The sequence below is a fragment of the Coregonus lavaretus genome (genome assembly GCF_964263955.1).
Source record: "Coregonus lavaretus genome assembly, chromosome: 31".
In the NCBI taxonomy this organism is placed as follows: Eukaryota; Metazoa; Chordata; class Actinopteri; order Salmoniformes; family Salmonidae; genus Coregonus; species Coregonus lavaretus.
Genome location: NC_140018.1, coordinates 28,990,432 through 29,062,520, shown reverse-complemented (window position 1 = coordinate 29,062,520; position 72,089 = coordinate 28,990,432). Strand labels below are relative to the sequence as shown.

Here is a 72,089-nt window from a genome sequence, read left to right as displayed (position 1 = left end):
GGCAATGCTCATTTCATATGAGAGATGGACTAAAAGGGCTTTCTGTCTGTGTGAAGACTCCTCTCTCATCCTTTCTCATTGATTTTCAGTATTACAGGGGAAAGCTGCGTTTTCTTTTATTCACTTAAAAATATATATTTGACTTCCTCATTTGCAATTCTAATCAGATTATCAAAAAGTTGACTGTTTAGTATTTCGACCGACATTGCTCTCGCCTTTTTACAGCTGGAATATTTTCCGCATCCTCTGCCCAGGCATGGGGTGCATTATAATGGTGATAGGTAGAGGAAGAACCATATAAATCTATTTTTAGTTCTGTGGGAAGAACGTAAGCATTACATATACACTTTAACTCACTGTCTAAGCTGGTATAGAAGGAAACATGATCTGAGGCTATTTCTTACACTGTCATTTTCATACTATTAACACCTACTCATGTGAACACCTATTTTTCTATATACAAGATGATGCCATGACATTAATGGTGTTCTTGCTTTGCTCCAATATTAGATCACACCATCTGTTACCCTTGAGTTTGTCACAGGCTTATTTAAATGATTTCCACTGTTGTGGGTTAATTACTGGGTTATTGACAGATAAGCATTAACTATAGGCCTACTGTATTTACCTGCTACGTAAATTCACCTAACCTTTGTCGTTAGTTCACCTAAACACCAACTTAAATTCTCCCATTAATTCTCTTTTTTGTTGTTAAGCAACCTGGTCTTAGATAAAGATACAGTATAATACTATTTGTAATAATAATATATGCCGATGATGTACAGTACCAGTCAGAAGTTTGGACACACCTACTCATTCAAGGGTTTTTCTTTGTTTTTACTATTTTCTACATTGTAGAATAATAGTGAAGACATCAAAACTATGAAATAACACATATGGAATCATGTAGTAACCAAAAAAGTGTAAACAAATCAAAATATATTTTATATTTGAGATTCTTCAAATAGCCACCCTTTGCCTTGATGACAGCTTTGCACACTCTTTGCATTCTCTCAACCAGCTTCACCTGGAATGCTTTTCCAACATTCTTGAAGGAGTTCCCACATATGCTGAGCACTTGTTGGCTGCTTTTCCTTCACTCTGCGTTCCGACTCATCCCAAACCATCTCAATTGCGTGGAGGTCAGGGGATTGTGGAGGCCAGGTCATCTGATGCAGCACTCCATCACTCTCCTTCTTGGTAAAATAGCCCTTACACTCATCAGACCAAAGGACAGATTTCCACCGGTCTAATGTTCATTGCTCGTGTTTCTTGGCCCAAGCAAGTATCTTCTTCTTAATGGTGTCCTTTAGTAGTGGTTCTTTTGCAGCAATTCGACCATGAAGGCCTGATTCACACAGTCTCCTCTGAACAGTTGATGTTGAGATGTGTCTGTTACTTGAACTCTGTGAAGCATTTATTTGGGCTGCAATTTCTGAGGCTGGTAACTCTAATTAACTTATCCTCTGCAGCAGAGGTAACTCTGGGTCTTCCATTACTGTGGCGGTCCTCATGAGAGCCAGTTTCATCATAGCGCTGGAAACTTTCAAAGTTTCAAAGTTCTTGAAATGTTCCATATTGACTGACCTTCATGTCTTAAAGTAATGATGGACTGTCGTTTCTATTTGCTTATTTGAGCTGTTCTTGCTATAATATGGACTTGGTCTTTTACCAAATAGGGCTATCTTCTGTATACCCCCCCCTACCTTGTCACAACACAAATGATTGGCTCAAACGCATTAAGAAGGAAAGAAATTCCACAAATTAACTTTTAAGAAAGCACACCTGTTAATTGAAATGCATTCCAGGTGACTACCTCATGAAGCTGGTTGAGAGAATGCCAAGAGTGTGCAAAGCTGTCATCAAGGCAAAGGATGGCTATTTGAAAAATCTGAAATATAAAATATATTTTGAGTTGTTTACACTTTTTTGGTTACTACATGATTTCATATGTGTTATTTCATAGTTTTGATGTCTTCACTATTATTGTACCACGTAAAAATAAAGAAAAACCCTTGAATGAGTAGGTGTGTCCAAACTTTTGACTGGTAGTTGTCAGGGCGACGTGTATGCTGTGAGCGAAGTCAAGCGCAGGACACCGAGCTACTGGCAGACGAACTATACTTGCACAGTAATCAAAAATACAAACAAAACCTCCAAACAGGGAGGAACAAAATACGCATACACCCGAACACTGCCGACCTCACGGAAAACAATCACACACAATAACCAATGAGAGACAGGGGGTTATAAAGGGAATACAATGTAACATAATGGGAAACAGGTGAAAACAATCAAGACAAACTAGACAAACACCGAAACATAGATCGGTGGCAGCTAGTACTCCGGGGACGACGAACGCCGAAGCCTGCCCGAGCAAGGAGGAGGAGCAGCCTCGGCTGATTCCGTGACAGTAACCCCCCCTTGACGCGCGGCTCCAGCCGTGCGCCGACCCCGGCCTCGGGGACGGCCAGGAGGACGCGGAGCAGGGCGAGTCGGATGACTCCGGTAGAAGTCCCTCAACATGGAGGGATCTAGGATGTCCCTCCTAGGGACCCAGCACCGTTCCTCCGGACCGTACCCCTCCCACTCCACGAGATACTGCAGGCCCCCCATCCGACGCCTCGAATCCAAGATGGAACGGACTGAGTACGCCGGAGCCCCCTCGATGTCCAACGGGGGCGGAGGAGCCTCTCGTACCTCATTCTCCTGGAGTGGACCAGCCACCACCGGCCTGAGGAGAGACACATGGAACGAGGGGTTAATGCGGTAATTAATGGGCAGTTGTAACCTATAACATACCTCGTTCAATCTCCTCAGGACTTTAAATGGCCCCACAAACCGCCGACCCAGCTTCTGGCAGGGCAGGCGAAGGGGCAGGTTTCGGGTCGAGAGCCAGACCCGATCTCCCGGTGCATACACCGGAGCCTCACTGCGGTGGTGATCGGTGCTCGCCTTTTGCCGCCTGATAGCCCGCTGCAGATGGACATGCGCAGCGTTCCAGGTTTCTTCCGAGCGCCAAAACCACTCGTCCACCGCAGGGGCTTCGATCTGGCTCTGATGCCAAGGTGCCAGGACCGGCTGATAACCTAGCACACACTGAAAAGGCGTAAGGTTAGTGGAGGAGTGACGGAGTGAGTTTTGGGCTATCTCTGCCCAGGGAATATATCCCGACCACTCCTCCTGCCGGTCCTGGCAATAGGACCTCAGAACCCTACCCACATCCTGGTTCACTCTCTCCACCTGCCCATTACTCTCGGGGTGAAAACCTGAGGTAAGGCTAATCGAGACCCCCAGACGTTCCATAAACGCCCTCTAGACTCTAGAGGTGAACTGGGGACCCCGATCAGACACTATATCCTCAGGCACCCCGTAGTGCCGGAAGACGTGTGTGAACAGGGCGTCAGCAGTTTGTAGGGCAGTAGGGAGACCTGGCATAGGAATGAGACGGCAGGCCTTCGAAAACCGATCCACAACGACCAAGATCGTCGTGTTCCCCTGGGAAGGGGGAAGGTCTGTGACAAAATCCACCGATAGGTGAGACCACGGCCGTTGTGGAACGGGTAGGGGTTGTAACTTCCCTCTGGGCAGGTGTCTAGGCGCCTTACACTGGGCGCACACCGAGCAGGAGGAAACATAAACCCTCACGTCCTTAGCTAAAGTGGGCCACCAGTACTTCCCACTAAGGCAGTGCACTGTCCGACCAATACCAGGATGACCAGAGGAGGGTGACATGTGAGCCCAATATATCAATCGATCGCGGACCTCGAGCGGCACATACTTCTGACCCTCTGGACACTGTGGGGGAGTAGGATCGGTAAGTAACGCCTGCTCGATGTCCGCATCAACCTCCCACACCACCGGTGCCACCAGACAAGACTCCGGAAGTATGGGAGTGGGCTCAATGGACCTCTCCTCTGTGTCATATATTCGGGACAGGGCGTCTGCCTTAGCGTTCTGTGACCCTGGTCTATAGGTGAGCTTAAATACAAATCAGGAAAAAAACATAGCCCACCTTGCCTGGCGAGGGTTCAGCCTCCTCGCTGCCCGGAAGTACTCCAGGTTACGATGGTCAGTCAAAATGAGAAAAGGGTGTTTAGCCCACCCAAGCCAATGCCTCCGCACCTTCAGGGCTTGAACCACAGCCAACAGCTCCCTGTCCCCCACGTCATAATTGCGCTCCGCCGGACTGAGCTTCTTAGAATAGAGAGCACAGGGGCGGAGTTTTGGTGGCGTACCCGAGCGCTGAGACAGCACAGCGCCGATCCCAGCCTCGGATGCATCCACCTCAACTTGGAACGCCAAAGATCCGGATGTGCCAGCACCGGAGCCGAGGTAAACAGGTCCTTCAGATGTCTAAACGCCCTGTCCGCCTCAGCCGACCACTGCAGACGCACCGGACCCCCCTTTAGCAGGGAGGTAATGGGAGCTGCTACCTGTCCAAAGCCCCGGATAAACCTCCGGTAGTAATTGGCAAAACCCAAGAACCGCTGCACTTCCTTCACCGTGGTGGGAGTCTGCCAATTACGCATGGCAGAAACGCGGTCAATCTCCATCTCCACCCCTGACGCGGACAACCGATGTCCCAGGAAGGAGATGGACTCCTGGAAGAACATACATTTCTCCGCCTTTGCATACAGGTCATGCTCTAACAGTCTACCAAGCACTCGACGCACCAGGGACACATGCTCGGCTCGTGTAGCGGAGTATATTAGAATGTCATCAATATACACCACTACACCCTGCCCATGCAAGTCCCGGAAAATCTTGTCCACAAATGATTGGAAGACTGAAGGAGCATTCATTAAACCGTATGGCATGACGAGGTACTCATAGTGACCCGAGGTGGTACTGAATGCTGTCTTCCACTCATCTCCCTCCCTAATGCACACCAGGTTGTACGCGCTCCTGAGATCCAATTTTGTGAAGAATCGCGCCCCGTGTAATGACTCTGTCATACTAGCAATCAGAGGGAGAGGATAGCTGTATTTGATTGTGATCTGATTGAGACCACGGTAATCAATACATGGGCGTAAACCCCCATCCTTCTTCTTCACAAAAAAGAAACTCGAGGACGCAGGGGAAGTGGCGGCCGTATGTATCCCTGTCTCAGAGATTCAGTGACGTATGTCTCCATAGCCGCCGTCTCCTCCTGAGACAGAAGATACACATGACTACGCGGAAGCGCAGCGTCTACTTGGAGGTCTATCGCACAATCCCCCTGTCGATGAGGTGGTAATTGAGTCACCTTCTTTTTACAGAAGGCGAGTGCCAAATCGGAATACTCAGGTGGAATGTGCATGGTGGGAACTTGGTTCGGGCTTTCCACCGTCGTTGCCCCTACGGAAACACCTACACACCGCCCGAAACACTGATCAGACCATCTGTTGCCATGAAATGTGGGGGTCATGAGATGTTAACCAGGGAAGCCCCAACACCACGGGAAATGCAGGAGAATCAAACAAATACAAACAAATTATCTCCTCATGGCCCTCCTTCGTTTTCATCCTGAGAGGCGCTGTGACTTCCCTAATCAATCCTGACCCCAAAGGGCGGCTATCTAGGGCTTGGATGGGGAAGGGCACATCAACAGGTACAATAGGAATCCCTAACTTATAATTGAATTGGCGATCGATAAAATTCCCAGCTGCGCCTGAATCTACTAGCGCCTTATGCTGGTAGTGAGGAAAAACCTTGGGAAACACAACTTTAATACACATATGCGCAACAGAGAGCTCTGGGTGAGTTGGGTGCCTACTCACCTGGAATGACTCATCAGTGCGCTGCCTACCGCCTCGATTCCTAGGAGACCCTCCCCAGCACCGACCAGCAGTGTGTCCTCTGCGGCCACAGTTGGTGCAGGGGACGGCCTCCCTCCTGGTCTCTCTCCTGGTCTCCCTAGCACCAGCACCTCCGAGCTCCATAGGGGTTGGCTCGGAAGTGCTGGGGGATGGAATGGACGGCCCTGAATCCGGACTTCCGCGGGTAGCCAACAGGGTATCCAGACGAATGGACATGTCCACCAGTTGGTCGAAGCTGAGGTTGGTGTCCCTGCAGGCCAATTCCCGACGCACATCCTCCCTCAGGCTACATTTGTAGTGGTCGATGAGGGCCCTCTCATTCCATCCTACGTTGGCAGCCAGCGTCCGGAAGTCCAGCGCGAACTCCTGTGCGCTCCTCCTCCCCTGTCTAAGGTGGAATAGACGCTCACCTGCCGCTTTACCCTCTGGTGGATGATCGAATACTGCCCTGAAGCGGCGGGTGAACTCTGCATAGTTGACAGTAGCAGCGTCTATTCCCCCCCACTCGCCGTTGGCCCACTCCAGCGCCTTGCCGGACAGACAGGAGATGAGGGCGGACACGCTCTCGTATCCCGAGGGCACCGGGTGGATGGTTGCTAGGTAGAGTTCAACCTGGAGCAGGAAACCCTGACACCCGGCCGCTGTGCCATCATAATCCCTCGGGAGCGAGAGCCGAATCCCACTGGACCCCGGAGGTGAAGCGATGGGCATCGCCGATGGTGGTGGTATCGTTGGAAGAGGCGTAGGCAGACTCCCTCTTTCCCATCGCTCCATAGTGCTCACCACCCGTTCCATGGCGGTGCCGAGAGCCTGGATCATGGCCGCTTGGTGTTCGACGCGTTCCTCCATTGATCCAGCTGGCACCGCCGGTCCTGCTGACTCCATGTATGGTGTGTGATTCTGTCAAGGCGACGTGTATGCTGTGAGCGAAGTCAAGCGCAGGACACCGAGCTACTGGCAGACGAACTTTACTTGCACAGTAATCAAAAATACAAACAAAACCTCCAAACAGGGAGGAACAAAATACGCATACACCCGAACACTGCCGACCTCACGGAAAACAATCACACACAATAACCAATGAGAGACAGGGGGTTATAAAGGGAATACAATGTAACATAATGGGAAACAGGTGAAAACAATCAAGACAAACTAGACAAACACCGAAACATAGATCGGTGGCAGCTAGTACTCCAGGGATGACGAACGCCGAAGCCTGCCCGAGCAAGGAGGAGGAGCAGCCTCGGCTGATTCCGTGACAGTAGTGTATATAAACCCTGGATTGCTGATGCTATGTACTGGCCAATGAGAGGCTTTGAAGCCATATTGGAACTTTAAAAAAATTCTACTTTAAGGAAAATGTTTTTATATACTTTACTTTTTTAAATGTTTAGCTCACATAATATAATTTTAAAGTATGCATTAATGTGTATGTGGGGGAGTGCCAAGATGGAGGCATGGTGGCTTCAAAACAGCACCCCCTGTTAGTCATCTAGTGTATATATAAATCATTGGTGCATACATTTTACGTTTGGGTGGTACAAGCACCTTGCTCTACCAACTGAGCTAAAGAGGACTGTCTGAGTGTTATTGTTTTTATATACAGGGGCGTGACCTGCACATCTTCTCAGCTAGCCTGGCATAGCGTCAACCCAGGACTGATGGGCAAAAGGCTGGCATATGACAGATCTTTATTTCTCCAATTATCCCTCTGTGCAGGGTGCCGTTTCACTGTTTCACACTCCGGCGACATTCCAGATGGCTTTGTTAAGTTGGATGGGGCCTTGGCTGGCTCACTGGCAGACACCTAAAGATGACTCTGTTCTCTGTAAACAGTGCTTAGCAGAGGGTATGATGACTAAACACCCTCCAGGCATTCCGTTAGAAAGTGCAGGTTGATGTTTATTGTCCTGGAGGCAGAATTGAGCAATTTCCCCTTAGATAGGCCAGCTGCAATGTCAACATTTTCTATATTGTAACAATTAATGAATTCAAAATTCAAAATTGAAGGTTAGGGTTTGGCATTAGGGTTAACAGTGTGGTTAAGGTTAGGGTTAAGGTTAGTGTTAGGTTTAAAATCAGATTGTATTACTTTGTGGTTGTGCCAGCTAGTGACCACTCTGCAGAGCTTCCTCCAGAACAAGATTCATGACGAAAAACGCAAACCTGTTAAGAAATTGTTCTTCTTTGCACTGCACAGAAGCTCTGTCTCTCCTCTGTCTCTCCTCTGTCTCTCCTCTGTCTCTCCTCTGCATTCCCATGATGCAGTGGTTGTAGCCGTTCTCTCTCTTGCTCCTGTGTGTCTTTGATCTTGGGTAACCTTTTGGACTATTAAGTCTCCTCATATTTCAGATATGTTTCCTTTCAATGGCAACATGTTTGCTTCCAAGAATCGTTTCACTGCCTTGGTATTCAGAAGGCTGCTACAGGGGTGCTGCACTGTAGTTGACCTTGTGCTCCAACCTCTTTGTGGAGGTGGCTGTATGTGTGTGTGTCTCGGTGGGGTTGATATAATGCAGAGAGACACGTTTCCTTTTCCTGTGGACATGGACAATAAAGTAATCTTCTCTCTTAATTGTGAGTGAAAAATACAGATACTGGAGGAAAGCGCTGGTTTAGTACAGTGTGAAATGGTTTGGGTCGTTCTAACCTCATTTAAAAATCCATGAAGAGTTACAGTAGCTTATTCCACAAGTCATTCCGACCTATAGCAGGCCTGATATGGATATCCTACTAGACCATGCACACACTGCCCTGGATAACATCACATAATCCAATGTAACGCAACATGATGCTAACAAGTCCCCTGCTTCCCTGACACTCCGAAGGAGATGTTTCCTGTTTAGAGCACTCAGCACTTAGCTGCTCCGCCACTGGGTCAGGTCACCAAGGTTAATGGGTTCTGATCCGATCCATGGCCCTGCGCTGCATCCCAAATGGCACCATATTCTCTACATGTAGTGCACTATTTCAGGAAATAGGGTGCCATTTGGGACGCACACAGCCCTGGGCTTTTAACGGCCTGCTGGAGTGCACCCACAACTTGTCGCCCTCAGCTCCCTTCCTTTCAGACCTCTAGGTACATCTTTATGAGACTGTGATTCATTACTGTAACAGCATTCATCAAAGTTGTGTAGTAGTGCAATGTCTTTTTCGAGCACAATTACTTGCGCAAATACCAGCCGGAGCAGGAGGGATGGCATAGTAAATATAGTGATTGGGTGAGATTGAAATGTATACAGAATCTACTCAATATAGTCCATTTAAAATCATATTTTTTTACAGACCAAAGATATGTGAATAATGTTTTTCCACCATCGCTCCAAAATCCCTACACCACTGTGATAAAGCACTTTTGCGATTTGTCAGTGTGTTATCATTCTATCAGAGTTTTCCAATGCATGAAAGAGAGCGCCACCCGGTAAGAGGTAGACCCATAGAGTTGCTAGTAAAAGGTTGATGGAACAACTGCCCTAGGTCCCAGGTTAGAGGGAGATGGATCAGTAGGAGACGGGTAAAGAACACAGGTTTATTGCCAGGCTCAACACACACCAGCATTACAGGAGAATAGGAGTGATGTGTGAAGATAACGTGTGATGTGAAGTGTGATGTGTGGTATTTTAGGCATTGACGCACACACACTAAAGGAGACCAGAATAAATGTGTCCAGAGGTGGTAGTCCTTGGATGGAGAGTCCAGAGGTGAAAGGGAGCAGCACAGAGATACAAGAGCATCAGCTCTCTCTGTGCAGCTTGAGGAGACTAAGGTCAGAGCAGCCTTAACTGCTCCAAACCAGGTAATTGCCTGCAGCTGATTGGCTAGATATGTCTGGTGATTCTGATCAAGGTCAGGGAGTTGAGAGAGTTCAACAGCCAGACACCTTGGCACCGGAATGAGGAGGGGTGTCATTGTGGGCAGTTGAAAGCTCTTAGTTTTGGGGGAGCCACAGGGGGTTTCCACACGTGTCATTCAGTCAACCGGCCTTGCTGTACATGTACAGTGGTTATAAAGTACTTAAACGAACTCACAAGGAAGCCTGAGCAGGACTTGTATCCACAACATGCTATCTGTCAGTTCAACACCTGACCTGGTCGCTGGTGTTGTATTGAATATATATATTTAATGAATAGACTTTTAGCAAAGATAGTCTCTTTCAGAAATGAATGGGATGGCTCACAGAATTGTACTGAACAAAAATATAAACGCAACATGCAACAATTTCAATGGTTTTACTGAGTTACAGTTCATATAAGGAAATCAATCAATTGAAATAAATTAAATAGGCCCTAATCTATGAATTTCACATGACTGGGCAGGGGTGCAGACATGGGTGGGCCTGGGAGGGCATAGGCCTACCCACTGGGAAACCAGGCCCAGCCAATCAGAATGAGTATTTTCCCACAAAAGGGCTTTATTACAGACAGAAATACTCCTCAGTTTCATCAGCTGTCCGGGTGGCTGGTCTCAGACGATCCCGCAGGTGAAGATGCCAGATGTGGAGGTCCTGGGCTGGCGTGGTTACACTTGGTCTGTGGTTGGACGTACTGTCAAATTCTCTAAAAAGACGTTGGAGGCAACTTATTGTAGAGAAACATTCAATTCTCTGGCAACAACTCTGGTGGGCATTCCTGCAGTCAGCATGCGAATTGCACGCTCCCTCAAGACTTGAGACATCTGTGGCACTGTGTTGTGTGACAAAACTGCACATTTTAGAGTGGCCTTTTATTTTCCCCAGCACAAGGTGCACCTGTGTAATGATCATGCTGTTAACTCAGCTTCTTGATATGCCACACCTGTCAGGTGGATGGATTATCTTGGCAAAGAAGAAATGCTCACTAACAGGGATGTAAACAAATTTGTGCACAACATTTGAGAGAAATAAGCTTTTTGTGTGTATGGAGAATTTCTGGGATCTTTTATTTCAGCTCATGAAACATGGGACCAACACTTTACATGTTGCGTTTATATTTTTGTTCAGTTTATATAGATTCTTCTAACATGTGATAGGCCTGCAATTTTATCCACAATTGAAGTACATGTTACCCCACAGAATCAAAGGAATGGATTGGATATTCACTTGAGATTATAGTATGTGAATGTACTTTCTGACAGTAAATGCAGGGCAAGTTGCAACTGAGTTGACCCCTATGCTTGGTAATCTACCACACTGAGGTATTGAATTGGTTGGGGAAAAAGACACTCATTTGGATATACCAGACCTAAAGTCCTCTGATTACTGCTATCTGCTCCTTTATGTCAAAAATACAGTACCATTCATCATGCCGGCTCTCTGCATCTGCTTCAGGCTGTGTGTTATCTCCCTCCACAACAAGTGTTCATTCATACAGACTTGGCACAATTTCATTACATTATCAACACTCCGCCAAGGCCCTTTTCATCGGCACACCTGTTCATTACGTTCTACCCTAAACCCACTGTAATGTTCACAAAAGATGACAGGGGGGCTATTTCAGCACATTCAGGACAGCACTCCATTTGTAGCAAAGCGACAGGCACTGAGGATGCGCGTGTGTGTGTGTGTGTGTGTGTGTGTGTGTGTGTGTGTGTGTGTGTGTGTGTGTGTGTGTGTGAGTGTGTGTCTGTGTGTCTGTTTGCGCTTGCTTTGAGCAGCATAGCTCCCATGTGAAGTCTAGAAGTGTCAGACAGACAGTGAAAAAGCACAAGCTGCTCCTAGCGATAATGTTTTTTGTCCATTTGAAAGCAAAATAGAAACGGACAGAGCAGCTGATACCTGACCAATGTGTTCAGCTTTCTTGGAGATTTAGGCACATTAAGTAAGTAAAGCTTCGAGCCAGAGCGGCCCATAGAGCAGAAGCCTAACGATATATTTTGTTCTGTGTGATGCAGCTTGATGTACAAGTACACCCCCTGGACAGGACGGTGTATGTCAAATTACCTCACATAGTCTCGCAACACTAGTGTGGTAGGGTAATTAGAGAGCAAGTATTCATTCTGAATTTCTCAATAGGAAGTTATCAATTGAGCCGACATTGTAAAAATGACTATTTATATCAGTCCCCCCCCGCAACCTCCATCTCCATTACAGTTCTTGCACATAAAACCATTGGTAGTACATTATTAATCTCCTCATTATAACGAATAAAAAATACATAATCCAGGATTCAATTACATCTACAATTTCAGTGAAATCTAATCATTTTGATTGCAGATTTCTAGATTGAGCATGTGCCCTTATCAAATATCATAACACATTCATATGCAACAATTTTATATTCTTAGGTTTACATACAGAAACAGAAGTACTGTCTGAAAACAAAACAGATGGTAAGACATGAGTATCTCCAATAACTGCAAAGAAACATGCCGTAACCTGTTACATTACAGAAGTAAACAGAGATCAATGACAATGTTGTAGTTCTTGCTTAGCCATGTAGCCTATCATATGACCTCTGGGTATCATGCAACCTGATTTAGACCTATTTATACATCTAAAAGACAACCTCGCCTGGTCCCAGATCTGTTTGTAATTTTGCCAACTCCATTGCTCAAACATTTGGCATGACAATGAGTGACAAGGAGTTGGCATGATAGCACAAACAGACTGGCACTGGCTACCTCTATATTGCATCATAACCTACCCTTTAGTTGTAGCCTAGGCCCTGCATTGGTTTACTTTGTTTGTTTTGTCCCAGAGTAAGACTCAAAACATTTTTAAATAATTATAGGCCAATCTCAAAGCTGTCACCCCTGGTGAAAATACTTGAAACCCTTGTAAGTGAACAGCTAAAAGAGTTTTTATTTACTAACTCTATTTTATCAATGTATCAATCGGGCTTCAGGAAGAAGCATAGCACAATTACAGCAGCCATGAAGGTTTTAAATGATATCACTGAAGCCCTTGACAAAAAACAGCACTGTGTCTCACTTTTTATTGATCTCTCTAAGGCTTTTGATACAGTTGATCATGCTATACTAAGGCAGAGATTGTTGAGTGTAGGTCTTTCGGAGCATGCAGTTGCATGGTTTGCTAACTATCTGTCTGATAGAACTCAGTGCACTCAATTTGATGGGCTTATGTCTGTTAAATTGTCTGTCCTGAATGGTGTGCCCCAGGGCTCTGTACTTGGTCCTCTCTTATTCACTATTTATATTAATGATTTAGACAAAAATGTCCAAAATGCACAACTTCATTTTTATGCTGATGATACTGTTATTTACTGTTGTGCCTCATCTCTTACAAAAGCTTTCCAGAACTTGCAAACTGCTTTTTATACTGTTCAACATACCTTGTGTCAATTGAAGCTTATCCTCAATACTGACAAAACTAAACTAATGGTGTTTTCTAATGCAAGAAATAGACCTCTGAACCTTTCACCTGTTACTACCTGTCAGGGCAAGGAGATTGAGGTTGTAACCTCATATAAATATCTTGGAATTCTAATTGATGACGGCCTCTCTTTTAAATTGCATATTCAACAACTTACAAAAAAATTGAAGCTGAAATTGGGATTTTATTTTAGGAATAAGGCCTGTTTTTCTTTTGAAGCCAGAAGGAGGCTAGTATCAGCTACATTTATGCCTTTACTAGACTATGGGGATATTTTATATATGAATGCTTCCGCTCAGTGTTTGAGATCAATTGACACTCTTTATCATGGTACTTTGAGATTTATTTTAAACTGCAAAACCCTTACGCACCACTGTACTTTGTATACCAGGGTTGGCTGGCCTTCTCTAGTCACTCGTAGGCTCAGTCACTGGTATACTTTTATTTACAAAGCCATTTTGGGTTTACTACCTTTTTATTTGGGCATTTTTGTTGTTCAGAAATGTGGTGGGTACTCTCTTCGTTCACTGGACTTTATCCTGCTAACTGTTCCAAATGTCCGAACTGAATTTGGTAAAAGGTCTTTTATGTACTCTGCGCCATCGTCTTGGAACACCTTACAAAATAATTTTAAACTGGAAGAACTTGTCCCGATTGGTGTTTTTAAATCTCTGATGAAGGATTTTGAGGCTGATTCCCTGACCTGTCAATGTTTTTAATTTGCTGTTTTTGATATTGTTATACTCTTGTGAATTCATGAATGGTTTTTACTAGATTACTTGTAGTTTTTCATGTTGTCTGTCTGTAATTTTTTTGTAATGACTTGGTGCTGCCTATCTTGGCCAGGACGCTCTTGAAAAATAGATTTTAAATCTCAATGAGCCCTTCCTGGTTAAATAAAGGTTAAATAAAATAAATAAAATAAAATCAGTCACAGAAGAACTAGGCTAGTCCATCTGATCTGTATTATGATTGGCTGCAGAGCATTTCGTATTATTCTGTACGTAATCCGAGACACTCCATTTAGTATGATATGTTACGTTTCATATGGTATGTATTAATTTGTAGATGTCCATCACCCATTTCGTATGATATGTTACAAATTTACAATTCGTATGATAAAACGTACAATATGTTATTCATTTGCAAAATGTATGATATGTTATGAATTCTAGCTAGGTGGCTAACGTTAGCTAGCTGGCTAACGTTAGCTAGGCTAGGGGTTAGGGGTTAGGGTTAAGGTTAGGGTTAAGTTTAAGAGTTAGGTTGAAGGGTTAAGGTTAGGTTTAGGGGAAGGGGAAGGGTTAGCTAAAAGGGTTAAGGTTAGGGGAAGGGTTAGCTAACATGCTAAGTAGTTGCAAAGTAGCTAAAAAGTAGTAAGAAGTTGAAGGTGGCTAATTAGCTAAAATGCTCAAGTTGTCTGTGATGACATTCAAACTCGCAACCTTTGGGTTGCTAGACGTTCGTGTTATACGCCCACTCATCCACCCAGGCCTTTGTAACCATACCAAACATAACATATCATACTAATTTGAGTGTCCCGGATATACATTTACTATGTTACGTCTAGTTTATGAGACCAGGCTGTTGATATAGATCTCCCTCATACTGATACTGTATGTCCTCAGAGGGTCCTCACCAATGGGCCTGTAGTGTTCTAGTGCCCTAGGGGCCTGCCTGCCTGGTCCTGATATCCTATCAGACTTCAACTCCCATTTTCCATAGGCCTATTCATATCAGCTAAAACCTATTGAGTTGGAAACATCACTCAATATAAATCATGCAGTATGATTGCTATATTGCCTGGTGAATGGTAATGAGAATGCTCAACTGCTTCTAGCAAAAGTTGCCCCCTAGTGTTACAGTGCGTTTCATTCAAGTGCGACTCACTGACAACCTTGATATTTGTAGGGAGACGAAAACCAAAGCAGTCTGTAATAACCGGCAGAACGATTTTTTATGAGTTCTCCGGATAAACTCGATAAAGTCCAGATTTAGAACAATGAGATCAGTGCACTCCTATGTGCAGGGCTAATGGTGCGCGGATTATTCGAAGGTTCTGCAGACCCTCAGTTGAAAATCTTCAATTGGCAAATGTAAGGACACCTGATGAACGGTTCAGCGCGTGCACCCACACCGCCGGAAATCGCGCTCAAAAACCCACTGGCTCGTTGAGGACTACCAACGTTCAACGGAGACAGATTTATTTATTTCCATTAAGAATTTTAAATGATGACGCTCCAAAAGAGTTTGGAAAAACGATACACAGTAAGCGATGCGTTGCGCACAAAACTTACCAATACTTCTTAATGAGCACACTATACCTTTGTATTAGGATGTTGTAGTCAGACTCTAGTCTGATCAGTCACAGTTGTCTGTGCAGGTAAATGTTGCCTTTTTGCTTATCGACTGCTCGATTACCTTTAGAACAGCTGCATCTGGTTTCTTTAAAATGTTAATTGTGTGGATACTACTTGTGTATAATCCAACAAAACCCCCCACAAATAATAAGGTATATCTGAGTTCTTTAGATATTATCTGGCTTACTGTTTTGGAATGACTTGTTATTTAACTTGAATAACAAATTAATTTAGTATTTTCTCCTTCAGGGAATTTATGTTCTGTTTCTTTGTGTTTATGTAGGCTATGTTGATTATTACCTGTTTTAAGAGAATAAAATAGATCTTGGGTGTATCTTTCCAGAAAAACAAAAATCTAAAGTAAGTATGTTTTAATTGGATAATGCTCAACAGAATGCATGGAAAATTACTTATCATTCATAAAATTATGATTGTCTTTTTCATTGATGCGTAGGCCAATAGCCAATCCTATTGAAAAATTCGGCTATAGGCTTCAGGCTGTCTAGGCGATTTTAATTAAATGATTTCCCATTCCTTTATTGAATCTTATGTGAATTTATGATAATTTATGATAATCCAATAGAAATCGACTGATTCGTCCATATGTTTAACATAAAGTCCCCATCCCATACTTTATCCATGAGGGTTAATTAATAAAATGTCGATTTGGAACTTAAACTGCTTCCTTCTTTAAGACTTCTAGCTCGAAAAGTGAGCAAATGGAAATTACATGGAAATTGCAAAGTGGTGTATTTCGGACATTAATGACACCATGGGGAATTGTGTAGGAGAGACCGTGCCAGCCATGGACTGCTGCACATCTTTTTCTGAAGTTCGGAGTTCGTAATGGAGTGTGCGCACGCGCGTACTAGTATCTGCGAACTCCAAAGCTTGGAGTGGGGGTTGGGGGCGAGGAGTAGCAGCCTCTTCCATCCTTCTTTTGAGATCACCATTACATGCGTTTGCACTCCTGTCCTGTAGATTATCTAAACAAAGGTTACATGTGACAGGAAAGAGAACACAAATCTGTGGATCTTTGAATAGACATATGGCTCTGGCCCCATAAAATACTAATAAAATCTTTATTTGGGGTGCTAATGCTAGAAATATTATTGAGGGGCTTCAGCACCTTCAAGCCGGTCCCTGGAACCACCGTCGCATGTCGCATGTTTACTGGATGAAGACAGATTAACACTGAGAAGAGGGCATTCAGGCACTGGGAGAGCTTCATCTCTTTTCATGAATCACCCTGTGCTTAGCCTCACATGAATGATAGGAAAGTATTATGTCCTCTTTTCACATAAATCGCATAATGTTGTCTTTTCTGTCTGGATGATTAGGATCAGTCATTAGTAACACCTACAGGTGTAGTATCTTAATTTTCTGCGTGCCTTCCTCCGGCACCTGTTTCGAATAGATATCCTGGATGGGTGGGAGCACGGTCCCAGTGATTCACAACCCGCTGGAGGGCCTTGAGGTCATGGACGGAGCAATTCCAATACCAGGCTGTGATGCAATCGTTCAGGACACTCTCTATGGTGCAGCGGTAGTATCTGGAGAGAATTTATTCAGCTGCCTTAGGTAGTAGAGATGCTGTTACGCCCTCTTGACAAGAGTGGTGGTGTTGTTGGTCCATGACAAGTCTTCGGTGATGTGGAACTTAAAACTCAAGACTCTCTCTACTGCAGTCCCGTTGATGTGGATCGGGGCATGTTCCCTCCTCTGCTTCCTGAAGTCAACGATCAACTTATTTGCTTTGCTGACGCTGAGGGAGAGGTTGTTGTCATGACACCACAATGCCACCTCCTCCCTATAGGCTGACTCGTCATTGTTGGTTATCAGGCCTACAACCGTGGTGTCGTCAGCAAACTTGATGATGGAGTTGGTGTCGTGCAAAGCCACACAGTCGTGGGTGAACACTGAGTACAGCTGAGGACTGAGGACACACCCCTGGGGGGCCTCTGTGTTAAGAGTCAGTGTGGAGGAGGTGTTGTTGCCAGTCCTCACAGCCTGTGGTCTGCCCGTCAGGAAGTCCAGGATTCAGTTGCAGAGGCTGGTATCCAGACCCAGGGCTCTGAGCTTGGTGTCAAACTTGGAGAGAACTATAGTGTTGAATGCTGAACTGTAGTCAATGAACAGCATTCTCATATAGGTGTTCCTCTTGTCCTGATGTGTTACGGCTGTATGAATAGCGTTCGAAATGGCATCTTCCGTGAATCTGTTGGAGCGGTAGACAAATTGGAGTTGGTCCAGTGTGCCTGGCATACTGGCCTTGACGTGGGCCATGACCAGCCCCTCAAAGTACTTCATGATGATTGAGGTGAGCGTGACGGGGTGATAGTCATTTGGGCATGTCACCTTGTTTTTCTTGGGCACTGGGACAATGGTGGTCTCCTTAAAGTAGGTGGGGACTACAGCCTGGGACAGGTTGAAGATGTCCGAGAAGACACCCACCAGCTGGTCAGCACACACTCTGAGGACGCGGCCAGGGATGCCATCTGGGCCGGCAGCTTTGTGAGTATTCACTCTTTTGAGAGTTTTCCTCACATCAGCCTCGGAGAGTGAAAGGACTTGGTCGTCTGGAGCGGCGAGTGTCTTCCTGGATGGCTCGGTATTGTCTGCCTCGAAGCGAGCATAGAATGTGTTAAGCTCGTCTGGAAGGGAGGCTTCAGTGGTCACCGCACAGCTGGATTTGCCTTTGTAGTCCGTGATAAGTTTGAGTCTGTATTGTCTTTTTGCATCCCTAATGGATTGTGGAGCTTTTACCTGCTTGCCTTGTACGCTTCGTGTGCCACCGAGTCATCGGGGTTGGTTCTGCTGACATTAAATGCTGCAGTACGGGCTCATCCCAAATTACACTCTATTCTCTATATAATGCACTACGTTTTACCAGGGCTCTAGGGCTCTGGTCAAAGTAGTGCAATGTGTAATAGAGTGCCATTTGGGATCCAGCCAGAGGTTCTATTTTCGTCTGGCCCTTTAAGACCCACAAAAAACAGGTCTAAACGGTAACACAGTTAATATTGCCATGGATTTTTAGAGCGGAAGCGCAGCTGAGATGCACAGTGCCCATGGAAGAGAGATGTACCTTTTGTGGCGGTGAATCTTGTATTTAGAAACATAAAACAGTTATTGTTTCCCCAATTCCTGTATCACAGCAAATCCAATTAAACTATTGACATACACACAAAGAAACAGAGCTTGATTATGTATTCATGTCTGTTATGTTATGACATTTTAGGAGCGGGAAGTCTTACCACCAGCCAAATTTAGAACAGATAAGCAAGAGTTTAGGACAGCCGGAAAGAGAATCTGAATCCCAAATGGCACCCTATTCCCTGCATAGTGCACGACTTTTGACCAGAACCCTATGGGCGGTGGTCAAAAGTAGTGCACTACAGTATATAGGGAATAGGGTGCCATTGGGAATGCAGACAGAGAGTTCTATTTCAGAGTAAAGTGAAACTTTCAATACTCATTCATTCTCCCCCAGGGAGGGACATTATACCTCTAACAGGCATTGAAGTCAATGAATAAAAAGTCTAATCTCACAAGCATTGTTCATAACAACTTTGACAGTGCATTTACAGTACAGTGACATTACTGGCTGGCGTTTGGAAACAAGAGTTTAAAAGGAAACAGGAGTTTATACCAAAGCATTCTGAGGATTGTTATCTGGCTGGGTTGTTTTAAAGTCCTACTCCAGTCTCCTTATCAGCTCATTTATCACCTGATTTACTTAAAGTTGCAATGCAGTGGTTCTTATCTTAATATCAAATCATTTCTGGGTGACAATTAAGTACCTTACTGTGATTGTTTCAATTAAAATGGTAAAAAAAGAAACAAAAATGGCTTTGCTAGGACTGTCTGGGAGTGATCTGAGTGGGGAGGGGAAAACAGAAAACTCTCTTTCATAATGGTCTAGTTACTAAGGCCAAAACTCCATCCCACCAAAACAGGCTGAGATTTCAGGCAGTCTTTTCAAACAGCTCTTACAATAAAAGGGCATTATCCAAATTTTCACAATTTCACAGTATTATTCCAACCTCATAGTGTGGAAATATACACAATATGGCCAAAAGTATGTGGACACCCCTTCAAATAAGTGGATTCTGCTATTTCAGCCACACCCATTGCTGATAGGTGTATAACATCGAGCACACATACATGCAATCTCCATAGACAAACATTGGCAGTAGTCTGGCCCGTACTGAAGAGCTCAGTGACTTTCAATGTGACTCCGTCATAGGATACCACCTTTCCAACAAGTCAGTTTGTCAAATTTCTGCCCTGCTAGAGCTGCCCTGGTCAACTGTACGTGCGGTTATTGTGAAGTGGAAATGTCTAGGAGCAACAACGGCTCAGCCGCGAAGTGGTAGGCCACACAAGCTCACAGAACAGGACCGCCGAGTGCTGAAGCGCGTAGCGCATAAAAATAATCTGTCCTGTTGCAACACTCACTACCTAGTTCCAAACTGCCCCTGGAAGCAACGTCAGCACAATAACTGTTCGTTGGGAGCTCCATGAAATGTATTTCCATGGCCGAGCAGCTGCACACAAGCCTAAGATCACCATGTGCAATGCCAATCATTGGCTGGAGTGGTGTAAGCTCGCCGCCATTGGACTCTGGAGCAGTGGAAATGCATTCTCTGGAGTGATAAATCACGCTTCACCATCTGGCAGTCCGACGGACGAATCTGGGTTTGGCGGATGCCAGGAGAATGCTACCTGCCCGAATGCATAGTGCTAACTGTAACTTTTGGTGGAGGAGGAATAATGTCTGGGACTGTTTTTCATGGTTTGGGATAGGCCCCTTAGTTCCAGTGAAGGGAAATCTTAAAGCTACAGCATACAATGACATTCTAGACGATTCTGTGCTTTCAACTTTGTGGCAACAGTTTGGGGAAGGCCCTTTCCTGTTTCATCACGACAATGCCCCCGTGCACAAAGCAAGGTCCATACAGAAATGGATTGTCGAGATCGGTGTGGAAGAACATGACTGGCCTGCACAGAGCATTGACCTCAACCCCATCGAACACCTTTGGGATGAATTGGAACGCCGACTGCAAGCCAGGCCTAATCGCCCAACATCAGTGCCTCACTAATGCTCTTGTGGCTGAATGGAAGCAAGCCCCCGCAAAAATGTGTAACATCTAGTGGAAAGCCTTCCCAGAAGAGTTGAGGCTGTTATAGCAGCAAAGGGGGGACCATCTCCATATTAATGGCCATGATTTTGGAATGAGATTGACAAGCAAGTGTCCACATACATTTGGCGATGTAGTGTATATAAAACACAGGAAAATCACGTTTTTGACTGCACTGGGCCATTAACAAAAGGTACATCTCAATAGGTTCTCTATTGCTCCTCTATTGTTCCTCAAGCAAGGGGAGGCAGATTACATCAATAATCCCCATTTGACCAACTCCTTTAATGCCCTACAGTTGTTTTACCCTTTAGTGTGTGTACTTTGCTTTATTTATACTTGGGATATCGCTTTTCAACAGTAAAAGTAAAAGGAATCACTGGAGGACGTCTTTAAAGAGCCACTGAACATGCCGATTGGCTTGTGTGTTTGTTAGAGAGCAATCACCGCAGCTGTCTACCCCATGTTATTGGGCAAAAGGACATCGTCAAATCAAAACTCAACCCTCATTTACCCCTTGTGACGCATGGATGTTCCAAATTTATTCCAAAATTATCCTATTTACACATTGTAGTACATTTTGACACTATAATAACTATTTCGGACTCATGTCGATGCCACATATGCCGTTTTCAAAGGCATTTTCAAAGGCAGTCGACAGGGAAGTGGCAGGTGGGATTTCAGGACCTTGGACAGTACCCCCTCCTGGTAGACCATCTGCTCCTCCACAGCAAGATTTACATCACAACTTTGACAGTGCATTTATATGGTGACATTAAGAAAAGTTTAAACCCCAAAAGTTTAAACCAAAGCATTCTGAGGATTGTTATCTGGCTGGGTGTGTTTAAGTGTGTTTAAAGCTGAGCAGAGACATAGTACTGTGGACTTGTAGGACCTAGGTCAGTACAAGATACTGCCTGCCCCAACTTTCACAGTGTATTCTTATGGGGACATTACGACCTGATGTTTTGGTGACAAACTAAACGATTATGATCAGAAACAGGACTTAAAACCAAAGCATTTGAAGATTGTGATCTGGGATGTGTTTAAAGTAGAGCCATGGCAGTGGCATCATTGTGATTTCAGCACCTTGGACAGCACCCCATATACCTTGTCTGTCCCACTCTCCATCCCACCAAGATTAACATCCTGAAAGCAACTGTCAATCAATGTCTGTGTGACAGGTTAGGTAAATGTGGGGACAGAGGCCCCTGCATCAATCAATGTCCTCCGCCTTCTTACACAGTAATATATTGTTGCTGAGGTTCCATCTTAAATGGTGACAGCTGATTGTTATACTACCTGTTCTTGCTACCTTGAGAAAATATGATGTTTCAGTTCATGGTCTCATGGTTCAGGAGTGAATTATAGGCCAATTGTTTATGTCAGACATGTATTTATTTATTGTGTTTAAGGCGGTCACATTTGATTTGTCGCTTCTCTGAGTGGGTACATCAGTTGCGTTTAAACTGGACAAGAATTGTGTTCTTGGTAAATAGAAATGGCATCCCCTCCATACACAGCCTTTCAGGAACTTTAAGAGTCTCAAAATACCACCTATTCTTCCTCTATTAAAGCCAAGAGCAGAGTTATCCCCTTGCCATGGTCCATCATATTCAGAGCCTGTTACTGTGTCTCAAATGGCACCCTATTCCCTATGTAGTGTACTTTTGATTTGCCATTTGGGACCACCTCCCTAATGGTCAAAATGCATTCCAGAGCAGGAGGCTAGTGGGGGGAATAGAGGTGCAAATAATATGCCTGGATGTCATAACATATCTAATTGGATATGAAATGGAAATGGAGATAGGTTTGACCTCTTCCTTCACCTACAGGTGTAGGATCTTAATTTGACCAGTTTCTCACAGCAGGAAGACAATTTTTACTGCAGCAACAGGAAATTTGAATTATTGTGTGGATTATAATTAATGGACATTCAATAATTTGATACATTTTTAGTTGAGGCAAATCAAGTCTGGAATTTGAAAGTGTAAAACAACAGGGTGATCAAATTAAGATCCTATGCTTGTATCATCTTTCCATTTCTATTTCCTGTCATCTCTTTGCTCCAGGCTGTTGTTTGTTCCACTCATCAGGTAACAAGTACCCCTGTCTATCTTAATTTTCCTTATACATTTTGCATTAATGTCCCCTTTTCTAACAATAGGCTTAGCAAAGAGATCATTAACGGGTTTGAATGATAGAATCGGACCATTATTGGCTATGATAGGTGTACAGTGTATGTTGATGATGGAGTGTTCGCCCACAGCTTGTGATACAGAGCCACAGGGATCTGGCAGTTTTATGATAATGCAAGATCACCATTGCAATCTCCACTCCTGAAAGGTCATCCATTTCCCTGGTGAGATGATAGCTGATTAATAGCATCGTTTGCCGACATCCTGAGTGTAATTTGCCTGGCTCCCTACAAAAGTAAGCACAGTCAGCATAGTCAGTGAGTGATTTAGATGTCATCCATCAGTTACGTTAGGTTGCATTATGAATGGAATAGCGGTCATACAATATCATACGAATTAGAGGATGTATAGTATCACACTTCTTACCTAGTCGAACAATAACAAATTAATTGGATGACGTAACTTATCATACGTTGGCGGATGCATAGTGGAGAACGTATAGTATTATACGTCTTTCTCTGAGACCAGGTTACTTGTTGTGTTGTAACAAATAATAATACAAATATGCCATTTAGCAGCCGCTTTTATCCAAAGCGACTTACAGTAATGTGTGCATACATTTTTGCGTATGGGTGGTCCCGGGGAACAAATCTACATTGGTGGTAAGGAGAACTAAAACGACAAAGGTTAGGAGAATTAGGTTAAGGTTAGGAAAATGATTAGGGGAAGGGTTAGCTCAAATTCAACAGTTGTCCCCAATGAGACTCGAACACGCAACCTTTGGTTGCTAGACAGTCACAGTATACACCCACCCATCCTCCCGATTAACCTCCCTGCTTTCGATTCAGGCCCATGGACCAACTTCACCCCCCCCCCCCCCCCCCCTTGGTAAGTTAGTCTAGCAGCCAGCTATCTAAACTTGTATTAAGCATGGTCGAATTACCGACCGGGGTGGGGCCCATTGGTCATCAGTTATCATATAAAAAACTGCAAGACCCACGAGCCACTGCGGCCCCTCATGATGAGTCCCAGGTTTTTTTTGCCCCCACTCCCATCAAAGTTGCCCATCCCTGGTCTAAAGTAACTAGACCATTAGTACATCATACATCTTGGAGGTGCATAAAAATATGTATAGTATCGGCGCTCTGAATTACAGTAATTTGCCATTTTCCAGGCCTACTCTGTCTCATTATCTGAAACCGACAAACTGCGGGATTTGTGCCCATTTCTAGAAAGATCAACAACAGCATAACATTGGATATGTGATGCTGCAGCTGCCCTCAGTAATGGGTTGGGCCATATTTTCAGCTTCTGTTTTAGCCCAATAGACAGGTCATAAACTTGGGTCAGCATAGGTCATGTGAAAGAGATACAGTGGGGAAAAAAAGTATTTAGTCAGCCACCAATTGTGCAAGTTCTCCCACTTAAAAAGATGAGAGAGGCCTGTAATTTTCATCATAGGTACATGTCAACTATGACAGACAAAATGAGAAAAAAAAATCCAGAAAATCACATTGTAGGATTTTTTATGAATTTATTTGCAAATTATGGTGGAAAATAAGTACTTGGTCAATAACAAAAGTTTCTCAATACTTTGTTATATACCCCTTGTTGGCAATGACACAGGTCAAACGTTTTCTGTAAGTCTTCACAAGGTTTTCACACACTGTTGCTGGTATTTTGAACCATTCCTCCATGCATATCTCCTCTAGAGCAGTGATGTTTTGGGGCTGTCGCTGGGCAACACGGACTTTCAACTCCCTCCAAAGATTTTCTATGGGGTTGAGATCTGGAGACTGGCTAGGCCACTCCAGGACCTTGAAATGCTTCTTACGAAGCCACTCCTTCGTTGCCCGGGAGGTGTGTTTGGGATCATTGTCATGCTAAAAGACCCAGCCACGTTTCATCTTCAATGCCCTTGCTGATGGAAGGAGGTTTTCACTCAAAATCTCACGATACATGGCCCCATTCATTCTTTCCTTTACACGGATCAGTCGTCCTGGTTCCTTTGCAGAAAAACAGCCCCAAAGCATGAAGTTTCCACCCCCATGCTTCACAGTAGGTATGGTGTTCTTTGGATGCAACTCAGCATTCTTTGTCCTCCAAACACGACGAGTTGGGTTTTTACCAAAAAGTTTCATCTGACCATATGACATTCTCCCAATCCTATTCTGGATCATCTAAATGCACTCTAGCAAACTTCAGATGGGCCTGGACACGTACTGGCTTAAGCAGGGGGACACGTCTGGCACTGCAGGATTTGAGTCCCTGGCTGCGTAGTGTGTTACTGATGGTAGGCTTTGTTACTTTGGTCCCAGCTCTCTGTAGGTCATTCACTAGGTCCCCCCGTGTGGTTCTGGGATTTTTGCTCACTGTTCTTGTGATCATTTTGACCCCACAGGGTGAGATCTTGCGTGGAGCCCCAGATCGAGGGAGATTATCAGTGGTCTTGTATGTCTTCCATTTCCTAATAATTGCTCCCACAGTTGATTTCTTCAAACCAAGCTGCTTACCTATTGCAGATTCAGTCTTCCCAGCCTGGTGCAGGTCTACAATTTTGTTTCTGGTGTCATTTGACAGCTCTTTGGTCTTGACCATAGTGGAGTTTGGAGTGTGACTGTTTGAGGTTGTGGACAGGTGTCTTTTATACTGATAACAAGTTCAAACAGGTGCCATTAATACAGGTAACGAGTGGAGGACATAGGAGCCTCTTAAAGAAGAAGTTACAGGTCTGTGAGAGCCAGAAATCTTGCTTGTTTGTAGGTGACCAAATACTTATTTTCCAACATAATTTGCAAATAAATTCATAAAAAATCCTACAATGTGATTTTCTGGAAAAAAAATTCTCAATTTGTCTGTCATAGTTGACGTGTACCTATGATGAAAATGACAGGCCTCTCTCATCTTTTTAAGTTGGAGAACTTGCACAATTGGTGGCTGACTAAATACTTTTTTTCCCCACTGTATGTGCCTTTCCAGTGGAAACAAATGGGGCATCTGAGTCCAAAGCAGAGTTATTTCAGTCTCTGAAACTTAGTTTTTACATTAGATTTGAGAGGGACTTGGTGCTCTTTAGAGGGTTGACTAAATGCTTCTTTCATTCCCATTTGAATCCCATGTTTAATGACAGCCTTGCAGCAACTTTGCTTGAATCAGAGAGGGAAATACTCCAAAGGGAAAAAAGGATTGTTTGGTGTGTGAGAACCTTTTGATGTTTGACAGTCTCAAAGCCCCACTGCTTATATTTCAATACAAAGTGATGGGAGTGTTTGAGACATGCTTTCATTTCCCCAGGGAGGTCAAGTATAGAAAAGCAAGGGGTGTTCAAATGGCATTATATAAAAACCAGGTCAAAAGGATGATTAGTACACAATGCACACAACTACACACAGAGTAAAGGAGTGTTATTTTCAATTGAGTGAAATCTTTATTGAGCCAATATGCAATTATGCATTCTCAAGAAATATGAAAAGAATTTTGAAGAAGTGGTTGCTGGTTGTTGTCTACATACTCTGATGTTATTGGCCTGATTAAGATTAAAGATACATGTTCATCTTTCAAGCACCCTGCCAGTAGCACCATACTATTAAAGATCTACTAAAATACACTGAACAAAAATATAAATGCAACATGCAACAATTCCCTATGTATCCCAGGCTGTTGATTGTGGCCTGTGGAATGTTGTCCCATTCCTTTTCAATGGCTGTGCGGAATTGCTGGATATTGGCAGGAACTGGAACACGCTGTCCTACACGTCAATCCAGAGCATCCCAAACATGCTCAATGGGTGACATGTCTGTTGAGTATGCAGGCCATGGAAGAACTGGGACATTTTCAGCTTCCAGGAATTGTGTAAAGGTCCTTGCGACATGGGGTCGTGCATTATCATGCTGAAACATGAGGTGATGGCGGCAGATGAATGGCATGACAATGGGCCTCAGGATCTCGTCACGGTATCTCTGTGCATTCAAATTGCCATCGATAAAATGCAATTGTGTTCGTTGTCTGTAGCTTATGCCTGCCAATACCATAACCCCTCCGCCACCATGGGTCACTCTGTTCACAACAATGACATCAGTAAACCGCTCTCCCACACGTCTGCCATCTGCCAATTACAGTTGAAACCAGGATTAATCTGTGAAGAACACACTTCTCAAGCGTGCCAGTGGCCATCAAGCATTTGCCCACTGAAGTCGGTGCCAAACTGCAGTCAGGTCAAGACCTTGGTGAGGACAACGAGCACACAGATGAGCTTCCCTGAGACGGTTTCTGACAGAAATTATTTGGTTGTGCGAACACACAGTTTCATCAGCTGTCTGGGTGGCTGGTCTCAGACGATCCTGCACGTGAAGAAGCCGGATGTGGAGGTCCTGGACTGGCGTGGTTACACGTGGTCTGTGGTTGTGAGGCCGGTTGGACGTACTGCCAAATTCCCTAAATGATGTTGGAGGCAGCTTATTGTAGAGATATGCACATTAAATTCTCTGGCAACAGCTCTAGTGGACATTCCTGCAGTCAGCATGCCAATTGCACACTCCCTCAAAACTTGAGACATTTGTGGCATTGTGTGACAAAACTGCATATTTTAGAGTGGCCTTTTATTGTCCCCACCACAAAAGGTGAACCTGTGTAATGATCATGCTGTTTAATCAGCTTATTGATATGCCACACCTGTCAGGTGGATGGATTATCTTGGCAAAGGAGAAATTCCCACAAGCAGGGATGTAAACAAATTTGTTCACAATATTTGAAAGAAATACGCCTTTTGTGCGTCTGGAACATTTCTGGGATCTTTTATTTCAACTCATGAATCATGGGACCAAAATGTTTTGTTCAGTGTATTTTGAGTCATACTTTAATCAAATATCAGGCTCAAAGGAATGTCTTTAAAGCCATGGATAAAAGCTAAATGTGCTGTCTCGTTGCTCTGGTCTACCATAAATGGTGTGACAGTGGTGTGCTGAGACCTTATTCCTCAGCGGAAATGGCCTTTCAGATGCCAGACTGAGTGGTTACATGAAAGGGCTCAGAGGGGGGGGGGGGGGGCAGTAGGATGTACTGCACACACTTCTCCCAGAGAATGTTTGAAAGGTTAAGCCATTGATGACTCACCTTCAGATGAGGGGAAAGCGTTTTTTGAAAGGTACTGTATTCCTTGAAAATCAACTGTTTTCAAGCCTCTGCACACCTCCATTGTTGACTAAATGGTAATACGAACTAAGGGATGTTTTACTGGTACTTCAAAGAAGGTTAGATTATAGTTTTCAAATAGAGATGTATTATGAATTCAATGTTTTCTTTTTTTTCACTCCACTCTCCTTTCCCTCTACTCCCACCAAGTGGATAGTCGTAGTAACTAGTTACATTCAGTTTTACTGGCTCATGCAAATCATTATCAGCAGGGTAAATGTACCAGACTGAGGATTTTGCTTATTCTCTGTATGAAACTCAGGCTAAATCAAATCAAGCAAATGAAGGAAAATGTCTCGTTGAAAATTCGGAAGGGACGCTAAAGACTGAATGATTCCATAATGCATGGTCTTTAAGTCGAGGCCCCACAGGCTGAAAATGACTTTTTTGCATCTACTTATCAATGTTGAGATTTTTGGGTATTTTGGTCGTTTAATTTTAGAACTTTAAAAAAAGTCAACATAAAAATGTAAAACTTGATGTACATGTATATTTTCTTTTGTTTATCATACTGTCATAAAAATTTCATGAATTTTAACCACGTTCAAATGGACATAAATCCAAAATGTCAAAGCTCACTACATTGAATCACACAAAATTTAAAAGCCCATTACATAGAGAATGTTACAAATGGGACTATATGTAGTAACTTACTTTGTAGAGATGGTGATTGGGTTTAAATAGGCATTTGACGATTGCTTGTCTAAATTCAATGTACTTTTCTTTAACTGCCATTTTCCGAAAGTCAGACAGTTCCCACACGCCAGACTGTTCCCACACGCCAACTAATTTCCTTAGATATATTCTCCAGACTTGTATAGAGTATAAATGTATATAAATTGTTATTCTAGATAACGTTTTCTTTGGAAAAATTTACCAAAAACTCATTTCACATACATGTCTTTAGTATTTTACAGATAGAAAGATGAAAAAAGTATAAATCAACAATCTGCTCTATACAAGTCCAGTCCTGGAATGTCTTACCAATATGAAACCAAAATATTTAGGCTGACATCATCCAGTGTCCAGAAAAATGTATATTGCCTAATTTGCATATTTTAACATAATATTTCAGAAAAGTCGTAATACAAAATAGTTATATATTGATATATATACAGTACCAGTCAAACGTTTGGACACACCTACTCATTCCAGGGTTTTTCTTAGTTTTTACTATTTTCTACATTGTAGAATAATAGTGAAGACAGCAAAACTATGAAATAACACATATGGAATCATGTAGTAACAAAAAAAGTGTTCAACAAAAAAAATGTATTTTATATTTCAGATTCTTCAAATAGCAACCCTTTGCCTTGATGACAGCTTTGCACACTCTTGACATTCTCTCAACCAGCTTCACCTAGAATGCTTTTCCAACAGTCTTGAAGGAGTTCCCACATATGCTGAGCACTTGTTGGCTGCTTTTCCGTCACTCTGCGGTCTGACTCATCCCAAACCATCTCAATTGGGTTGAGGTTGGGGGATTGTGGAGGCCAGGTCATCTGATGCAGCACTCCATCACTCTCCTTCTTGGTAAAATAGCCATTACACAGCCTGGAGGTGTGTTGCGTCATTGTCCTGTTGAAAAACAAATGATAGTCCCACTAAGCCCAAACCAGATGGGATGGCGTATCGCTGCAGAATGCTGTGGTAGCCATGCTGGTTAAGTGTGCCTTGAATTCTAAATAAATCACAGACAGTGTCACCAGCAAAGTACCCCCATACCATAACACCTCCTCCTCCATGCTTTACGGTGGGAAATACACATGCGGAGATCATCCATTCACCCACACCGCATCTCACAAAGCCACGGAGGTTGGAACCAAAAATCTCCAATTTGGACTCTAGACCAAAGGACACATTTCCACCTGCCTAATGTCCATTGCTTGTGTTTCTTGGCCCACGCAAGTCTCTTCTTCTTATTGGTGTCCTTTAGTAGTGGTTTCTTTGTAGCAAGTCGACCATTAAGGCATGATTCACACAGTCTCCTCTGAACAGTTGATGTTACTTGAACTCTGTGAAGCAATTAATTGGGCTGCAATTTCTGAGGCTGGTAACTCTAATGAACTTATCCTCTGCAGCAGAGGTAACTCTGGGTCTTCCATTCCTGTGGCGGTCCTCATGAGAGCCAGTTTCATCATAGCGCTGGATGGTTTTTGTGACTGCACTTGAAGAAACTTTCAAAGTTCTTGAAATGTTCCGTATTGACTGACCTTCATGTCTTAAAGTAATGATGGACTGTTGTTTCTCTTTGCTTATTTGAGCTGTTCTTGCCATAATATGGACTTGGTCTTTTACCATATAGGGCTATCTTCTGTATACCCCCCCTACCTTGTACACAACTGATTGGCTCAAATGCATTAAGAAGGAAAGACATTTCACAAATTAACTTTTAAGAAGGCACACCTGTTAATTGAAATGCATTCCAGGTGACTACCTCATGAAGCTGGTTGAGAGAATGCCAAGAGTGTGCAAAACTGTCATCAAGGCAAAGTTTGGCTATTTGAATAATCTCAAATATGAAATATATTTTGATATGTTTAACACTTTTTTGGTTACTACATGATTCCATGTGTGTTATTTAATAGTGTTGATGTCTTCACTATTATTCTACAATGTAGAAACCAGTAAAAATAAAGAAAAACCCTTGAATGAGTAGGTGTGTCCAAACTCAAACTTTTGACTGGTACTGTATATTCAACTGGTAAAAGTTCATTGTGATATGACTAAGGGGAAAAAATAACCCTATTAGGGTGTGGTGCCTATTGGGGCGGCAGGTAGCTTAGTGGTTAAGAGCGTTGTGCCAGTAACCGAAAGGTTGCTGGTTCTAATCCCCGAGCCAACTAGGTGAAAAATCTGTCGATGTGCCCTTGAGCAAGGCACTTAACCCTAATTGCTCCTGTAAGTCGCTCTGGATAAGAGCGTCTGCTAAATGACTAAAATGTAAATGGTGCCTCACCTTAAGTTCTCATTGTTATTTTACAACTGTATCAGTCTAAGACCTTAGTTGCTCTGCCTCGTGTTGAGTTAGACAGACAGATGGTCAGGACTAATTTCCATATGCCTAATTCATACCATACCCTGGCTTGGCCCACCTGTCAGTGTTTATATTGACTCAGCTGAGGTGTGCATTAAGAGTTGCACTAGGGGCAGTAGTGAACCATGTCCATACTGACAGCTACCATTGAAATGTTCTGTCTACCTGGTCTAGCTAAGGCTGCGTCCCAAATAGCACCATATTCCCTACATAATACAATAGGGATCTGGTCAGAAGTAGTGCACTATGTACGGAATAGGGTGCCATTTGGGAAACAGTATCCTTCAGCAGTCTCATGCCTGCTTGCAGATATAAAGCCCAATATTTCTGCCTCTCAGAGAGAATGAGAGACATTGTATGCGATAGATAAGCCTTCTTAGATCGATATTCCTCATTTACACTAGCCCCATTGCTACATTCACTCACTGTAACATAGATTATTCTCTTTATTCTCTGTCTCAACAGTTTGCGCATTATTCACTTTTTGTAAGAAGCAATTACTTTGTCAGATTGTAGGGTATTTTATGTTGGATGGAATTGGAAATCTGGTACAGTAAAATATATTTATATGTCAGTGAAATCATGGAGGATCAAATGAATGTTTATGGAAAATCTATTTTCAAGCGTTCAATTACAGACAAAACAAAAAAATAGCAGTGATAATTAGCAGTGTGGCCTCTACTTTAGGAACATTCTCCCCTCGGTTTTATAACTACTCTCTGTGTTAAGTGGCTTTTCATCTCCCAAATGACATTGCTTAAAAAGGTTTCCTGAGTATAGGTCCAAACCCTTCACCTTTCAGAAGCTCAATTACTGCCATGGGCTGCACTATTTCACCTTGATTGTCAGTCATTATCCTAACAACCCCCAATAACTTTTATTAGAAAGGCAGGTGAAAAATACAAATACTAATTTAAAGTTTGCCAGAGCAAAGAAACTCTGTGCCCTCTATTGTGTAGCATTTATTACAAAATATATAACATATATAATTATGTCTAGTGTACTTGTTAGAATTCTTATAAAGTATCATACTGAAAAACACATTTTCACCAAGGTCTCTGTGACAGTGTAAAATATTTGTTCTTTTTTGTGTGTTGCAGGGTGACCTTTGATCCATAGTGTGGATCATCCTATCCCTGGGAGAGATTGTGTCCAGCAGAAGGGGGATATCTGGCACTGTCTGGGGATGGAGATAGAGATGGAGAGGTACCATGGGGACAGCTTCACAGGGCCCAACATCACCAACAGCACAGGAGTCCCAGCCAGCGCTCTCCCAGTGGTGGTGTTTACAGACAGGATGGTGGTGCTGGTGGTTCTACTGGGGCTCCTCACCCTCCTCACTGCACTGGTCAACGGTGCCGTCATCACAGCCATCTGCACCACCAAGACGCTCCACCTGCCTGCCAACTACCTCATCTGCTCGCTGGCGTTCACTGACTTTCTGGTGGCTATCCTGGTGATGCCGATCAGCATCCTCTACATTGCCACGGAGACCTGGTCGTTGGGCCAGGTGGTGTGTGAGGCCTGGCTGAGCGTGGACATGACCTGCTGCACCTGCTCCATCCTGCATCTGTGTGTCATAGCGCTGGACCGCTACTGGGCTATCACCAAGGCCATCGAGTATGCCCATAAGAGGTCAGCCCGCCGGGCAGCTGTCATGGTGGGCATTATCTGGGTCATCTCTATCTTCATATCTATACCTCCCCTTTTCTGGAGACACAGTAGCCATGGCCCAAAACAGTGCATCATAGAGCACAACCATGTGGGCTACACCATTTACTCCACTTTTGGGGCATTTTACATCCCCATGTCCCTTATTCTCATCTTGTACTATAGGATTTACAATGCCGCAAAGACACTTTACCAGAAACGGGTCTCGTCGCGGCACCTGAGCAGCCGAAGCACTGACAGCCAGAACTCTCTGAACCACTGCCGTGTGGCACACACCTTCTGCGTATCCGACCTGTCCACCTCAGACCCCACTCTGGAGTTTGACAGGCTCAATGTCACCATCCGTATCCCTTCATTTGAGACAGAGATAGAGGCGGCAGATGAGAAGCACCAGATCTGTACCTCCCGAGAGAGGAAGGCAGCACGTATTCTGGGCCTCATCCTTGGGGCTTTTATCCTCTGTTGGATGCCTTTCTTTCTGAAGGAGCTCCTTGTAGGCTTACAGGTCATAACTGCCTCCCAACATGTATCTGACTTCTTAACCTGGCTGGGCTACATCAACTCACTCATTAACCCTCTCCTTTACACCAGCTTCAATGAGGATTTTAAGTTGGCCTTTAAGAAACTGCTCAGACGAAAGGAGCATGCATAGGTTTGCAGGCCCAGGTTGAATGTACAGTATTGTCCCATCAGGGAATGTATGAGGGAAAGTGACATGCAGTGTGTCCATTGGCTATATGACTTGTGTGATGTGGTTTTCTAAATAAAAGTCTTAAATGTTCTGCTTCTTGTTCTTTGCTGAAACACAAACTTTGACCAAAAATAATCATGGCTCATAAATGCATATCCATACACAAAGACATACAGTCATGTCCAAAATTATTGAATTGTGCTTGGGGTTATTGTCTTGCTGGAAGATCGACTTGCTGCCAGGTTTCAGCCTCCTGGCAGAGGCAATCAGGTTTTTGGCTAAAATGTCCTGGTACTGGGTAAAGTTCATGATGCTGTTGACCTTAACAAGGGCCCAAGGACCAGTGGAAGCAAAATAGCCCCATAACATCAAAGATCCACCACCATATTTTACAGTAGGTATGAGGTTATTTTCTGCCTATGCATCCTTCTTTCGACACGAAACCCACCACTGGTGTGCGTGGCCAAAGACCTCTATTTTCATGTCATCTGACCATAGCACTGGTTCCAATCCAAGTGCCAATACCGTTTAGCGAACTCCGGGCGTTTGCATTTGTTGGAGGACATGAAAATAGAGCTCTTTTGCCACGCACACCAATGGTGGGTTTCGCGTCAAAAGAAGACTGCATAGGCAGAAGAACCCCATCTCCAGGCCATCAGACTTTCAAACAGTAATCACTAGCTGGCCTCCAGCCAGTACCCTGCCCTGAACCTTAGACACAGTCACTAGCCGGCTACCAACCGGTCCTATAAAATGACTGTTGTATACACTTTTTCTATTCACAAACTGTCTATACACACCATTCACATACAGTGCCATGCAAATGTATTCAAACCCCTTGGACTTCGCATTTTATTGTGGGATTAAAAGAGTATTACACAAAATACTCTCATGTCAAAGTATTATTATTATTATATATATATTTTTTTATTGATATAAATTAAATAACTAAAATATAGTCATTGCGTAAGGATTCTGCTACCTAAGTCAATACATGTTAGAAACACCTTTGGCATCGATTACAGCTGTGAGTCTTCTTTGGTAAGTCTATAAGCGCTCTGCACACCTGGATTGCCCATATTTGCCCATTATACATTTCAAAATTCTTCAAGCTCTGTCAAGATGTTGGTGTTAATGGCTATACAGAATTGTTCAAGTCTTGCCATAGATTTTCAAGCAGATTTAAGTCAAAACTGTAACTTGGTAAGCAACTCCAGTGTAGATCTGGCCTTGTGTTGTAGGTTATAGTGTCTGGCGTAAAGGATTTTGCCTATGCTTAGCTCAATCCCGTTTCTTTTTATCCTGAAAATCTCCCCAGTCTTTGCCGATGTCAAGCATGCCTATACCATGATGCAGCCACCACCATGCTTGAAAATAAGGAGGCAGTTACTCAGTGATGTGTTGTGTTGGATTTGCCCCAAACATACAGCTTTACATTTAGGCCAAAACGTTTATTCCTTTGCTGTTTTTCTTTTTCAGTATTACTTTAGTGCCTTGTTGCATACAAGATGCAAGTTTTTGAATATTTTTATTCTTTCTATTTGTATTCTTCTTTTTACTATGTCATTTAGGTCATTATTGTGGAGTCACTGCAATGTTGTTAATCCATGCTCAGTTTTCTACCATCACAGACATTGAACTCTGTAGCTGTTTTAAAATCACCAATGGCCTCATGGTAACATCCCTGAGCAGTTTCATTCCTGTCCTGCAGCTCAGTTCAGAAGGACGACTGCATCTTTAATGTGTTTAGGTGGTTAAATATATAATCCACAGCATAATTATTAACTTGACCATGCTTAAAGAGATATTCAATGTCTGATTTGTTATTGTTACCCATTTACCAATCACTGCCCTTCTTTATGAGGCTTTCGAAAAGCTCCCTGGTCTTTGTAGTTCAATCTGTGCTTGATAATTAATTTACCACTTTGACATTACAGAGTATTTTGTGTAGATTGTTGACAAAACAGTGGGCCAGAATTCCTCCACAGCGACGTGAGAGACTGTGTAAGGGAGCAATTACTTTTTCACACAGGGCCATTGGGTGTTGCATAGCTTTGTTTATTTAATAAATGAAATAATATGTAATTGTTGTGTTATTTGTTCACTCAGGTTCCCTTGATCTAATATTAGGTTTTGGTTGAAGATCTGATAAGTAGAGACATTTAGAAAGGGGGCAAATAGTTTTTCACAGCACTGTATGTACATAGCTACTGTACGTCAATTATCTCATACCACTGCACATCAACTCGGTACTGGTACTCCCTGTATATAGCCATGTTATTTTTGCATTTCTGGACATTGACTAGTCCATTCCAAAACTTCAAATTGGTTGCTTTTTAGTCATTTTTATGTAGACTAGATTGTCTGTTTTGGATCATTATCTTGCTGCATGGCCCAGCTGCGCTATAGCTTCAGCCTGACATTCTCATGTAGAATTATTTGATACAGAGCAGAAATCATGGTTCCTTCTATTAAGGCAAGTCGTCCAGGTTCTTAGGCAGCAAAGCATCCCCAAACCATCACACTACCACCACCATGCTTGACCGTTGGTTTAAGGTTCTTACTGTGGAAGGCAGTGTTTGGTTTTCGCCAGGCACAATGGGGCCCTTGTCCCATTGTGTGTGTGTGTGTGTGTGTGTTGGGGTGTCAGTTGAGTCCGGTGTGTGTGCATAGAGTCAGTGCAAGAGAGTTAGTGCAAAAAAGGGTAAATGCAGGTAGTCCAGGTAGACATTTGATTAGCTATTTAGCAGTATTGTTTAGCAGTCTTATGGCTTGGGGGTAGAAGCTGTTCAGGGTCCTGTTGGTTCCAGATTTGGTGCACTGGTATCGCTTGCCATGCGGTAGCAGAGAGAACAGTCTATGGCTTGGGTGGCTGGTGTCTTAGAAAAATGTTTGGGCCTTCCTCTGACACCGCCTGATATAGAGGTCCTGGAGCTCAGCCCGAGTGATGTACTGGGCTGTCCTCACCACTCTCTGTATCAAGCCGTACCAAGCAGTGATATAACCAGTCTAGATGCTCTCAATGGTGCAGTTGTATAACTTTTTGAGGATCTTAGGGCCCATGCCAAATCTTTTCAGTCTCCTGAGGGGAAAGAGGTGCTGTTGTGCCCTCTTCACAACTGTGTGGGTGTATGTGGACCATGTTAATTCCTTAGTGATGTGGACACTGAGGAACTTGCAGCTCTCGACCCACTCCACTACAGCCCCAACGATGTGGATGGGCCATGCTCGCCCCTCCGTTTCCTATAGTCCGCGATCAGCTCCTTTGTCTTGCTGACGTTGAGGGAGAGGTTGTTGTCCTGGCACCACACTGCCAGGTCTCTGACCTCCTCCCTATAGGCTACCTCATCGTTGTCCGTGATCAGTCCTACCACTGTCGTGTCGTCAGCAAACCTGATGATGGTGTTAGAGTCGTGCGCAGCAACACAGTCGTGGGTGAACAGGGAGTACAGGAAGGGACTAAGAACACACCCCTAAGGATATGTTTTTTTTGTTATTTTATTTTATTTATTTATTGGGGGGGTAGATCAGCTTTAATATTGCAGATAGATTGTAACTTCCATCAATGTAATTGTCTGCATCACTTCCAATCCCCCATATGTTTTTTTTAATCTTGCAAATACATATATATATATATATATATATATATATATATATATATATATATACACATACATACATACATACATACATACATACATACATACATACATACATACATACATACATACATACATACACATACATACATATATACACATACATATACATTTCCTTTTTAAAAATATATTTCCCTTCATTACTTTCCAACCCCACCACCCTAATTGGAGTAAACTAGTGAACAACAATGCTTAGGCCTCTACTTCCAGCTTATACATACTATATACATTTTATGGACACAGTAAATTTTACAATAATTATATTGTAAATATATACCCTCAACCTCTGCGGATATGTTGTTGCCTACCCTCACCGTGGCCCGTCAGGAAGTCCAGGATCCAGTTGCAGATGGAGGTGTTCAGTCCCAGGGTCCTGAGCTTGGTGATGAGTTTGAAGGAGACTATGGTGTTAAATGCTGAGCTGCAATCAATGAACAACATTCTTACATAGGTATTCCTTTTGTCCAGGTGGGTGAGGGCAGTGTGGAGTGCAATAGAGATTGCGTCAACTGTGGATCTGTTGGGGAATAGAGCTAAGCACAGGCAAAATCCAAGAGAAAAACCTGGTCCAGTCTGCTTTCCAACAGACACTGGGACATAAATGTACCTTTCAGCAGGACAATAACCTAAAACACAAGGCCAAATATACAATGGAGTTGCTTACCAAGATGACATTGAATGTTCCTGAGTGGCCTAGATACAGTTTTGACTTAAATCGTCTTGAAAATCTATGGCAAGAATTGAAAATGGCTTTCTAGCAATGATCAACAACCAACTTGACAGAGCTTGACATATTTTAAAAATAATAATGTGCAAATACTGTACAATCCAGATATGCAAAGCTCTTAGAGATTTACCCAGAAAGACTCACAGCTGTAATTGCTGCCAAAGGTGATTCTAACATGTATTGACTCAGGTGGTTGAATACTTATGTAATCAACATATATTAGTGTTTTATTTTTCATATATATATATATATATATATATATATATATATATTTTTTTTTTTACAAATGTTAGAATTTGCTTCCACTTTGACATTAGAGTATTTTGTGTAGATCATTGACAAAAAAATGACAATTAAATCAATTTTAATCCCACCTTGTAACACAACAAAATGTGGAAAAAGTCAAGGGGTGTGAAAACTTTCTGAAGGCACTGTAGCTATTCTAATATATATACTACTGTAGATTGCATTTTAGTTACCCTGCTTACACACACTGCATATTTATTTATATACTGTATTCTTGACATAGCACACTCTAACATACCTACAATACTGCTGTATATATCATTCTTAGTATATTTTGTGTAAATTAATCAGGTATAAATACATATAGATTGCATTTGGATTACTGTTACAGTGGTGCTTGGGTTGTTAATTGGATGTTTATTTTTTATTTTATATATATACACTGCTCAAAAAAATTAAGGGAACACTTAAACAACACAATGTAACTCCAAGTCAATCACACTTCTGTGAAATCAAACTGTCCACTTAGGAAGCAACACTGATTGACAATAAATGTCACATGCTGTTGTGCAAATGGAATAGACAACAGGTGGAAATTATAGGCAATTAGCAAGACACCCCCAATAAAGAAGTGGTTCTGCAGGTGGTGACCACAGACCACTTCTCAGTTTCTATGCTTCCTGGCTGATGTTTTTGGTCACTTTTGAATGCTGGCGGTGCTTTCACTCTAGTGGTAGCATGAGACGGAGTCTACAACCCACACAAGTGGCTCAGGTAGTGCAGCTCATCCAGGATGGCACATCAAAGCGAGCTGTGGCAAGAAGGTTTGCTGTGTCTGTCAGCGTAGTGTCCAGAGCATGGAGGCGCTACCAGGAGACAGGCCAGTACATCAGGAGACGTGGAGGAGGCCGTAGGAGGGCAACAACCCAGCAGCAGGACCGCTACCTCCGCCTTTGTGCAAGGAGGAGCAGCAGGAGCACTGTCAGAGCCCTGCAAAATGACCTCCAGAAGGCCACAAATGTGCATGTGTCTGCTCAAACGGTCAGAAACAGACTCCATTAGGGTGGTATGAGGGCCCGACGTCCACAGGTGGGGGTTGTGCTTACAGCCCAACACCGTGCAGGACGTTTGGCATTTGTCAGAGAACACCAAGATTGGCAAATTCGCCACTGGCGCCCTGTGCTCTTCACAGATGAAAGCAGGTTCACACTGAGCACATGTGACAGACGTGACAGAGTCTGGAGACGCCGTGGAGAATGTTCTGCTGCCTGCAACATCCTCCAGCATGACCAGTTTGGCGGTGGGTCAGTCATGGTGTGGGGTGGCATTTCTTTGGGGGGCCGCACAGCCCTCCATGTGCTCGCCAGAGGTAGCCTGACTGCCATTAGGTACCGAGATGAGATCCTCAGACCCCTTGTGAGACCATATGCTGGTGCGGTTGGCCCTGGGTTCCTCCTAATGCAAGACAATGCTAGACCTCATGTGGCTGGAGTGTGTCAGCAGTTCCTGCAAGAGGAAGGCATTGATGCTATGGACTGGCCCGCCCGTTCCCCAGACCTGAATCCAATTGAGCACATCTGGGACATCATGTCTCGCTCCATCCACCAACGCCACGTTGCACCACAGACTGTCCAAGAGTTGGCGGATGCTTTAGTCCAGGTCTGGGAGGAGATCCCTCAGGAGACCATCCGCCACCTCATCAGGAGCATGCCCAGGCGTTGTAGGGAGGTCATACAGGCACGTGGAGGCCACACACACTACTGAGCCTAATTTTGACTTATGATAAAAATTACAGACCTCTACATGCTTTGTAAGTAGGAAAACCTGCAAAATCGGCAGTGTATCAAATACTTGTTCTCCCCACTGTATTTGTCAATAATGTTTTTTTTTCTTCTTTGTATCAATATGACATTACACCATTACATAACACTAATAATAACAAAAACATAACATCAAATTATTGCTTTATTATCTGTGTACTTGTTTGACATTTTATTGCATTGTTAGGCGCTAGTAACATAAGCATTTCGCTGCGCCTGCTATAACATTTGCTAAACTGTGTAGGCCATGAGCACAGACGAAGGATGTCAAGGATCTGGAAAGATTCTGTATGGAGGAGCAGTCTAAGATCCCTCCCAATGTGTTCTCTAATTTATATTTTACATTTTAGTCATTTAGCAGACGCTCTTATCCAGAGTGACTTACAGTTAGTGAATACATATCTTTTTATACTGCGCCCCCGTGGGAATCGAACCCACAACCAAACCCACAACCCTGGCGTTGCAAATGCCATGCTCTATCAACTGAGCTACATCCCTGCCGGCCATTCCCTCCCCTACCCTGGACGACGCTGGGCCAATTGTGCGCCGCCCATGAGTCTCCCGGTCGCGGCCGGCTGCGACAGAGCCTGGATTCGAACCAGGATCTCTAGTGGCACAGTTAGCACTGCGATGCAGTGCCTTAGACCACTGCGCCACTCAGGAGCTCTAATCTCATAAAACATTTTAGAAAAAGGCTCAGAGGTATTGAAAACAGGGGTGCCAATCAATTTGATCCCTATCTTTTTGAGAGAAAAATATATTACTTGTTAAACAAAATCTATTTTTCTTTGTAGTTAGGATAAAATATTATAATTTTCCACATTATTTGAGCATACAATATATCTTAGTAGTATTTGTATTATTTATTTTATAGTTTTTTTTGCTCATTTTATCAAGGCTGGCAATCATTTTGGACCTGACTGTATATTGACACCAATTTTAAAATAGCCATTTGAGTTATTTACCGCACCTTCAAATGTTTATTTTTATCCACTTAATTCACTGGAGGTATACCTCCGTATTGGCTACAATAGACAGTAGCCCATGTGAGTGACCAAAGACCTGTACAAGAAACTGACATTTGCACCCATCAATTGTATTTTTGTTCTCCTAAAGGGCATGATAAGACTGATAGATGAGTCCCTTACCTGATTGTGGGACCAGCATGAAGCTTAGAAATCAGAGGGGTGATTAATACAATCACTAGTGATGTTTTGAACTGATAACCTAATGTACAAAAATCATGATAAAGAACCAGTTCATAATTTATTGGCCACTTGATGTCTTCAAGTTTTGTTGATTTATAATAGTTGAGGCACATACAAAAAACATACTGCATGCAGCCTGCTACCACATCGTTTTTTAAACCCGCTACCACTGTAACAGCGGTGGAGTGCCCCGCCAAGGACTACATTGGCACTTGATTCTGCGTCAGTGCGTAAACGATTCTGGTCACATGCTGTTTGCGTACGCGGCAGTGGTACGCGACTGAGTTGGGTGTGAAGATGGCGGACGAAGAGGCCGAACAAGACAGCGCGCATACACATAGCAGTGCAACGATTGGGGCACTTCGAGAGAAATTACAAGAATTAGCAATCGCGCTGAAGAACAGTAAGGAATCTCCGACTCAGTCGTCTTCTCAGTATTGCCAAGACTTTTGCCAGGTTAGTTATTTATTTTGCTGTGCGTGCTGGTCATTCCAAAATAACCCATCGAGCCTGTGAGACATTAGCTAGCTAAAGCTAACATTCGTTGCCAATCAGACTAACGTTAGCTAGTTGGTTTTCATACTGTGTGTGTGTCGACATTGAATTATCATAGGCGCAATGAGGTGTATCATCATCCTTGCTTTGTCATGTCTAATTTACGCAGGGACTTATACAGCTGTTGGTAACACTAAACTATAACAATGACTGTGTCCGTTTTGTAGCTACCTAGCTAGCTAGGAATGCAGTTAGTATAACGTTAATCAAGTAAATAGCTAGCGACATTAGCTAACTAACAAATTGCTTTGTTCTGCTTTCATTGTAATGGGATATGCTTTGCACACACTAACGTTACACCGCAGCTTTTGTTGATGGGTCTGAAATAAATGTGGAGTGTCCCTGCATGACCTCGGATGATCAAAAACGTAACTGTAGCTACCCAGCTAAGTATCATTGTTCCTAAATGTAGGTTATGAAATCAATTTCTTCTTAGTTAGCTAGCTAGGCTATTCTGTCACTCAAAGTGTAAACTCCCCCCAACCCCTCTCCACATGACCAGTTGTTTGCCTTACTGTGAGAATATCAAAGGGATCCTTTTGATTTCGTCGAACACATTCTCCCATCAAGTCTGATGCACTACTGAAGTTGCCTCACTGGTATCCTGGCCCTTTCATGTGACTATTGGTTCATAATAATAATTTGGTGGGTGCTTAGATTTGTCCTATTTCACACATGAACAAGTGTGTATTAATACGCACTATGTGTATTGGAAATGTGTTTTGGGCATATCACACTCTCCCAGAGACACCCTAGGAGAGTGGGGTCACGGCCAGGGTTAGCCCAATATTGGACTAAAGGAGCGTAACGTAACTCCTTATTTTAAGGACCTTACATGTTCTGTTTAAAGGGCGAATTGGCTCTGGAAGCCAAAACAGCCAAATACTCCATCTAAACTTGCATCGATTACGGTTCTAGAAATATTAATCCCTCAACTTTCATGTCGCATCAAAATAATTTCACAAATGCAAAATACACAATTACTGTTTTTAACAGTTGCAGCCGACAGTATTTTTCAGTGACAACACGTTTGTGGCGTCTGTCTTGCGTTGACACATATGTTCGGAGCCGCAGGTAATTAGCACAGGTACTTTGTCATGATCAAGGACTAGGCCAGGGTCTGCCATTATAAACGGTAACCAATTAAGTGCTCAAGGGCACATTGGCAGAGTTTTCACCTTCTAAGCTCGGGGATTGGAACTAGTGACCTTTAAGTTACTGGCCCAATGCTCTAATCGCTATGCTACCTGCTGCCTTTTCTTTCCTGTTGTGTAAGCCTGAAGGTTGCTACGGTAATCATTTGCATAGTAACAGAAACATGAACATAGGTCTTTACCATGGTGTTTACAATGTTAAATCAGCTAAACGGTTGTTCAATCATGTATAATCCGCTAAACCAATACTTATTTTTTTTAAATTTCTGGAATGGTAATAATTTGCATAGTAACAGAAACATGAACAGTGATCTATAAAGTATAAACTGTTTAATTTTGTAAAGAATATTGTTCAATCAAAAATAGCCTGGCTATTTCTAAGACTCTGTAGGCTACATGCATTTTTTTTCATTTCAAGTGCAGGGTGTTTGATAGGTGATCACTGCCAATATTATAATAATAATATGCCATTTAGCAGACGCTTTTAACCAAAGCAACTTAGTCATGCGTGTTTACATTTTACGTATGCGTGGCCCCAGCGGGAGTCGAACCCACAACCCTTGGTGTTGCAAGCATTCCCATTTTGGAAAAAGCTTAAAGGATAAAAGGGAACCGATTTCAACCCAAGACCTTGGTCTTTCTAATAATGTTGAATAGAGTCATAGTAAAAAAAAAAAAAAGTGACACAGCTCCGGACTCCCCAAATATCATGCTTTGCGCTGTTACCCACAACATTTTACGGAGAGGAGAAATCAAATGACGATATCGCCTGCATTTAATTCAAATAAAATCACATTTTATTTGCCACATGAGCCGAATATAACAGGTGTAGACATTACCGTGAAATGCTTACTTACAGCCCTTAACCAACAATGTATTTATTTTTAATAAAAAGTTCAATAAAAACAACAACAAAAAAGTGTTGAGAGAAAAAAAGAGCAGAAGTAAAATAAAATAACAGTAGGGAGGCTATATACACAGGGTACCGGTGCAGAGTCAATGTGCGGGGGCACTGGCTAGTTGAGGTAATATGTACATGTGGGTAGAGTTCAAGTGACTATGCATAAATAATAAACAGAGTAGCAGCAGCGTAAAAAGATGGGGTAGCCTTGATTAGCTGTTCAGGAATCTTATGGCTTGGTGGTAGAAGCTGTTGAGAGGCCTTTTGGACCTAGACTTGCCGCTCCGGTACCGCTTGCCGTGTGGTAGCAGAGAGAACAGTCTATGACTAGGGTGGAGTCTTTGACAATTTTGAGGGCCTTCCTCTGACACTGCCTGGTATAGATGTCCTGGATGGCAGGAAGCTTGGCCCCAGTGATGTACTGGGCCGTACGCTCTACCCTCTGTAGTGCCTTGCGGTCGGAGGCCGAGCAGTTGCCATACCAGGCGGTGATGCAACCAGTCAGGATGCTCTCGATGGTGCAGCTGTAGAACTTTTTGAGGATCTGAGGACCCATGCCAAATCTTTTCAGTCTCCTGAGGGGGAATAGGCTTTGTCGTGCCCTCTTCACGACTGTCTTGGTGTGTTTGGACCATGACAGTTCGTTGGTGATGTGGACACCAAGGAACTTGAAGCTCTCAACCTGTTCCACTACAGCCCGTCGATGAGAATGAGGGCGTGCTCGGTCCTCTTTTTTTTTCCTGTAGTCCACAATCATCTCCTTTGTCTTGGTCACGTTGAGGGAAAGGTTGTTATCCTGGCACCACATGGCCAGGTCTCTGACCTCCTCCCTATAGGTTGTCTCATCGTTGTCGGTGATCAGGCCTACCACTTTTGTGTCGTCGGCAAACTTAATGATGGTGTTGGAGTCTTGCCTGGCCATGCAGTCATGGGTGAACAGGGAGTACAGGAGGGGACTGAGCACACACCCCTGAGGGGTCCCCGTGTTGAGGATCAGCGTGGCAAATGTGTTGTTACCTACCCTTACCACCTGGGGGCAGCCCGTCAGGAAGTCCAGGATCCAGTTGCAGAGGAAGGTGTTTAGTCCCAGGATCCTTAGCTTAGTGATGAGCTTTGAGGGCACTATGGTGTTGAACGCTGAGCTGTAGAATAGCATTCTCACGTAGGTGTTCCTCTTGTCCAGGTGGGAAAGGGCAGTGTGGAGTGCAATAGAGATTGCATCATCTGTGGATCTGTTGGGGCGGTATGCAAATTGGAGTGGGTCTAGGGTTTCTGGGATAATGGTGTTGATGTGTGCCATGACCAGCCTTTCAAAGCACTTCATGGCTACAGACGTCAGTGCTACGGGTCGGTAGTCATTTAGGCAGGTTATCTTAGTGTCCTTTGGCACGGGGACTATGGTGGTCTGCTTGAAACATGTTGGTATTACAGACTTAGTCAGGGACATGTTGAAAATGTCAGTGAAGACACTTGCCAGTTGGTCAGCACATGCTCGGAGTACACGTCCTGGTAATCCGTCTGGCCCTGCGGCCTTGTGAATGTTGACCTGCTTAAAAGTCTTACTCACATCGGCTACGGAGAGCATGATCACATAGTCATCCGGAACAGCTGGTGCTCTCATGCATGCTTCAGTGTTGCTTGCCTCGAAGCGAGCATAGAAGTGGTTTAGCTCGTCTGGTAGGCTTGTGTCACTGGGCAGCTCGTGGATGTGCTTCCCTTTGTAGTCTGTAATAGTTTTCAAGCCCTGCCACATCCGATGAGCGTCGGAGCCGGTGTAGTACGATTCAATCTTAGTCCTGTATTGACTTTTTGCCTGTTTGATGGTTCGTCGGAGGGCATAGGGGGATTTCTTATAAGCGTCCGGGTTAGAGTCCCGCTCCTTGAAAGCGGCAGCTCTACCCTTTTGCTCAGTGCGGATGTTGCCTGTAATCCATGGCTTCTGGTTGGGGTATGTACGTACGGTCACTGTGGGGACGATGTCATCAATGCACTTATTGATGAAGCCAGTGACTGATGTGGTGTACTCCTCAATGCCATCGGAAGAATCCCGGAACATGTTCCAGTCTGTGCTAGCAAAACTGTCCTGTAGCTTAGCTTCTGCGTCATCTGACCACTTTTTTTATTAACCGAGTCACTGGTGCTTCCTGCTTTAGTTTTTGCTTATAAGCAGGAATCAGGAGGATAGAGTTATGGTCAGATTTGCCAAATGGAGGGCGAGGGAGAGTTTTGTATGCGTCTCTGTGTGTGGAGTAAAGGTGGTCTAGAGTTATTTTTCCCTCTGGTTGCACATTTTAATATGCTGGTAGAAATTAGGTAGAACGGATTAAAGTTTCCCTGCATTAAAGTCCCCGGCCACTAGGAGCGCTGCCTCTGGATGAGCGTTTTCCTGTTTACTTATGGCCTTATACAGCTCATTCAGTGCAATCTTAATGCCAGCATTGGTTTGTGGTGGTAAATAGACAGCTATGAAAAATATAGATAAACTCTCTTGGTAAATAGTGTGGTCTACAGCTGATCATAAGATACTCTACCTCAGGCGAGCAAAACCTCGAGACTTCCTTAGTATTTGATTTTGTGCACCAGCTGTTGTTTACAAATATACACAGACCGCCACCCCTTGTCTTACCAGAGTCAGCCATTCTATCCTGCCGATGTAGCGTATATCCCGTCAGCTGTATGTTGTCCATGTTGTCGTTCAGCCACGACTCAGTGAAACATAAGATATTACAGTTTTTAATGTCCCGTTGGTAGGATAACCGTAATCTTAGGTCATCTAATTTATTTTCAAATGATTGAACATTGGCTAATAGGATTGATGGAAGAGGCAGTTTACTCACTCGCCGTCGGATCCTTACAAGGCACCCCGACCTACGCCCACGATATCTCTCTCTTTCTCATGCGAATGACATGGATTTGGGCCTTGTCGGGTGTCTGTAGGATATCCTTTGCGTCCGACTCGTTGAAGAAAAAGCGTTTGTCCAATACGAGGTGAGTAATCGCTGTCCTGATATCCAGAAGCTCTTTTTGGTTATAAGAGATGATGGCAGAAACATTATGTACAGAATAAATTACAAATAACGCGAGAAAACACACACAATAGTACAATTGGTTAGAGGGCTGTAAAACGGCAGCCATCTTCTCCGGCGTCACTGCATGAGCTTTCTGTCTACCTGTGTGGGCACCAAAATGTATGCATTGGGAACGCCCTGCATTCTGTGGTGATTGGCTCGTGTCAAAAGTCAAACCGACGAAACCATCAGATTATCCGGGAGAATTTCAACAAACTGCGTCCAACACACTCCCGACATGCTCCGAATTTTCATTCACCTACAGTCAGGTCCAAAATTATTGGCACCCTTGATAAAGATCATCAAAAAAGACTATAAAATAAAGTATACAAATACTGAGCTATATTGTATAAAATAAAAATATTTTGTACTAATACAATTGCTCAAAGAGATTTTGTTTAACAAATAAAAATTTTTTTCTCAAAGATGAGGGTCAAAATTATTGGCAGCCCTGTTTTCAATACCTCACCATGCGAGGATAATGGCACTGAACCTTTTTCTAAAATGTTTTATTAAATTGGAGAACACATTGGGAGGGATCTTTGACCATTCCTACAGAATCAGATCCTTGATATCCTTCGTTTGTGCTTATGGACTGCCCTCTTCAATTTAAACATCAGGTCCGGAGACTGAGATGGCCATGGCAAAATGTTGATTTTGTGGTTAATTAACCATTTTCTTTTTGGATTTTGATGTGTGCTTGGGAATATTGCCTTGCTGGAAGTTCCAATTGCAGCCAAGTTTCAGCCTCTTGGCAGAGGCAATCAGGTTTTTGGCTAAAACATCCTATTACCGGGTAAAGTTCATAATGCTGTTGACCTTAACAAGGACCCTAGGACTAGTGGAAGCAAAATAGCCCCATAACCTAAACGATCCACCACCATATTTTACAGTAGATATGGGAATATGTTCTGCACAATACATCCTTCTTTCGATGCAAAACCCACCGCTGGTGTACATGGCCAAGGATCTCTATTTTCATGTTCTATTTTCACCAATGTACTTGTATCTTTTGAATCGGAGCCCGATGTGTATCGGTGAATCATTACATCCCTAGTACTTAAAGGGATACTTCAGGATTTTGGCAATGAGGGCCTTTATCTACTTCCCCAGAATCAGATGAACTCGTGGGTACCATTTTTATGTCTCTGTGTCCAGTATGAAGGAAGTTAAGAGGTACTGCTAGCAGATACCCATAGACTTCCAGCCATTGCGCTAACACTAGTTAGCATTGGCTCGCGAAACTACCTCTAACTTCCTTCATGCCAAAATCCCGAAGTATCCCTTTAACTCTTCTGAGTTGGCTAATCTAAATTCACCTTAACAGTAGTAGACCTTATTAGCATCCTGTTTCTTATTCTGTTGAAATGTGTTACTGAGTATATTTTTTAAAATCTTTGATGTTGCAGCCATTGTTGCAGTAGAATATCAAGCATGGATGATTATCTGTGGCTAGAGGCAATGACTGTCCTTGTGCTGTGTGGGAGAATGTAAGGACACACAGAGAGAACAGATGAGCAACATGGTTCTTCATCTTAACACTTAAATCATGTACATTTGAATTCAGCACAGCGTGTTTTACAAAATAGCATCTGTTTTTGAAATAAGTCTCTTTTGGAGATTCATGATAATACACCATTCTTTTTCAAACAGCCTACATTGTTTTGCATTTTCCTTTGCTGTCTGTGTTGGAGAACTACTTGTGTTCCACCCTAGCACGCTCGGCTGCACCATGCACCACCACCTTGGTGAATGATCCTTAAAAGAGCACTATCCCCAGGTGCCCAGCTGGGTTCCTAGATACACTGTGCCAGTGTTCTCTGGAGAGTGGAGACATTTGAGACGCGCCGCTGCCCCTGGTCTCAGCATGGAGAGTGATGAATATGGATGATCCCACTTTGCTGTTAAGGCATCTGCATGTAAGGTTCGGTTTGCTCCTAGCAGAACTCGGCTAGGCGAAAGTGAACGTCTGTGCCTTGCATACTCCCTTAAAAGACCTTTGCTTGAAAAACAAGAAAAAAGCAGCAATAGTAATGTTTGTTCCTCTTCAGTCACCGTAGCCAGCATACACTTCCTAAAAATAGTCAGAATTAATCTAAGATGACTCAAGAAATCTGTAATTAATTTAGACGTTTTTGCAGAGGAGGTCTTAGTCATGCAATTCTAAATATAATTTTCTCGTGTTAATTTTTTTTGCATGAAAATGATTAGTCTCTCGTTGAATGACAACAAACACTTCGTTGACGAATCCCTACTGTTGACCTATTACAGACAAAGGGGTGTGGACTTCGGCTACCGAACTTTGGCTTGCCCCCGAAAAAACGAAACCAACAGAAACGTCACAATATCGTTATAATATATGCACGAATTGTTTCGGATGGGAAGCATGCGGACGCCTTTAGTCTGGCTGATCTGTCTGGCAGTGTGCTTTCTACCAGATGTCTGTCAGTGCCAGCCCAGGTCCCCCTCCTTCCTCTAGATCAAAATGGAGGGGTAAACACGATTCTGTGTATCTAGTTTACATTAGGCTTATTCCAACCATGAGCCTTTGTAACAAGGATGTAGTTCTATTACATTATATAAAGATTGTAACCTGTAGCCTAGATAAGATAACACTTGATGGTTTGATTTATTTTCAATTGTTACTTTTCTTTCGATTTCGGTCTGACAGATGTGTGATGAGGCAAACAACCAATTAGAATACATTTTGGCCAATGCATTTGATATACTCTGTCACTGCCAAGGTATCAGACAGTAGGGTATGTTTATAGGGGCTGTGTGTGGAGAGAGTTTAATGTCACATGCACAAGTACAGTGAAATGCCTTTCTTGCAAACTCAAAACCCAACAATGCAATAATTAATAACAATGTATTACTAGAAAGAAAAAAACAAACACGAGAAATAAGAAATATAAAATACACTAAGCAAGCATACTATAGACAGGAAATATACCATATTTACATGTGCAGGGATACTGGAGATGGAGGTAGATATGAAAGGGGTAAGGTGACTAGGCAACAGGATGTAAGATAAAGAGAAACAGCAGCTTGCATGTGAGTAGGTGTGCGTGTGTGTAGAGTCAGTATAAATTTGTGTGTGAGTGAGCAAATGACAAAGTGAGTGTGTTGGAGTGACAGTATGTGTGAGTGTGTAGGGCCCTGTGAGTGTGCACAGAGACAGTGCAAATACAGAAATAAAAGGTCAATAAAGATACAAGGTCAACTCGGTCCGTGTAGCTATTTATCAGTCGTGTTGCTTGGGTATAGAAGCTGGTCAATAGTCTGTTGGTGTCAGCAGAGAAAATAGTCTACAGTGCCTTGCAAAAGTATTCATCCTCCTTGGCGTTTTTCCTCTTTTGTTGCATTACAACCTGTAATTTAAATGGATTTGTATTTGTATTTCATGTAATGGACATACACAAAATAGTCCAAATGAGGGAGAGGTTGTTGTTCCGGCACCACACTGTCAGATCACTGACATCCTCCCTGTAGGCTGACTGATTAGCTGATAAGGAGAACAGAAGGGGAGATCCTCGCCCAGTCACAGTTTACGGTAGGCACACTGGGCAGCTCACGATGAAATGAAATACACATGACCTCTGATCTCAGCTGTGTCTGGCAGCTGTGATATGTCTCTTTCAGAACGTTTGATGTTGATGGGTTATATCCTTGTGCTGACACACTTTAAATAGAACATTTTACCAGCGTGTGGTGGTGCGTTGGTGTATCTGTGTCAGTGACAGTCAGTGTGTTGTTTACAAATGATCTGTGCATGTGATGTGGCGCGTTGTTTTTATCAGCTAAGCAGCTAACTATTCTAGCAGTAAAGATGAGCACAGGCTGTAGGATTGTTTTGAATGCCTTTTTAAGAGTTGTTTGTGATCCACTCACTGCTGTGTTCCACTCGAGAGCCAACCAGAGCCCAGGTGAATTAAAAAGCAGCTGTCATAAACACCTGTGTAGAGAGTGCGGGAGACTAGAGAGAAAGTCAGACATTGATCTTTAGGCAGCTACTGTAGGCTATAGTGTGTCTAAGTACACTGCGTATTTGTAACCTTTAGTTTTACAGGTGGCATCAAGCAGGATGTTGTTTTTTGAGTTGGAGGTTATCAGTCATTCTTCAGTAGTGTAGCCAACTTGCCATTGGGTGAGAACGTGTTAATGGAGCTGCTTGTGGCTCAGTTCACCTCCCTGGCTGCACTTCTCCCAGGTGACTGGCCTGTCAGACCTCTAATCATGTCTGCCTTGCGCAAGTCTTCCTAATGAACCCCTCAAAAGACCACACATTGTGCTCACAACCAAATTAGCATATCTCCTCTTCCTACCTTCATTTTATAACAAGTAAAGGTGCTTTTTGTAATTTTGAGAGATGAATCTCAATGCACATGGAGACTATCTTTTCTCCATAAAATTGTTGATCAGTAAAGATGTTGCTGTTGCGTTACTTCCTCCAAGTCAACAGTAAAAGGCATGTTTGGTCACACAGAAGGGAAGGGGTTCAATAAACCAACTGTTTGTTGTGGTGGTTGAGTTACAGGCCTGCTGAAGCGCGTTCTGATGTCTAACAGCTATCCTCTCACCTTGTTACCTTGTATGGGTCATATCAGGTCATGTTCTAGCGTCTAGCTAGCCTCAGCTCTGGCCTTTTTATTTCCTGAAGAGCAAAAGAGGGTACTCTTACTGGAGTGAACTCTCAATAACTTCACAAATCTGCGAAGGCTTTTTCCACGTGCAGGCTTTTGTTACCGAGCCATCTGCGACAAAGTGCAGCCAACCACCCATGCAATGGCGTTAACATACTGTTTCTATGCCAAGGTGCGCTGAGATTGTGAGTAATTCCACAATACTGAGGTATAACACACATATAGCGTAGGCTAGGCTACATGTTCCTCCATTGATGAATTTACATGTTTCATTTACTATCCTAAATTAAGATATATCATTATGTTGCCATATCTATTGCATGTACAGTGCATTCGGAAAGTATATAGACTCCTTGATGTTTTCCACATTTTGTTACGTTACAGCCTTATTCTAAAATTGATTTCCAGACAGTACCGCACAATGACACAGCAAAAACTGGTTTTGAGAAATTGAAATATTACATTTACGTAAGTATTCAGACCCTTTACTCAGTACTTTGTTGAAGCACCTTTGGCAGCTATTACAGCTTTGTGTCTTCTTGGGTATGACGCTACAAGCTTGGCACACCTGTATTTGGGAAGTTTCTCCAATTCTTCTCGGCAGATCCTCTCAAGTTCTGTCAGGTTGGATGGTGAGCGTCTCTGCACAGCTATTTTCAGGTCTCTCCAGAGATGCTTGATCGGGTTCAAGTCCGGGCTCTGGCTGGGCCACTCAAGGACATTCAGAGACTTGTCCCGAAGCCACTCCTGCCTTGTCTTGGCTGTGTTCTTAGGGTCGTTGTCCTGTTGGAAGGTGAACCTTCGCCCCAGTCTGGGGTCCTGAGCACTCTGGAGCAGGTTTTCATCAAGGATCACTCTTTACTTTGCTCTGTTCATCTTTCCCTCGATCCTGACTAGTCTCCCAGTCCCTGCCACTGAAAAACATCCCCACAGCATGATGCTGCCACCACCATGCTTCACCATAGGAATGGTGCCAGGCGCGCTGTGCCTTTTACTGAGGAGTGGCTTCTCTCTGGCCACTCTAAGATAAAGGCCTAATTGGTGTGCAGAGATTGAGTGCTGCAGAGATGGTTGTCCCTCTGGAAGGTTCTCCCATCTCCACAGAGGAACTCTGGAGCTCTGTCAGTATGACCATTGGGTTCTTGGTCACCTCCCTGACCAAGGCCCTTCTCCCCCGATTGCCCAGTTTGGCCGCGCTGACATCTCTAGGAAGAGTCTTGGTGGTTCCAAATGTCTTCCATTTAAGAATGATGGAGGCCACTGTGTTCTTGGGGACCTTCAATGCTGCAGAAATGTTTTGGTACCCTTCCCCAGATCTGTGCCTCGACACAATCCTGTCTCGGCGCTCTACGGGCAATTCCTTCGACTTCATTGCTTGGTTTTTGCTCTGACATGCACTGTCAACTGTAGGACCTTATATAGACAGGTGTGGGCCTTTCCTAATCATGTCCAATCAATTGAATTTACCACAGGTGGACTCTAATCAACTTGTAGAAACGTCTCAAGGATGATCAATGGAAAAAGGATGCACCTGAGCTCAATTTCAAGTCTCATAGCAAAGGGTCTGAATACTTATGTAAATAAGGTAGTTCTGTTTTTTATTTGTAATAATTTGTTAACATTTCTAAAAACCTGTTATCACTTTGTCATTATGGGTTATTGTGTGTAGATTGATGAGGAAAACAAATGTAATCCACTTTAGAATAAGGCTGTAACGTAACAATGTGGAAGAAGGGAAGGGGCCTGAATACTTTCCGAATGCACTGTATTACTACTTTTCGTGATGTGGACAGTATATGTTGCTACATTACACAAGCTGACGGTTTGATCACATGGAATTGGGGGGAATTACACCCTTTTTACCTCATATTGGTAATTTTAGTGTAAAAGTGTATAGTCAACACGATGACACAAGATCAATTGCTTAAAACTGATCAATATCTTTTGGTTTTGTACTGTTCCTTTCTCTTTCTGTTTTGGTAAACCCTGTATCAAAATAAAACATTCCAAAATGTAGCTGACTGTTTTGCAGGTTGTCCTCTAATCAGTGATGTAAAATGATATCCAGTTCCCATGTGGTTTTTGAGTTGTGGTACTTTCAACAGCGCATAGCTTCTGTGTGTGGTCAGTGTTACAGGCTGTCACTTCCTCCATCTATGCAATGGAAAGCGGCTACACAGCTTTTCTGTTGCATAGGACTTTGGCGAAACATCGCTTCAAGTTGTGTTAAACCCCATCCGCCATTAAGTGGTTGGTAGCTTAACACCGTCTGTTATTCTAGTGGTCTTAACAGGGTACATAACAACTGCTTGTAATTTCACATAGGCTACAACAAACTTTTATAGGTTAATTGTAGCAATTTGTTCCCCTCCTGTTGCAAATTGCTTTCGGCAGTAGAGTAGTAGGCGATATATTACATCTAATGATATCAAACCTCTGCATTTGTAGTTTATTAGTAGCTTCAAGAGAACTGACTGGGTGGGTGTAACCCCCCCCCCCCTCTCACTGTCTCTAGACTCTGGTGGAGTATGCTGGTCGATGGAGGATGGAGGAGGACCCACTGCCCCTGGTGGAGGTGTACACCGTGGCTCTGCTGAGCTACGCCCAGGCTTCCCCCTGCCTCTCCTCCCAATGTGAAAACGTACCCCTCGTACTTGAAAGGCTCTCACTGTAAGTATGCCCGTCTTATTGGAGGGGTGTAACGTGCTTGCAAGATTAGTACCATTACATTTTTTAGATGAACCTCATTATACACCCTGCATGTAGAATAAAAACATTGGTTAAAGTAGCTAATACCAGCTAATAGTGCTTTTTACTATTCTTGATTATTACAAGTCAGACCTGGCTTTATTCTTCAGATGATCATGTTTAAATCACTGCACAAGATCCAAAGGGTTTAGTCATCATGAAAGGAGCTGTTTGGGTTGCCTGATTTGGTTTCCTGTTGGTTGTACAGGAGCTGTCTGGAGCTGCTGCTCTCCCTGCCAGAACACTTCCCAGATGCCTTGTGGGAAGAGTTCAAGTCATCTGTTCAGGTAAAGTGCAAAACTGTCATGCAGAGGGTGAAATGTTTCTCTTTTTATATTCAGTGAGATATCTTGTCAACTACCCTTGTTTTACTTTAGAATTACTGTATTCCTGAATTAGTTACTTTATTTGTTCAGGGTGTTGTCTTTTAAGATAAGATCATTATAATTTTGTCTGTTTAAGAGATCTACTACTTAATATTATGTGTTGTTTGGTTGCACCATTTTTAAATGCATAATTGCTTCTAAAAGTACTTTCAGTGATGACAATGGTGTCACTGAGTGAATCCTGTGTTGCAGTCAGCCCAATCCCAGCTGCAGGAGAATGGCATCACACAGCTGTCCCTCCTGTCTACCGTGGCCCAGGAGACTGGCGTGTGGACCAACGGCACCCTGCACAGTCTCCTCTCTAACGAGTCGCCACAAACCGAGAAAGGTGAGCGTTCTTTTAATATGCTGCATCTAAAATTGCACACTATTCCAAATATAGTGCTCTAAACTATGTAAAAAGTAGGGTGCGATTTGGGATGCGCCCGTCATTGTTATTCAAGTCTTGTACATTTCAACCAGGTAGCTTAGTGGGTAGAGCGTTGTGCCAGTAACCGAAAGGTCGCTGGTTCTAATCCCCGAGCCGACTAGGTGAAAAATCTGTCGATGTGCAAGGCACTTAACCCTAAATGCTCCTGTAAGTCGCTCTGGATAAGAGCGTCTGCTAAATGACTAAAATGTAAAATGTAAATGTATTATCTCTGAACCTGAATATCCCCATCATTCCCTTTAGTTCATAAGTTCCTTGAACTGGAGGGACCCATTCTGTTGGAGATGAGAGTAAAGCACCTTATCAAGGAGAACCATCTGGAGAGGGCTGCACTGCTGGCAAAGGCATGTGCAGAGTATCCTGAGTTTGAAGGAAAAGGGCACTTTAAGCAGATGTACCTTGTCTGCTTGTGTGCTGTCTCAGCACAGGAACCACTAATGGAGGAGGTAAGTTACTTGAGGGAGTCTGTAAAAAAAACAATGTTTTTCAATATTTAACTGTCAGGCCCGTGGTTTCATTGCACTATTCAGAATTGCTTGGTCTTCTCTATTGTTTTAAATTTGATGAAATTGAGGATATCATCCACAAGAGGGCAGGCCATTCCATGGAGATATTTAAATGTTAATGTCTGTTCATGGCAGCTTAAAGCTGGAATCCGTAGCGGTGAAACTGCCACGTCCGTTTGCGATATTGCAAGAGCTAAGCCATTTTGTTGTTCTCAGACATCATTGCACGCACGATACAACAGAGTATGTACTATGATTATTAATTTTTTACCATGATGCAGGATGCTCCTCTGCCCCGTTTAAAAAAAGAAAAAATTACAAATGTGCCTGGGGCGACCAGTGGCGCTGTTTCACCTTATGCAGATCTTAGCTTTAAGGCAGACCTACAAGGAAGCTATTAAATACCACAGACATCTAGTGGACAGTGAAATATGTTTTGAATGCAATTACTCTTGCTTTTCTACATAGCTCTCCAACGTGGATTGCCGCGATGCACTAGAAATGATCTGTAACCTGGAGTCAGAAGGGGATGAGAGGGGAGCCTTCAGCCTATGCTCCGCCTTTCTGAAACAACAGCTTCTCCAAGGAGACACTTACTGTGCCTGGTAACAATGCAACATTTCATACATCAAAGCCCACCTTATTGAAGGCCTCCTATCTCTGTGTTTGACATATGCAATGAATGAATATTGTTTTATTAATCCTTCCTACTTAAAATATATCTATTTTTAAAGCATTGTCTGTACTTTACTGTAATCTAATCTCTCTTCTTCAGATAAATCTGGGATTATAGAATATATCATGATTATTATTTATTCCCTCTGCAGGGAGCTGACACTGTTTTGGAGCAAACTGCTGAAGCGGTTAGAGTCATCTGAAGAGACTTTCCTAGACAGATGTCATCAGATGTCTTTGCTGTCCAAAACAGTCTTCCACATCCTCTTTCTCATCAAAGTCATTCAATCAGAAGTAAGCTTCATTCCAGATACATAAATGGTTTTGTTCAATGTGCATGCAGACACACAAAAACATTCACATTGTATATACAGCACTCTACGCCTTCTTGCTATGTATTCATATTCAAATGAAGTTAAGTGAGACTCAAAGAATATCCCTTTTTGTTTATTTTACAGGTGGACAAGGTTGGACTGCCAGTATGCGTTGACATGTGCATACGGGCTCTACAGTTGGAATCAAGTGATGGCAACACCAAGGCCAACATTTGCAAAACCATCTCCTGTTTGCTGCCCACTGATCTGGAGGTAAAGCGGGCCTGCCAGCTGACGGAGTTCCTCCTGGAACCCACAGTGGACTCCTACTACGCCGTGGAGACACTCTACAATGAACCAGACCAGAAGCTGGAGGAGGAGAATCTTCCCGTGCCCAACTCGCTCCGTTGTGAGCTTCTGCTGGTGTTCAAGACCCAGTGGCCTTTTGACCCTGAGTTCTGGGACTGGAAGACACTGAAGCGTCACTGCCTGACCCTTATGGGCGAGGAGGCCTCCATTGTGTCCTCTATTGACTTGCTGAATGACAATGAGAGCCCAGAGGCATCTGAGGAGGAGGACACAGCCCAGGGTGAGGAAGGGTTCAGAGACGTCACGGACTGCTTTATTGACACCACACATGAACTGAATGAAATAGTTGATAAAAGACAGAAAATCCGAGAGACAAAGAAACTGAGAGAGAAAGGGTTCATCTCGGCCAGGTTTAGAAACTGGCAGGCATATATGCAGTACTGTGTTCTGTGTGACAAGGAGTTTCTGGGTCACAGGATTGTACGTCATGCACAGACTCACTACAAAGATGGACTTTATAGCTGCCCGATATGCGCTGAGACCTTCACCTCAAAAGACACATTGGAACCACACGTGGCATCACACGTAAAGCTATCATGCAAGGAAAGACTAGCTGCAATTAAAACAAATAAAAAATTGGCTAATCCCAAAACGGCTGCTCCTGTTATCGCGGCTCTGAAAGCGAAAACTGAAAATCTACTTTGGACAAAAGATGCAAATGGCGAATCCCAAGAACACAATGGGCAGTCGCTTCAGACAGAAACAGTTCAGACCAAAGTCTCTGGACTTAAGACAGAAAGCAGCACTGAGGAAAACACATGCCCTATTGCAAACTGCAAAAAGGGATTCAAGTATTTCCGAAATCTTCTTGTCCATGTGAAAGCACATGGAGAAAACGATGAAGCAAAGCGCTTCCTTGAAATGCAGCGTAAAAAGGTGATTTGTCAGTATTGTCGTCGCCAGTTTGTTAACGTCACCCACCTTAATGATCATTTGCAAGTGCACTGTGGTGTCAGACCTTACATTTGCATACAGTTGAACTGCAAGGCCAGCTTTCTATCCAACACGGAGCTGCTTGTACACAGGAAAGAACATGTCATATTTAAAGCCAGATGCATGTTTCCTAGATGTGGAAAGATTTTCAATGAAGCCTACAAGCTTTACGACCATGAGGCACAGCATTACAAAACGTTCACCTGCAAAGTCCCTAACTGTGGTAAAGTGTTCCATTCTCAGTCACAGTTGGATCTCCACCAAGAGGAACATGTCACAAAAGAGGAGGAATACCCAGCTACAGACTCTGACCTTTCTCATTCTCTGGACCAGAGGATTCTCTCTGATCAGGCTTCCTTCTCAGAGGAGGTTGAGGCTTCTCATCCACCAGCATCTGTTGCGGTGAAGCACTCGATTGAGAACCTGCTGAACGCTTCTCAAGGTCCTGTTCAAAATGATCGACGATACATGATTAAAAGTCAGCCACAAGAAAAAGACCTTTACCCATGTTCAGAAAGTTCTGTGATTCGGTCTATCACAAATGCACAAACGCATGACCCAAATCAACTGAGACATAGACCCCAAGACCCCTCAATGGCTGCTGGATATGACTATATGAGACCCAAATCACAGCCACATAATCCATTAGCTGGGGATTTGCACAATGCCTTACAGCCAAATGTGTTACAAGATCAGGACCAGGGTTTGCTGAAAGGTGGAAGTTATGGATCCAGGAACTACAATTCTGACTACAGAGTACCAGTGCAAGCACAACAACAACAGCATCCACACATGTCTGTTAACAACATGTCAGCAGCAAGCCAGACCTCCCATTACATGTCAACTCCAATGCCTCAAACTCTCCCATATGCATCTCCTACACTTCTTCCACTAGTCACTCGTTTGCCAGCCACTGGTTGCAGAACAGATAATTCATTAACACAGTGCCTATTACCAAGCACTCCTGCCCCACAGCAGAGCCCATTACCAAGCACTCCTGCCCCACAGCAAATCCCATTACCAACGGCTCTTGCCCCACCCCAAGGACAGAAAGAGAGACACCACTGTGCTTTGGAGACATGCGATCGCAACTACAGCTCCTACAAAAGTGTTAACAAGCACATGAAAGCAGTTCACCCTGAGTTTTATACTGAATGGAAACTTGCGAAAAAGAAAATCAGGGATCAAGAAAAAGCTGAAAAGGCCAGGAAAGCTGCCCCATCAAGTGTGCCTCTGATTGGGAACCATAACTATGTTGCTCCACTACAACATCAACAGGCTAATGGTGCCCCAGTTCAGAGGCAGAATGTCATTCAGCCACCCCCGTACCCAAACTCACACCACTCCTATGCTTCCCATTCAGCTGCTGTCCAAAGCCAGGCTTTTCCCAACCAAATGGACAATATCTTAGATCCAATTGTACTCTCCCAGCTAGGAAACAACCACAATCAATATGCACCTCCTAGTATGCCATGGCTACAAACACCAGGAAACAACCAAATCCAGAATTGTTATGCCTCCCAAGTATACCCTTCAAACATTCAAGGGATGCCACAAATGGATGCTGTTGGTGGAGGAATGGATGTTTATGTTATTCCATCCCGTCATATGATGGGATCTAATATGGAAAGAGCAGCAGAGTCACTGCTACCATCACCTATGGATAATGGTCTTCAGCCTGTTTTCCCCTCTTACATGGACATTCTGAAAGACTCAAGTCTTTCAAATCAGCTGGGAAATTCTGCACCTTCCTACACACCACAGACTCAAAATAATCCAGGTTCTAAAAGTAGAGGATTGCAGCAAACCAACATGGAATCCCACTTTGCCCCTGCAGGAAACTTGCTAGCAAAAAGCAAAAGTGAATCTCAAGATGGCACGATAAACTCTGGAGATGCAAAAAATCAAATGGGCAAAAAAGTCAAGCGTAACAAAAGAACAAAGTGGCCTGCAATTGTTAAAGATGGAAAATTCATTTGCTCAAGGTGTGGTAGAGAATTTACAAATCCCAAATCACTTGGAGGCCATTTATCCAAGCGTGCACACTGCAAAGCTTTTGATGAGACGGAACTCCTGACAGCAGACTTGCCTTCATCCTTTCTTGATCTTCTGAATTCAGAGCAACTTCTCAATACTCAGCCCCCACCATCTTCACTGTATAACCCTACTGCACCATTTGCAAATGACGGCGAACAACCTGATGAGATTCTTAAACAAATTATGGATACTCCAAATATTCCCTCAGCAATTCCCCAGCCAACATTCCAAAATGCGTGTGGCCCCTACGGACCTGGTGGACGCTTGCCAGAAAGTACAGTTATACAGCACACAGGAAATATCCAAATGAAGCGTGAAAATGAGTCTTATAGAGATGGTTATCTTCCGCGGTCATGTGACCCTGGGTTTGGAAGCAGTGCATTCTCTGATCCACTTCTCTTTCAGATGCTTGCAGAAAACAACCCTACGGTATCACTTCACAGACTTCCCACAGACCATATTGATCATTTACTCAGATCAGAAACACTAATGAAGATGAAAGAAGTAAAGGGAACTTCTGATTCTGTCTCCAATTCAGGAGGGCTGTCTAATGATGGACTTCTGGCTGCAATGGCTAGTTTGGCACAAAATGTTATGTCAAACCCCATGTTGCAGATCACTTCTCCAGACCCTCAGCCTCAACACAGTCCAGCAACAACAAGTAGCAAACTGGCAGAGACACAGAGGAAGAGTACGGAACAGAATGTCAAGAAAAGATTGCGTGAACAGATTTTAGCTGGAGACTTCCAAAGAAGAAGCAGTTTATCTCAGACAAGCAGCACTGACACAAATGACAGTTTGAGTCCGGTGTCAACCAATCCAGCAACCAATGTTGTACAACATTTTGGAGTTCATCAAAGTCCTCAGCCTTCCAAGACGATTGATCACGGAATCCCCTCTGTATCCTCTGCCCAAATGAACGGAGCCGCAACCATGCAGAGTTTCACTCATTTCAGAGAGGCTTCCTCTCAACACCATGAGGCACCTGCACCTACCAGCATTGTTGCAAATGATGTTGATCTTGGTCCCAATCTAACACCTGTAAACCAACAGCACTGGATGGTGGACATTCAGACTGCATTAGAGAGGCTAGACTTAGACAAACAGGTCTGTGATTTTGCTCCAACGTATTCCTCCACAAAATCTAGCTGCACAGATATTTGCAATGATACTGAATCATTCGGGCCTAATGTCTCAATAGAGAAGGACACACAGATTCCTGATGGCTGTATGAAGCCATTTGCCTGTGAGAGTGACAACTGCACTTACAGGTCCATGACAAAAGGTGCCATTTTAAAACACCTCACCAAGACTCACAATTACACCAATGAGATGATCAATTCGATTAAGAAAGACCATGGGAAATTTGCCCCGTTCTCTTGTCAAATGTGTGATAAGACTTTTACGCGAAATTCAAACCTTAGGGCACACTGTCAGACAGCTCACAGATTAACACAGCAGGAGATTGCTCAACTAAAAAAGTGCCAGTCAAGCAACACGGTTGGATTTGTTAATAATGACAATAAACCAAGTGTGCATTCAGAGCCTCCTTTGTCTGGACAGATGGTCACAGCTCCCCACACAATAACAGATAATATTACACATCAATATTCACTCCCGGATGTTAACCAAAATCAAGATGTGACTGGAAACAACTTGTTTGCTTCAGGAGAAAAGACAAAGCAAGAATACCACTCACAGCCTTTAGAACAGCAGTCTTCTCGAGGCATGGCTAACTTGAGATTTCATAATAACAGCCTCTCCATGGGAATGCAGCCAATGCAAAGGATACCCATGCATGATCAGACATTGACTCCATTAATGCCAATGTCTGAATATCAAATGAATGCACACTGCTCAACAATACCCCAACTTCCCTTAATGACTGCTCCTGATACAGATCAATGGTCAAACGGACAACACATACCAGTTCCTTGTAGGCCTAGTCATTACAGTCAACAATCTGGAGGCTATCTGACAGAAAGAGCTGCTTCAATGACACCGGCTCCATCAGATTCCCTTCAGGTTTGTGGTCCCTCGCTAGAAAAATCCCCCAAAATCAAGCAGCAGAGAGGACCAAAGCCTAAAGTTGAAATTCCCAAGAAGACGAAAGAGAAGAAGTCTGAGGCAAATAATGCTTTCAGTCCATACAGGCCATATCGCTGTGTTCATCAAGGGTGTGCTGCAGCCTTTACCATTCAGCATAATTTAATCCTCCATTACAGGGCTGTGCATCAGTCTGATCTGTCCACATGTGAGATGAAAAATGAGAATGATCAAAATGATGAACAGGATGAGAAAAAGGACATCAAGCAGGAGGGGGTTATGGAAGAAGAACCAGAGGGTGAAGTCACCCAGGTAACGGAATTCAGATGTCAAGTGAGCGACTGCTCAAGAGTATTCCAAGATGTCCCGAACCTGTTACAGCATTACCTCCAGCTTCACAAGTTCAGCCTGGATAAAGCAGGATCTCTAATGTCCAACATCAACCTAGGCAGATTCTGTTGTGATCAGCAAGGGTGCACGGCGTCATTCACTGCTTTCTGGAAGTACATAGGACATGTTGAAAAAGAGCATGACAAGGCAAAACTATCCAAAATGGAATCTGTGGATGGGATGTTCCAGTGTGATGTTGATGGCTGTGACCACGCTTATGCTACAAAGTCAAACCTGCTGAGGCACACCATGAAAAAGCATAATGACCTTTACAAACTCCAACTGATGAACCAACAGAAAAGTGAAGATCTTGGCAAACCCAGCTCCAAGAATTCCCTTTACCAACTGACTAAATCAAGTGATGGGAAAGAAAACCGAGAGAGCAACAAAAAGATTACACAAAAGGGAGGTGACAAAAAGAAAACAACTGAGAAGACGGAAAAAGGTCATTGGACTAAATATGGAAAACCTTCCTTGAAAACTAAGGATGAAGCGTCTGCAATGTGCATAAAGAAGACCACTTTGCAATACCCTTGCATGATAAAGGGCTGTGATTCAGTGATGAAGTCCGAACGGAGCATCATGAAGCACTACATGGGGCACGGACTGTCCGAGCGATACTTAGAAGAGCAGAGAAGCCACTTCATATTCTGCAAGAAATACCCCAGACGTAGGAACCCCCGGTCTGCCAGGAGCGATGACTCCAAGTCTGAGACGACCTCCGAGATATCCGACAGTGAGGACACAGCAGACACGGGCCTAGAAGGAAGTGAGTATGATGAGTATTCAAAACCTGCCTTACGGAGAAGGGGAAAGGGCGGACTGTCTGACACCAAACCTTCGTACGATGAAACTTCAGAAACTATATCTGATGGCTCTGTGGTGGTGAAACGCAAACGAGGGCGGCCACGGAAAAGTAATTTAGAAAAAATTGTCAAACGCAAGAGGGTGTCCAGACTGACCAGGAGTAATGCAGTTAACTGTGGAGAAAATGGATCAGACTACGACTCCTCTAGCACTGCCCTTACCCAGGATGAAATGAACGATCAAAATGAAACATTGACCTCCTTTAAGCCCATGGGATTCGAGATGTCTTTCTTAAAGTTCTTGGAGCAATCAAACCCACCTAAAAATTCTCTAAAGAAGAGGATTCGACTAAGAAATGCTACAGTGTTGTGCAAAAGGTCAGATGCATATTTGCATTACCCAAAAGGCTTTGATACCCTTGAGTTCAGGAACCCTCAGAAGCTGACGTCACTTAACAATGTGAAAATTGTTGTAGACAAAGCCTTTTCAGACGTTGCTGATATTCTGTTAAAGCAGCTCCAGGAAATGCGACCCACAGTGATATTAGAAAAATAGATTGCGATTAGTATCAACTGAATGTTTTGCTTGTCAAAACACGGTAACTCAGGATTAGAACGGTTTTCAACCTGCAGCAGAATGGTGCCCAAAACAATAATACTTAGAATTTTCATTTTTCACTGCAAAATATAAATCCATAGTTTTTTTTGTGGACTATGTAAAAGTTGTTTTAAAACTATACAATAATACAAGTTATTTACTGTAACCTTGAGTCTGTAAAAATCCTTTATTTCTCTCTTATACAGTGTATATTGAGCTCATTTTATATGATGTTATGAGTAGGATAAATTAAGCATGCTTGTATTTATGAAGCTTCTCAGCACATTATATGGCCTTTGCAAACAACATAGGATGTTATGTATCCCCATGGGACATTTAATGAAATGATCCTTCAAACAAATGGAATGTGATGTTGTGTATAGTTTGTGAATGTTGTTTCAACATGCCTTGTAAATTTTAATTTGTATGTAGACAATGTTGTGTGTACATATTGTTTTTTGAATCAACTACTGCCACCAGCAGTCTAACTTAATTGACATAAACCGTTTTATTATAGCTTGGATTTCTCACTGGTGTTTCTTTTCATCACGTGGTCAGATGTCATTTTGTTTTAATTACAGGGGTTTTAGAAAACATATTCCCCCAGAGAAAGAATAGTTTTCAGGGAAATTGGTAGAATGATCTATAAAAAAACATTACATGGCCAAGACACACGTAAAACCACACACACACATAAGTACAAGAGATACATTGCACAAGTAAGAATGCTGGAGCTCCTATAATCAGAAAAGAGTCAGTAAAGTGCTTGGTGTAAAAGAGGAATGTAGTTTAACAACAATAGACTTGTGATATCACATGACCACTAAACAGCATGCAGGTTTTATGGGTTTCTATACATCATTAATCAAGAAAGATCAGCGGAGTACTGCGTTACTTAAAATTCAACAATATTGATATTTATACCAATCAAAGTTATGTTTATCATAAAAGCTAGCACAGGCACTATCTATCCCATGGACGCAATGGAATTAATCGACCAATTTTTAGAATAGAATTACACTGACAGTCATATTTACGTAAATGGCCTCCACTAGGGACCATGACAGTATCTATTAAAAAAGGTTAAAGGTGAATAACTTCAGGTTTTACATAGTTTCTGAAATCATTAAAGTTCAAAGAAGTCCTGATTACTGAAATCATTAAAGTTCATTAAGTCCTGATCATACTTAATAAATTCGGTAATTGAATGCAATTTAAAAAGCTGCAATATGTCACTTTTTGGCCGACCTGACAAAATTCACATAGAAATGTGAGTTAGATCTTTCACGCTCATTGAAAGCAAGTCTAACAAGCGGTAGATCTGTTCTATGTGCGCTATTTCTATGATATTTTACTTTTGGTTTTGTACACCAGCTTCAAACAGCTGAAAATACAATATTTTTGGTTATGGAAAATATATTTCACAGTGGTTTAGATGGTACAATGATTCTCTACACTATACTTGCTTGTTTTGTCACATAAACTGAAATTAGGCTAACTATTAGAGTTTTAGCAACCAGGAAATGGCGGTGCAATTTCTGCATAGTGCGTCTTTAAGAGGGGATGGGTTGGTTTCCCTTTGTAGCTGGATCTTGTGAGCCCATCGTATCTTTAAGTGTGGGCTGAAGTGCTGAGGTACTGTTGCTGATGGGGACAGTGTGATGACAATGCCGACTAGCCCTCTCTTCAATAGGGATGTAGTGCTTGCTGAAACACTTCCAGCACTGTTTTGATAGAATGTACACCATCTCTGAGACATTCAGCACAATACACAATATGGATGTACAGCCCATGATGTAAAGAAAGACCTTCTTCTCAGTGGCTTTGGCGATGTAGCAGTCGACCGTGTTTGGGCAAGGGTCCAGGCTGCAGCGAAGCAGTCTGGGAACGTCAAAGCCACTGTAGAGGAAGTAGAAGGCCAGGAGGGAGCCCACCTCGAAGGTAGTCTTGAAGACGAGGCTGAGGATATAGGTGAAGAGCAGGCCTCCGTCAATCCTGCCTTTGTCCTCATAGAGCTTCTTGCCATGCCTCCTCTCCCTGTTCTCGCGGTAGGCCACGTGTAGAGCCACCAACAGGGAGGGAGTGGACACCATGATGAGCTGGAGGGCCCACAGGCGGATCTGGGAGATGGGGAAGAAATGGTCGAAGCACACGTTCTCACAGCCAGGCTGCTGGATGTTGCAGACAAAGTCCTTGTTCTCGTCCTTCCAGACCTGCTCAGCAGCAGCCACGTACACAAGGATGCGGAAGATGAAGACGATGGAGAGCCAGATGCGCCCGATGACTGTGGAGTATTTGTTCACCCCACTCAGGACATTCTCCAGAAACCCCCAGTTCGACATCTCTCTAATTACATGAGCCTGTGGATGATGGATAAACTGTAGAATGCAGTGTGCGTCCCAAATGGAACCATAATCCCTACATAGTGCACTACTTTTCAAAAGTAGTGCACTATGTAGGGAATAAGCTGCCATTTAGGACAAAACTCTGTAGATACAAGGCCAATACTAAATTCTGCCTGTTATGAAGAGGGCATCATCTAACAATATAAATCGATTTCAATCATACATTGCACATAGGACATAATAAAGTGAGTTCTACTGTGGATTTTTTGTTGCTCCGTGGCTACATTTCTATTTCACCATTATTCTCTCCACTGTAACTAGTATTATAAATTATATACTTGTTAACACTGTAGGCTACTTACACATATTACAGTGTAATAATGTCAATGTTATGTAAAGTGTTACAAAATAAAAATAATGTTTGATAGCAAAATAATGGAAAGGGCAAATATCAAGTTGATAACAAATCTGAATAGGAAGGAATATGTTCCTCTTTAATACGCCTGTTGCACTTTTAACAATGAGAACAGTACTGGCTCTGTATTTCCTGGGTAGCAGTACAGTAGCATCCCATCATGTATAAATGAATTTCCCTTTTACAAAAACCGAAAGCTTCTACCTTTACTATTACTCTCCAGTGAATAAATTGCCATTGATTAGTTCATTTATTTCAAGTACTCTATCAACTTGATCTGTGATAGTGCGCTTTTTCTAGTAGCATAGGCTAAACCTATCTTAGGATCACTATTATGTTCAGACAAATACAATATTGAAAGAAAATAAAACTATTAACTCACCGATTACCGGCTATTGCAGTTCTTTCTGTTTCTTTCAGGAGCCAATTTTCCGATGCTGGCTACTGCAGTAGATGTGCACCTTAAACACACCTGTCGAAGAGGCCACACCTATTTTGTACCCAGAGGGCTTATTATTTGAATAGTCTATCGCGGACGAGCAGCACTATAAAAGTCCTTAGCATACCCTGTATGTGTATTTTTCTATTAGCATATATGGCCTATCATTCTCTTTATTAGATTGTAGGTTTAACATTAAAGACTGTTTCTGGAGGTGTGTTGGGAAATGTGACAAAGGTAAACAAAAATAATCCTATATTTAAACCTATGTCTATTTTCAATATGCCTTTAGACTTAAAACCTGTAGCCACCATTCATGAGTCACTATGTGCATTCATCTGTCGTCAACCCTACATTTTGTTCTGGGAGAGTCGAGTGTAACAATGGTCACATTAAACACACATGGACTGAACATCAGTGGTAGGAGATATCAGTCTATGAGTTCAAATTGCGTTGCTGAAAGAATAAGAAAGTCCTATAGAATTGTATCTAAGTTAAATTGTTATTTGAATGTCCCTTTCAAATGTTGACTTCAATGTGGCTACTGGTCATTCTTTTTTTATAGGCATTCCAGGTGTCGTATGACGACTGTTAATAAAGGATAGTCACTTTTCGTCCTGTGCAAGGCTAAATAGCTATTACAGTTTTTCTGAATACAGGGAAATAACGTATACACAATTATTTATGCTGAGTCTTTGGTACAGGCTACTGTAAAGCTAAATACCAAACCAAAGGCTGTTCCACATACTGTCGAAAACAGCCTGTGCCATAGCAGTGTACTCCATCCACGTGGTGGCGCTGTATAATTGGATCATACAAACATACATTTCTTGTTGCATTCGTTGACTGTTATGACTTTCAAAACAAATGGACGTGTTGTGAATGCGCTTTTGATTGTTCAGAATGTTTTCCATCATCAATAACGTTTCCTCAAACGCTTTGCACTCTTTCCTACAATAGGGTTGCGTGAAAAAGACTCCACAGAACTGTACAATGGCATCTGGAAGCGATAAGGATGCTTCGAAAGAAGGGAATTTCAGGATTCCTGGCCTGAGAGGAGCGAAGACCACCACGCTTTTCCGAGCTGTCAACCCTGAGCTCTTCATTAAACCAGTAAGGCCTACTGACGAACTCCTCGGCTACAATTTTATTAGGCACACATGAGTATGTTATCAGTATCGTTTGTTGTTCACATGTCACGACATTTGTGCTTTATTTGTTTTACAGAACAAGCCTGTGATGGCCTTTGGACTTATAACAATCACCTTGTGTGTGGGCTACCTTGGCTACCTTCACGCCACCAAAGAGAACGACCAGCAGCTGTATGAAGCTATTGACAGTGACGGGGAGAAGAACATGAGGAGGAAAACCTCGAAATGGGACTGATCACATCAGATATGCAATATATCCTGAACATTATTGTGGGAAAATGGCTTGGGCTGAAAGCACTTGATCTGTGTATAAAATGATTATGGTTATTACATTTTGTTAAAATTAGGCAATAGCTATTGGATTCATTTATTAAACTATTGAAGCCTCAATTTACATTAGAGAATAAATACAACAAGGTAAACCCATAGAAACCCTATAGAGGATTCCACATCAAGAAAGAGCTGACCAGTGTTGAAACAGCACCATAGATTGCATCACAATTCGTTTTTTTCTTTTTCAGACACATGCATTTGGAGTCACATGTACTTATATATTGTTTTGTTCTTCTACAGGGCAGCATTTTAAGTACTTTAAACAGATCTCTGTAGCTAGTTTTAAATAAAGCAAGATATCCCACCCTATGGGTTGGGAGTTAATGCTTCAATAATGATGTACTTTGTGAGGTTAGGTCCACTGTAAAAGCTAAAATGGACAGAGTCAAAGAGCAAGGGAAACCCAACGTGGGAATCAAAGCTTCACAGCATCCTTCCTGTGTGTCTAAAGGAGGTGATAGACGCACTGCAAGAAAGTGAGAGCCCACAAGCTGTACTCTCACAGCTTTGTTTGGCAGCACTGATAAAGCTGAAGCAGTTGAGTACTCACTCAAACATCATTGGTATGTCCAAACCTCCTTTATTAGATTCACTCCAATAATACTCCTTATCAATGATAGCAGTCTGTAACAGATGTTTAAGCGACTATCACGTTGAATTGTAGATATAGAAGAAAACATACACCAGTATTACATGACAGAGTTTCAAAATGAGAAGACGTGTATTAAAGCTGCTACCGAGGAGGCGTGGGGCAAGGTCAAATATATATATATATATATATATATATATATATACATATATATATATATATATACACACAGTACCAGCCAAAAGTTTGGACACATCTACTCATTCAAGGGTTTTTCTTTATTTTTACTATTTTCTACATTGTAGAATAATAGTGAAGACATCAAAATGATGAAATAATACATATGGAATCATGTAGTAACCAAAAAAGTGTTAAACAAATCAAAATAGATTTTAGATTCTTCAAATAGTCACCCTTTGTCTTGATGACAGCTTTGCACACTCTTGGCATTCTCTCAACCAGCTTCGCCTGGAATGCTTTTCCAACAGTCTTGAAGGAGTTCCCACATATGCTGAGCACTTATGTCTGCTTTTCCTTCACTCTGCCATCCGACTCATCCCAAACCATCTCAATTGGGTTGAGGTCAGGTGATTGTGGAGGCCAGGTCATCTGATGCAGCACTCTATCACTCTCCTTCTTGGTAAAATAGCCCTTACACAGCCTGGAGGTGTGTTGGGTCATTGTCCTGTTGAAAAACAAATTATAGTCTCACTATGCCCAAACCAGATGGGATGGCGTATCACTGCAGAATGCTGTGGTAGCCATGCTGGTTAAGTGTGCCTTGAATTCTAAATAAATCACCAGCAAAGCACCCTCACACCATGAATGTCAAATTAATAAATAGAAGCCCAGCAAAGCATGCATCTTTTTGGCCTATCACCGTTAGTCAACTGCAATAAATCTGCATTAGCCACATTGTATTTGTTTGTGTAATAATTGCAGTAATTTTGTCTGTTTGATATCTGAAAATAAACTTCTTCCATGAGGGTTTATGTGTTTATGCCAGAGATCATAAGCCCCTGTCATATAGGCTGGTCACTTGTTGATTATATGAGCAAATTAACATGCATACGTCTCAGATTGTTATAAGTAGTAGCCTACCCAATTATGTTTTATCAACAACAACAAAACTTTGGTAGATAAAGTTTTATTTTATAAATGTGATGTGTATGGGACAGGAATGCCAGGAATGATTTACATTCACATTAGGATTAAATGTCTATTATTTAAAATCATAATGTGCATGCCATTTATTGTTCTCTTGCCTGTTCTATCAGGAATCTTAAAATATTTAAATATATATACAACGTTGCATTGATTGCAAATAGTGCACAGAATATCAACAGCTAGGCGTCTCCCGATGAATGTCACGTTCTCTTGTTATCTTTCCCCGCCCTCCAATTTTGAAGTTATAAATGAGGGCTCGCAGCATCTACTCACTGGAATTGCTCAGCCGCATGATCCCCTTCTCAGTGGATGCAACATGGCGGAAACAAGTGGACTAGATCCCAAGTGTCTTTTCAAATCGAAACTAAAATAGAATGCTGTCTTTTAAATGGTTTTATTTGGGAAATATGAGTGGATCGTTTCTAAATTGTTTGGCAAAAAATAACCATGAAGCTTTCAACATTTGGATAGAACTGTGAGAACCCCATCATGAGCCGCCGCAAAGCAACAGGTAATAATCGAGCTTAAGAATTTGTTACACATTTACAAAGTTATAATGTTGCTATCTACTGTAACGTGTGGCGGTGGCGTTTGTGATACAATGAAAGGTGTAAAGTATGTCTGCAAATAAGCTCTGTTCTGAATGATGTATTGTAGTGACAATAGTGTTGCTACATTTTGGCTGCAGACTGCAGAGTTGGGTTGGGAGGGGTCTAGGAATGCGCCGGGCGCTCAGGTTTCTACATTAGTGGGAAAAGGCCAATGAAATTGTTCTCAAGCATGTTTCTAATGTAAATATTCGTTTCCCACAAATCCTTTCAGAATTCCAAGGGTCCTCCCCCTCCACGCCGTTGCCTCCAGATCATGTGTTGAACTCCGGAGCAGTGGTTTCCCCTGGTAGGCTATAATAGACGTGCACTCAATTTATCATGGCTACAAGGTGCAAAATGTAACATTCAAACGGACAAAACAACAATAACAACACGATGTTAATTATACAAACTGTAACAATGCGACCATTAAATGATTATCTCAACAACAGGTGCCTTTGATCAGCATGGATATCCTCTGGTTATGTTCCCTATGGATGCTCATGGCAACCTTTCAGATCTAACCAAAGCAGAAGTGGTTGACTTCATACACTACTTTCTCTGTTTGCACAAGTTTGTACCAAGGGTACAATTTAATGTGTGTGTTTTTAGATGTAATTTTAAGATTGTAGTCATGTTAAGCCTTTCTAATACCACTTTTTTATAGTAAGAAACAGGAGAGCTTGGTTTCAGTTGTGGCTGATTTGAGACAAGCCACTCTTACTACAACTAGGTTCATCGCTGAAACTCTTCTCCTTGAGGTATCTTTTTAATCATTTTGCAACGAGGGGGGAATAAATTGCCATATGAAGCAATTCTTTAGGCAGAATGTCTTGTTTTGTACGACTCATAAAGATTATACTGGATGACACATTTTATGTTCTAGATGCATTGTAAGGTATTGCTTTATTATACAGTAACAAACATCATAGTTGTTTCATAATGTTTTTATTTATTTATTTAACCTTTATTTAACCAGGTAAACCAGTTGAGAACAAGTTCTCATTTACAACTGCGACCTGGCCAAGATAAAGCAAAGCAGTGCGATAAAAACAACAACAGAGTTACATATGGGGTAAAAAAACAAAGTCAAAAAATACAACAGAAAATATATATACAGTGTGTGCAAATGTAGCAAGTTATGGAGGTAAGGCAATAAATAGGCTATAGTGCAAAATTTTTACAATTAGTATTAACACTGGAATGCTAGATGTGCAAGAGATTATGTGCAAATAGAGATACTGGGTTGCAAAAGAGCAAAATAAATAACAATATAGGGATGAGGTAGTTGGGTGGGCTAATTTCAGATGGGCTGTGTACAGGTGCAGTGATCGGTAAGGTGCTCTGACAACTGATGCTTAAAGTTAGTGAGGGAGATAAGAGTCTCCAGCTTCAGAGATTTTTGCAATTCGTTCCAGTCATTGGCAGCAGAGAACTGGAAGGAATGGCGGCCAAAGGAGGTGTTGGCTTTGGGAATGACCAGTGAGATATACCTGCTGG

General features: G+C 42.9%; 4 protein-coding genes across 5 annotated transcripts; 3 read left to right on the top strand and 1 right to left on the bottom strand.

Annotated features, from left to right (window-relative positions):
- Positions 1-32,177: 32,177 nt before the first annotated feature.
- On the top strand, positions 32,178-33,302 carry LOC311107126 (5-hydroxytryptamine receptor 1E-like; the record flags this gene model as incomplete). The annotated part of the gene is made up of 1 exon (XM_084149624.1): positions 32,178-33,302. The coding sequence occupies one exon, from the start codon at positions 32,178-32,180 to the stop codon at positions 33,300-33,302; it is 1,125 nt and encodes a 374-aa protein (XP_084005750.1).
- Positions 33,303-41,285: 7,983 nt separating this feature from the next.
- On the top strand, positions 41,286-64,076 carry LOC311107120 (zinc finger protein 292-like). 2 transcript variants are annotated; one of them, XM_084149604.1, is made up of 8 exons: positions 41,286-41,457; positions 53,838-53,992; positions 54,279-54,357; positions 54,649-54,784; positions 55,130-55,332; positions 55,861-55,997; positions 56,220-56,361; positions 56,526-64,076. In XM_084149604.1, exons 1-8 carry the CDS (start codon positions 41,299-41,301, stop codon positions 63,516-63,518), a joined length of 8,004 nt encoding a protein of 2,667 aa, XP_084005730.1. In that variant the 5' UTR covers positions 41,286-41,298; the 3' UTR covers positions 63,519-64,076. The 2 variants fall into 2 exon arrangements, with proteins under 2 accessions (XP_084005730.1, XP_084005731.1); XM_084149605.1 differs by lacking the exons at positions 56,220-56,361; positions 56,526-64,076 and having other exon boundaries at positions 55,861-56,081.
- Positions 64,077-65,113: 1,037 nt separating this feature from the next.
- On the bottom strand, positions 65,114-65,902 carry LOC311107125 (gap junction beta-7 protein-like; the record flags this gene model as incomplete). The annotated part of the gene is made up of 1 exon (XM_084149623.1): positions 65,114-65,902. One exon carries the CDS (start codon positions 65,900-65,902, stop codon positions 65,114-65,116), a length of 789 nt encoding a protein of 262 aa, XP_084005749.1.
- A 1,761-nt stretch (positions 65,903-67,663) lies between these two features.
- Positions 67,664-68,304, top strand: LOC311107127 (small integral membrane protein 8-like). The gene is made up of 2 exons (XM_084149625.1): positions 67,664-67,872; positions 67,987-68,304. The coding sequence occupies exons 1-2, from the start codon at positions 67,753-67,755 to the stop codon at positions 68,143-68,145; spliced, it is 279 nt and encodes a 92-aa protein (XP_084005751.1). The 5' UTR covers positions 67,664-67,752; the 3' UTR covers positions 68,146-68,304.
- Positions 68,305-72,089: the final 3,785 nt, after the last annotated feature.

Excerpts from the sequence above, each read along its gene's own strand:
- LOC311107120 (XM_084149604.1), top strand. The coding sequence starts at position 41,299 with ATGGCGGACGAAGAGGCCGAACAAGACAGCGCGCATACACATAGCAGT. Across the intron at positions 54,785-55,129 it reads GTCGCCACAAACCGAGAAAG|TTCATAAGTTCCTTGAACTG; the intron begins GTGAGCGTTCTT and ends CATTCCCTTTAG. Across the intron at positions 55,333-55,860 it reads AGGAACCACTAATGGAGGAG|CTCTCCAACGTGGATTGCCG; the intron begins GTAAGTTACTTG and ends TTTTCTACATAG.
- LOC311107127 (XM_084149625.1), top strand. The coding sequence starts at position 67,753 with ATGGCATCTGGAAGCGATAAGGATGCTTCGAAAGAAGGGAATTTCAGG. Across the intron at positions 67,873-67,986 it reads CTGAGCTCTTCATTAAACCA|AACAAGCCTGTGATGGCCTT; the intron begins GTAAGGCCTACT and ends TTTGTTTTACAG.